This window comes from Sturnira hondurensis, unplaced genomic scaffold, assembly GCF_014824575.4.
Source record: "Sturnira hondurensis isolate 20B ecotype Veracruz unplaced genomic scaffold, ASM1482457v3 Scaffold0009665, whole genome shotgun sequence".
Lineage (NCBI taxonomy): Eukaryota > Metazoa > Chordata > Mammalia > Chiroptera > Phyllostomidae > Sturnira > Sturnira hondurensis.
In genome coordinates this window covers 39996-112084 of record NW_028082296.1, presented here as the reverse complement: position 1 = coordinate 112084, position 72089 = coordinate 39996, and the positions used below count along the sequence as shown (strand labels likewise).

At 35.6% G+C, this 72089-nt stretch overlaps 1 long non-coding RNA gene across 1 annotated transcript; it reads left to right on the top strand.

Annotated features, from left to right (window-relative positions):
* The first annotated feature begins 42853 nt into the window (after positions 1-42853).
* On the top strand, positions 42854-62900 carry LOC118994660 (uncharacterized). The gene is made up of 3 exons (XR_005068116.1): positions 42854-42949; positions 50838-50846; positions 62889-62900. It is a non-coding gene; the product is annotated as an uncharacterized LOC118994660 (long non-coding RNA).
* The last annotated feature ends 9189 nt before the right edge of the window (positions 62901-72089 follow it).

The following is a 72089-nucleotide window of genomic DNA, read 5'->3' as shown; positions in this document are numbered from 1 at the left end:
AGTGAAATAAGCCAGGCAGTGAAAGACAAATACCATATGATCTCACTTTAACAGGAACCTAATCAAGAAAACAAACAAATAAGCAAAATATAACCAAAGATACTGAAATTGAGAACAGGCTGACAGTGACCAGAGGGGAGGGAATTTCAGGAGAAAAGGGTGACAGTCTGTGGGAAAAAGTATAAAGGACACATGAACAATAACAAGGGTGGGTGGGAATAGGGCAGAGGTGGTGAGGGCTGGGAGATGGGCTGTGATGGGGGTAAAAGGCAGAAAACTGTACTTAAACAACAATTAAAATAAAAATAAAAAAGAATAATAGAGAATAGTAATAAAACTAATGAGTATAGTTCTGAGAAGAGGACTTTCGTAGGCAACCTCAGGAGTTCAGCATTTAATATGTAAAATTTAAGATATTGTTAGATAATTCACACAGAGATATGTCTATGTTTCTATATCTTATATTCATTGATTATTCAACAAAATATTGTTTACCAACTACTAATTGACAGGTACTAGTCTAGACACTGGAGATACAACAGTAAAAAAATGCCAATAAGTCCTCTATTCATGGAATTTGCATTCTAATAGTTTTATATTCTCAATTATTTCCCCTTCTCTATTCTTTCATTTCCAATAGTAGATAACCGGAGTTTTATGTATGACAAGTTTCAAAATATTTTTTGTCCCCATATCTTTCTCTAGCTACTACTCTATTTCTTTATACCCTTTTATGAAAAGCTCAAAGGCATTTTCCATATGCTTTCCATAAGAGCTATTTATTATAGTATTACCAACCATACCAGAATGCGGTAACACATACAATATTTACGTTAATCATAAGTGTTCAGTCAGCTGGACATTTCTGTTGACCTAGGTTTGTCTCATCCTTGCTTCTCAGTAAGGTGGTAGATGTGTTAGCTTGTCTAGAATGGTCTCATCTGCACAAAGTACTTGAATAAAAAAGCTAAGTATGTCAAATCTCTTGAGATACACTCTCAGAACTGACACAATGTCACTTCTCTTACAGTCTACTGGGCAAAGCAAGCCCAGAAAAAGAGGTGGGGAAAAGATTCTACATCATTATGGGAAGATACGCAGAGTCACATTTCCAAGAAGTATGGATGTAGGAAGAGAATACTACAGCATTTTTAAAATAATATACCATCTCCTTTCACACTACAGAGAGTAAGATTCCACATCACACTGTGTGGGTTGAGAACTAGCTTTCACCGGGGAAAAGGGAAACTTACAAGACTAATTCAGTAAAAGAAAGGAAGGTAACTCTCCATCATGCGCTCATCATCCCACAGCGTCCTGCTGGGACCTTGCTCAATCTGCTTGTCATAAAAGGTGGATCTGTCTTTCATTGCATGGACATTGCCCTTCATTATTTTATTTTTTGACAAAGCAATTTTAAGAAATTTACTTTATTAGTGGGAAGATATGTAGACAATTTTCATGCCATCAGATTGCAATTTGAGTTGCTTATGGAATTCTAGTTGGGGCCTACAAGATGATGAAGTCTTTTTGCTGGGAGGAAGAAAAAAAGTTACTCTTTTGTTGCAGCAGGAAACCCTGAATGAAACACAGGAAACATAATGTCATTTTGGGATACTCTACTCCTGTGTCACACTCTTTCCATTCTCTCTTGGCTGAACTCTTATTGGTTATTCAAGGTCAAATCCTCAATGACTTTCCTGTTCCTAAATCCTATGTTTAATCAATATCTTAATTGAACTATGATCATCATTGAATACTATAAGCTATTTCTCTATTTTAAAAAAACTTTATTCAGATACTGTATCACTGCTTTCTTCTGTTTTTCTTCCTTACTCACTGGTTACACTCTATATTTTTGAGCTCAAATTCTGCAAACATTGGAGAGACCTGAGTTCTCTTATCCAGTCCATGGACACTCTGTTTACTCTCTTCTCCTCCTCTCTTCGCACTCACCCAGTCTCGGGTTTTAAGTACTCTCCACACTCGGAGAGCCCTGGCATTCATAATTCTACACCTGACTTTCATCCAGCATTAAATGTTAAGCTATCTTTTTGAATACAAAAGTTAAATATTAAACTGCCTTTGCTTGAATATAAAGTAGGCATTTCAAACTTAAAATCCCTAAAACAAAACTCCAGCTGTTTCCCTAAATACATTTTATTTTCCATCTTAGTAAAAGGCAGCACCACTTATTCCAGTTGCCTGAAGTAAAAGAACTTGATTGTCACTCAAACCACATGGTCAACATATCAGCAAATCTGATTTGTTTAACCTTCAAAATATACCTTGAAATCATTATATTTAAGCATCTATGTTACTGAACAGCAGCAGGGTCCTGCTGCCCACTACTACCCTTTCCAGAGGCAGAGGTTTGGTGACAAAGGAAAGGAGTCTTTATTCAAAAGCTACAATTTTGGAATAATAGCTGTAAGTGCATTAGTCGCTTAAGCCTAACAAACAAGGCTAACCTTGTTAACTCTTTAGTTACGGCTTTAATTATTTAAGTATATCAATCATGGCTAAAATATTTAATTCCTGAGTTCTCCTATCATTCTCCTTGTTCATTTTTAATTATCTTATTTCTATAGGATTAGTTTACAAACTAAAACATAAGATACAAAAGCTAAACAATTTTGGAAGAATGGCAGGCTTCTGCCTCAGAGCCTGTCCCTCTAGAACACCCAGAGAATCACCCTGCCACCCTCTGCCAGGCCAGCCCGATCCTGGGCTGCACCCCGGTTTCTTCTCACATCCAAAATACCGTCCTATGGGAAACACAGGTGGCTACAACATGATCATCCATGTATCCTTGAGGAACAGAGCCAGAGAGCCAACCTCTGCCCTCCTTTTATTTTAAATCTTCTGGCCCATAATTCCAGGTGCTCTGGAGGCATTCAGCATCTCAGTCAACCCTGTCCTAGACTGTTTACCATTGCTTCAGGGAACCTCCTCCCAACCCTCCCCACTGATCTGACCAGATCTCTCTGTATCATTCACACATTAACATGCTGGATCAGGCCATCTCCATCTTTTGTTTGAGTTATTTCCATCAACGTCTAACTCATCTCCCTGCTCTGGTCTTTCGTCTCCCTGTATTCTATTCTACACAGAGCAAGAAGATAATTCAGATTATGCCACTCCCTCCTCTGCTCAAAAGGACACCCTACTCATCACTCAGAAAAAGTCAACATTCTTACAATATGTCTCTACCCAGTATAACCCCAATTAATAACCCATATAACGCAAATTAATTTCTACAAGTATCTATTCCTCTCCGCCTTTCTCATTCAGTGACATTAGACTCACTGTGAGACAGCCAGGAAAAATGGAGTAGGGAAATTGAAAAAGTTAAAAGGCCAAGCCGTTTACAGCCATCTAGTAAATTGCAAAATCCTGCCTGCGTAACCAAGAACACTTAAGAGTAAAATGGTTTACATTTCTCCCCAACCAGAGGGAGAATAGCTTAAATAACCCTACTCGGGGAGATAGATAGCAGAAATCCAATGAGTGCCATTTGTGCCAATAGAACCCAAGAGCAGATGAAGTTAAGGGAATGAATCTCCCCTAAGACTGCCTCAAAACTCCCTACCCTTTAAGACACTCAAGACAAAGGGCACAGCCTGCTCTCTCCCAATGGGAGCACACTCACGTCTTTCCTTTTCTCCTCTTCCTTCCCCACAGGCAAGCATCTCTTAAACTCTAAGGGACCCCAGGAAGCTTGCAACCAGGGAGCAATGGGCAGCAGCAGCTCCTCCCAGCTTAAACCCCTGAATATGTCTCTAAGGCCCTCTTTTCTCTGACTTTCCATTGAGTTGACAGTAGCCCAGTTTTGGTTTACTTTTTTCACTGTGACTTTTATTTCTCAGTGACCGACTAGGCTCTCCTGCTCTTCTTTTTCCTTGTTTCACTGTCCCCAGTTTTAATAAATGCACTCTCAAAGTCATCTGGACTCATGTTGTTAAACCTGCCTTTACCAAGTCAAGAATCCACACACTACAGGCTGATCCAAGGCAGACCTGCTCCTTGGCCAGTCTCCTTCTGGTGACAACCGGAATATTTCAAATATGTCACCACTTCAGGGAATATATATGCCTAGTCCCTCTGCCACAAATGTCCTTTCCCCAGCCACCCAACACACTTCAAGGTTTGTAACTTGCTTAGCAAGGATCTGCATTAACTAGAGATTCTCCTTCCCAACGCTAGCACTCCCTGTACTCTTATGTTGTTCAACTGTCTCCAAAGCTCTTATATTGACATAGAATATTCTGCATGATTTTAAATTGCTCGCTTTGTGTGATTCATTAGATTGCAAACGTCATGCCAACAGGGATTTTAGATTATTTTGTTCAGTGGCCAATACCACAGGGCCTGACATGTACAGTTGATGATCAATAAATATTTTTATTTAAAAAAATGAAAGCCAAAGAACAACCTGGGAGTTTGTTGCAAAAGTGTATTGCAGTCCAAGCCACAAAAAGTCTTTCTTTACACCCTTGCTTTCATAGATTTGTTTATTTTGTTGTCATATACCCCCTAGCTTGCTCCACTCAATGCTGACCATTTTTATATGCAGCCTATTTATGTTGCCTTTATCTCACATTTTGTATGTGTAACTGAATTCTTCATCTTGTATTTCAAGGAGACCTATTTTATGTTAATGTCATCACAATTTTCAGATTTTAAAACACTTACCATCATCTTATTATATTAACTATACAACTTTTCTCCCATATTATACTGGGAGTGTCACAAGGGCAATGTGTATGTAACTCCTTTTGGCATGCTTCCGAGCTCTTAGAATACTGACCTACAAAGAGAAGATTCTCATACATATTTTTGGAACACACAATATTATGGATAAATTATGGATACTTACTGTAAATAGTAGGTCTGCTTATATATATATATATATATATATATATATATATATATATATATATCATTACAGAAACCAAAGTAAAAAATGCAATATGATAAAGGGAAACAATAAATATACAGATATTTAATTCAGAGATGGGAAAAGATAAAAAAAAGTTTCAAATTCCTGGTTCAGAGAAGTAACAGTAAGCCCTTCATTCTCCCCATTTTAATTCTATATTATTATGATGTCTGGTCACAAATGCTAATGCAATCTTTGGTGTGCCTTGAATGGACAATTAGGAGGACTGCTTTTAATCAGATCAGCCAGTTCTAAGGCCTGGAACTAATTTGGACAGGGGAACCTCTCTCAAACCTTCTATCCCATAGTCCACAATAATATTCAAAGATACTATCACAGTGTCAGTGGCACAAAAGACCAGTCCAGGAGAAGTATACCAGCCATCAAGAAGGTATCTCGAGAACAACATTCTAACAAAATATTATTTTTCCTCCAATACCTGAAATAGAACTGTCTCAGGCTCCTACCCCAGGTGTCCATGTGGAGAAACAGATCTCAAAGCACAGACACCTCTAAACTTGACTTTATTCTCCAGTCTCATTGAAAAGAGACAGCATGCCACAGTCTAGACCCATGTGGGCACCAACTTGATCCTCCTCTTTCAGAAGAGTTGGAACTCCACTGAAGGTACTGTGACCCAGTCAGTATATTGTTACTCAACTAAATATATATCCATATAAATTCTCTTTAGGAGTAAAATGAGGTTAGATTGGAAGAAACAGCAAGCTTCTATTACTATGCATTATCAAATAGAGTTGTTTTCATCTTAAATGTATTGAGTATAAGTTATATTTTCATTACTGTCTTCACATGCATTATTTTACTTATTCTTCATTATATACCTGTTAGGTAGCTATTATTATAGTTATGCTGTTAGTTATGTTTTTGCAAACTCACATCTCTGGTAAGTACCATAGCCAGGGTTCCCATTCTCATGTGCCAGCCTCTACAATTTTTGTTCTCAGTGCTACTACTTCTGTTGGGAGGAGTCTTTGAAATAGTGTAGTCAATTATTTCTTCAGTCAATAAGTATTTTACAACGACCAAGGTACTTCAGTTAGTATACCAGGTTTACGTATGAAATGTTGTTCTTGATCTCTGACAGTTTGTAATCTATTGAATAAGGTACGTGATTTTTTTTAATGGCTGCTTTCCTCAAACACAGTTAGATATTTGAAAACATTTTTTTTCTCCTGAACAGTTTACTATTTCTTTCCTCAAATGACAAATTTGACTACCCTTGGATTTACTTGGCAAGTTCTATTTTTCACAGACGACACAGCTGCTTTCAAAGTATCACAAATTCTTATCTGAGTAGTTGAAATGAATGAGGAATTATTTTAATGTGATAAGTTGGATTTGGAGCTTAGAAGAAAATGCATGTGTAAATTTATGTCACTAAGTAGTTTAATATGGTCTCATAAATTTGATGTTAATGTATATATGAAAGACTTACAAATCTTTATTAATAACACTGTCCAGTACCTAGAGTCTAATTACATTTCTAGATGCACACATTGGAGATGTCCTAAAATACTAAATTTCAGCAGAGCACAAATTAATTATTTTCCTTCAAACCATATTTTCACCTGACATGTCTATTTTTGCCATACCAGTCTCTGACATCTAAAATTAAAAACATGTGATCAATTCAAATCAACCTTTCACTTCTTATCCTATCTTACATAAAGTCCACCCAAAGAATTCTTGTTTTCTTCAAAATATGATACGCCTATTTTTTCTGATTTCCATTAACCTGTTGATCTTTTTTTCTAATAACCAGATTCAAAACTATTATACATGAGAATATGTATTAATTAGATAATAAAATGTGATAAAAAAGACAAATATAATATTCTTAAACTTCGCATCTTGCCCCAACTTAAAATCGCTCTATTTTTGTGGTACGCCCTTACAGTCCGCCCTACCCACCGCCAATAGATTAACCTTTCTAAAATAACATCATATTATACTAACTCCTCACTTAAAATATTTCAATGACACCTGATTGCCTCAATTCAAAAAGCAAAAATTCCTCAGTAGGTCAATGAAGTTTTTTCCCCATCTCCCTTCCTCTGTTTTAGAAACATACTATTCTATCATCCTTCTAGATATAACTTATGCTACAACTAAATACATGACTTCCATTTCTCTGGAAACTTCTTGGGCTTTACTAGCTACAACTAAGAGCACATTTAGTTTTGTAAAAGAAAACAAACAAACAGTCAGACTGTCTGTTGAAGTGGCTATGCCATTTTGTATTCTCATCAGCAATGTAGGAGAGCCCCTGATGTTCCGCATCCTGACCAGCATTTGATGTTGTCAGTCTTCCCTGTTGGGCTATTCTAATAAGTGTGTAATGCATTTTAATTGTCTTTTTTTCAGTTTGAAGTTGTCCAATGACATATTATGTGAAACATATTTTAACATGCTTATTTGACATTTGTGTGTCTTCTTTGATGCAATGTCTCTTCCGGTATTTTGCCCATTTTTAAATCAGGTTGTTTGTTTCCTCATTGTTGTGTGAAGGGTCCTTTGTACACATTGGGTAATATATATTACCTTTGTTGTGTATGTATTTTGCAAATATTTTCTCTCAGTTGGTGGGTAGTCTTTTTATTCTCTTGACAGTGTCTTTCACAGTGTAGAAGTTTTAGTTTTAATGAAGCTCAGCTTATCAATTATTTATTTCATAAATTATGTCTTTAGTGTTGTATCAAAAAGGCATCACTATACCCAAGGTCATCTAGGTTATCTTCTAAAAGATAGTTTTGTGTTTTACATTTGGGTCAAAATACATACATTTTACATTTGAGTTAATTTTTGTGAAGAATATAGGGTTTGTGTTGAGATTCATTATTTTTTCTGTATGTGTGTGTTTAGTTGTTCAGCCATTCATTGAAATGCTCTTTGTTTCATTGTATTGCTTTTGCTCTTTTGTCAAAGTTCAGATAACTATTCCAAGCTCTTCATTCTGTTCCACTGATCTGTTTGTTCTTTCACCAGTACCACCTTGTCTGGATTACCATAACTTTATAGTAGTAAGTCTTGAAGTTGAATAGCATCATTCCTCCATATTTGATTTTTTTACTTCAAAATTGTGTTGGTTATTCTGTGTTCTTTACCTCTTGATATAAACTTCAGGGTGAGTGTCTCAATATCCATAAAATAAATTTTTGGAATCTTGGTTATAAATGCACTAGATCTACAGACCAAGTGGAAAGGAACTGATATCTTAATAATATTGACTCGTCTTACACACGAATATGGAACATCTTGTGTTATTCAGTTCTTCTTTTATTTTATTCACTATACGTTTATATTTTTCTCATGTAATTTTTGCACAGATTTTTAGATTTATGTCTAAAAATTTAATTTTGGGGCATGCTAATATATATAATATTGTCTTCTTTATTTCAAATTCTACTCGTTCATTGCTGGTATTGTCCTTTGTATAGTAATCTTTTATCCTGCAATATAACTTATAATAGTTTATTAGTTTATAAAAGGTTTTTAGTCAATTCTCTCAGATTTTCTACATAAATAATCATGTTGGGGTGAACAAAGATAGTTTTATGCCTTCCTTTAATTTCCTTTTCTTGCCTTTCTTCAGTGACAATAAGGGTTTGATGGTTCCCATGAAGTGGAGTTAAAATTCCAAGGTTTGTGCAGATCACTCACAAGCAGACATTAGTCCTTCCTAGGAACAAGTCTTCTTCAGGTTTCAGAAAGTCTGTTGATTTTGGAACTCCTAGGGGAGGTGATCACTGACTGAGGACACTGTCAACCCGTAAAGAGATGTCACAGTCTCAGAAAAGCCTTCATCCATTTGATATTGCCTGTGATACCAATATGTTAAGTTTAGGGATACTCTCAATTCAACTTTATAAGAACCTAGGATGTTTACATAGTCTTTAGTCTATCAGGAGAGAGTGTTTATCTTTTCCCAGGTAAGTCATGACCTAAATTATGGACTGTATTTAAGCATTTGTGTATTTGGTCTTTCAACCAGTGATAACATCTGTATGTTTCTGTCATGACTAAAACACAATCTTCAACATCTGTTTGTTTTATAGTTGCATGACACTCAATATTTTACCTGATTTTTTTACCTTCTTTTGACAATTATCTTGTGTGGTTTGCAGGCCCGCGCTCAATCCACTGAGCTACACCAGCCAGGGCTCACAATTATCTTTTAACACGTCATTTTCCAAAATATGCCTTCCATGAATTCTAAGTCTAAGCCTGAAGCTTCTGTAATATAAACCCTCCAGGGTTTAAAAATATTTCATAGTGTAACTGAATGCAAGGTCAGCTGGGACTCCCAACCTGGGCCTTCTGGGCCTTATCAAGATCCATGTTGTCACAGATGGGTGGCTGAAAACTGTAATGGAAGCAGGTCTGGCTGCCCACCATTTTGAAAGCCAGTCCTCAACAGGCAGGCACTGAAGTAAAGGAAAGTGGTTTATTCAGAAGCCAGCCATCTGGGAGGTGGGTTATCTCAAAGGGACTGTCTCAAAGCCCAGCTCCCTGAAAAGACAGGGGACTCTTGTTTCAAAGCCTATCTCCTGGGAAGATGGAGGACTCATGTCACACAGCCCATCTCTGTACCTCAGTGGAGGCAGGGGTTTTTATAAGGAAGGAAAAGGGAAGAAGAGCAGAGAGATCAAGGAAGGGGGCTGAAAAGTTTTCTGCATGAAGACAAGCACAGTCCATTCTGATCAGGACAGTGACGGCCCCGTGCGCATCATCCCGAGTTAGTCATCCTGGCTCCACGTCATCCTGGTTCCATGGCTGAACGTCAACAAATCTCCCAGGGTGGGGAAGCCTGAAGGTTGGAGTCTGTACCTTTCAGAGTCAGTTTCTTACGCAAACATGCTATTTATCTACAAGCTACATACTAGTCAGAGTCAGCACTTACAGAAACAATGTCAAGAGAATGGTGGAGTGGGTTACAATTTTCCACTGTTAAAATAGTTTCCTTTGCTTAAGGTATATGAAATACATTATCATATTATACAAAGTCTTTCATGATTAAACCATTTCCTTCTCTCCAGCATCATTATGACATATCCTTGCTTGCACACTCTATGATACAGCCAAAGTGAATTATTTGTCAATAATACCTCCAAAATTTCATAAATGTTCAAATAGTCCTTTTCCTTAGAATGTATTCCTCTTCTTACTACACATCCGCCCCTTAAAATTTAACAATAAAAGTATTCTGACCTCCCCTACCAGCTAGAATTAGCCATGTTCCAATTTGTATATATAAGCTCTGAATATATCTGCTAAGATAACCAACTGTTCATAGCAGCTTTTGTTTTTCAGGTCTGCCTGTGAGATCTCCTAAAAGAGCCAGACTGTCTTAGTAACTTCCAGAGTGAGGAACATGGCAGGAACTTAGTAATTGATAGCTGAAGGTACAAATGAAGGGAGAAACTTTTTAAAATTGATATTTAGAGAGAGAGAGAGAGAGAGAGTAAAAAAAGAAACACCAATTTGTTGTTCCACTTATTTATGTGTTTCTTGTATGTGTACTGACCAGGGATCAAACCCAAAACCTTGGCATATCAGGGTGGTACTCTAAGCTACCCAGCTAGCCAGTCAGGGCTAGAAACTCCCTGTTACTAGTAGTATATCTACATCATGATATGAGTTAAATTAATTGGATATGTAAGAACTGGCTAAAAATAGCTATACTGATAAAATAGAAAATTTTGTTGAGATAAAGCACTGGAGGACAAGAGGAAATAAAGAAAAAAGACAGCAGATGATTTTTGAAAAAGAAAGTGAAATGTTAAGATAAAAAGATAAAATCAAAGCCAAACAACACAACACAAGATTTGTTATGCCTTAATATTTTAAAAATATTGTAACATTCATATGGAATGAAAAAGGCATCTAGCTGTCTTCCCTATCATAGTGACTAGGGAATATTGTCCCTCTGTATTTGGACACTCACCACAAATATCTATCACTTCCGAGTCAAAAGGACTCTCAACAGCAATTATGTGATATCATGTCTGTGAGAATGCTATCACTGCTCAGTTCCATAGTGTTCTGGAAGTATGCAGCCAAATGTCCCCTCTCAAACATTACTTCCATTGTACCTAAGTATCACACTTTTTAATAACCAGATTAGCTATTCGGTTGGCCTGTTTGCCTCTCATTTGTTGGACAGTGTGTCTATGTCATATTGGCTGCTATTTTCTACCAGATTGGCAATTCAGTGGTAACAAAGTAGCTTTTTTATTTTTCCTTTACATATAGATTTTAATTTTATTATTGGTTTTTAATCTTGTTAAAGGTGCATGTAAGTCAGTATGTGTTATTGATTCTAGGATTGAGTAGATACATCAGACAAGGTTTGGAGCTAGAGTCATAGTAAGGATCCAATTCAACCAAATACTAATGTTTCCATTGCAACTGATAAAGAAATAAAACAGTGGCTATGAATCCCAGTATATAGTTTACAAAGTTTTCCATAACATAATAAATTAGATTATAATTTTCTTAGTTTTCATATCAATCTTCATTATAAAAATTGTTTTCACAATAAAAAGTAAAACAAATTCTTCTCAATGTAATTTTTCTAGTTGTTTTTTTCTCTATTTTATGTAATGAACTTGAACTGTTAGCTTCTAAAAAGCAAATATATCAAGTTCTAAAAAATAATTTAAAATTAAATATAGCATAAAATATATAGGTCAAACCATCACATAGTGGGCAACAGAATAATAATCTCCTTAGCAAGTCTCTTTAGTTACAAGTATTAGAAACCAACTTGAAAGATTAAGGAGAAAGAATAATGATATAGGTATACCTTGTGAAATTCAGGGTCAGAAACTTAGCCAGTCAGCGATAAGAACTCTAAGTTAAGAACAGAATAGCCACTGGGACCTCAGCTAATCTATAATACACTGCCCCCTCTGCTGCTCTCTACTCACCTCTAGATTTCTGTTATATCCATACAGATGGACCTCTTCTCTCTGCAGTATGCACAGCTAAGCCTGGCATTTAATAAGCCCTGAGTTTACAGGTCATGGGCTCAGGTACATGTGTTCCCTGATTCTCTCTAGGTCACTCCTCTGCCAGGAGGAATTCCGATTAAGAAAGCAGGAGTCAGGTGCCTGTCTGTCTCTGTTCTGTCAGCTGTGACTGTGGGTTGTGGTTATCATGAATAAATGTATGTCCAAAATACAGGAAATGTGAGATCTTACACACTTTTATTACTTCCAGTATAAAGTTTAGTGAACTTCAGTAACAAAATAGGGCAGGCACAATTTCAGTGAGTAAAAATGGAGAACTGGTGAACTTCTTCGTCATCACCAATCTTATTTCTGACGGTAAAGGAGCACAGGGTACAAGCTACAGGGTGATGGGAATCAAGAGAGAGTATGGTTTTAAGACAAGAGTGATTTGCTTATTTTACATCCCAGGAAAAAATGTCAGTAGAGAGTAGAATCTCAAGAAATAGGAGGGAAAAAGGAAAGTTTATGGAATAACATCCCTTTGGAAACAACTGAAAGGTAAAATCAGTCTCCATCTAAAGATTCACACTGGGACACATCTACCTTTGGATGAAAAAGTGGGAAGATGAGGAATTATGTATAATATTGGGAAAGAGGAAACATAAAAATCTCCAAAACATTATTTGTGAAGAAAGGGAAAAGTTAAAGGTTGAAGTAAGAGATTAAAAAAAGAATAGGATGATCTTTAAAATATTCCCAGAGTAGATTATTTAAAAATAAAAATTTAAAGGATAAGGAGGATTGTGAGGGAAAGGACATTTTGGGATGGGAGCCCATTGAAACCCTTTGATTTACATTGTGAAGAAACACCATATTTCACCTGTGCATAAGCCTGATTTTTATGCTGTTCTCTGCTCAGGGTCTTTTGTAAGCCCCACTTAATGACTTTATCTAAACCTAGACTCAGCTGCACAGTTTCTGGAGATGAAAGGCTCTTGTGAGACATTGTCTGCAGTTTCTCTGAAGCTCACTAGGGCCCTCTCTGCCTAACAGTCCCTAGATGGCCTCGGGGCACTCCAACACCTTAATTTTCACTCTCCCCTCTCCAGTGGTGCATGGATCTGACATGAACACAAGCAGAGAGGGCTCAATTGAAGCAGCAACACACCCTTGTACCTCCCGCTCTCGCTGTTTCTGAGGATTTGTGTACACTTTGCTCTCTGAAGATTGCATGTCGTGAAATGCAAGTTCTGAGGGCTGATTCTGTCCAAACACTAGTGTGAAATCAGTGGGCTTCTGGGCCCACCCTCCCCTCCTAACTGCCTTATCCCATGGCTTTTTTTCTCCAATATAATAGAAAAAGAGCACACCAGCACTCCACAGTCCAGGTTTACCATAACATATTCCTCAAGTAGCAAATCCTTTCAAAAGTGTACAATGAAAAACAATTTCAATGTGAAATAATGGCACACACATCTTTCATTGAATTTTCCTTTCATGCCACTAAAATGACTTAATACAGAAGCAGCTGTGTCCTATTCAAGTGAGAGATTTATGGTAAATGTCTGAGTGTTATAACTGCAAATGCAAAATCCACTTCACTCTCAATATTTTTGCCATAGAATTTGGGTCCATAATGCCCCAATTCATTAGCATTTGGTATTTCATTGCAATACAACTTGAAACTCATATTTTGATGCTGTAATTTAGCACTAAATCATGCCATCTGCTGGCCAATAAAAAAGTTGTCATAATCTCATACGCAACACTTGCTTAAAAACAGGTACTTACTTGAATTTTGGGGGTTTTGGTGTTGAGTTTTGTGAGTTCTTTACAAATTTTAGATATTAGCCCCTTATCAGGTGTATCATAGGTGAATATTTCCCCCATTCAGTAGGTGTCTTCTCATTTTGTTGATTTCCTTTGCTGTGCAAAACATGTTAAATTTGATATAGTCCCATTTGTTAGTTTTTATTTTTTGTTTTCCTTTCCTGGGGAGATAAGGCACAAAACAGTTTTGCTAAGAGAAATATCAGAGATTACACTGCCTATGCATCCTTTTAGAAGTTTTACGGTTTCAAGTCTTACATTTAAATCTCTGGTTCATCTTGATTTTATTCTTGTAGATGGTGTGAGAAGGTGTTAATAGTAATTTATATATATTATAATTAATAGGTGAAAAACTTTATGTATTGCCATTGATTTGAATATTCAGTAAAATAAGATAAAAGAAAAACTTTTCTTAAACTAATTGGATAGTCGACTAAATATATTTGTGTCTATATGTGTGTAGTGACTCTGTGTGTATATGTACATGTATATGCATAAATGAATCCAGTAAAATTAACTATGTTTTACAGTTCTTTACAATCTACTTAAAAAAATAGGCAAAGAACCTAAATAGACATCTCTCCAAAGAGGACATACAGATGGCCAATAAACATGGAAAGATGTTCAATGTCACTAATCATTGGAAAAATGAAAATTAAAACCATAATGATATATCACCTCTGTCCTGTCAGAATGGCTGTCATCAATAAATCGACAAATATCAAGTGTTGACAAAGATGTGGAGAAAATGGCACCCAAATGCACTAGTGCTAGAAATGCAGGTTAGTGCATCCACTATGGAACACATTATGGAGGTTTCTCAAAAAAAATGAAAATGGAACTGCTTTATGACCCAGCAATTCCACTTCTGAGTATATATATTAAGAAATCCAAGCACTATTTCAAAAGAATATATGCACCCCTATGTTCATTGCAGCATTATTTACAATTGCCAAGATATGGATGCAAAACAAGTGTCCACCAATAAAAGCAGATATAAAAGCAGATAAAAAAGCTGTGGTACATATGCACAATGGAAAACTACTTGGCCAGAAAAAAGAATGAAACCTTACCATTTTTACAGCAGAGATGGACTTATAGGGTATCATGCTCAGGAAAATAAATCATCAAGAGAAAGGCAAATATCATATGATTCCACTGATACATGGAATTTGAAAAGAAAAATAAACAAATGTGAAACAGATCCAGAAACAGAGAACAGACTGTTGCCAGAGAAGAAAGGGACTGAGGACTTGGCTAAAAAAGCAAAGAGATTAAGAAGTACAAAGTAGCATTATAGAATAGTCACAAGGACGTGAAGTACAGCATAGGGAATACAGTCAATAGTGTTGTAATGACTATGTATGGTGCCAGGGTGGGTGCTTAAACTATTGGAGGGACCACTATGCATGTCAAATGGCTGTCTAAACACTACGCTGTACACCAGAAACTAATGCAAAACTATATTGAATATAAACTGTAATTTAAAAATAAATTGAAAAAATATTCTACCTAAGGGAAAGCTCTTTTTTTAAACAAATTATTTTATTGCTGTTCAAGTACAGTTGTCTGCATTTACCCCCCACTCTTCACCCCTCACCTCAGCCATTCCCACCTCCCTTCTCTGCTTCCACCCCTCTGCCTTGGTTTTGTCTATGTGTCCTTTATAGTTGTTCCTGAAAACCCTTCTCCCCACTGTCCCCTCCCACCTCCCCTCTGGTTACTGGCAGGTTGCCCTTAATTTCAATGTCTCTGATTATATTTTGCTTGCTTGTTTGTTTTGTTGATTAGGTTCCACTTAAAGGTGAGATGATATGGTGTTTGTCCCTCACAACCTGCTCTTACAAGTAGAGTATTTTATCATGAAGTTTGTTTAAATGTATGCCATATTTAGAAATAGTCTTTGTTCTGGTAGAAAAAGGTATATTTTATAACTAAATCGACAACCCAGAATCATGATTTCGATTTGAAAGTGATTAAATATGATTTACATATCACACAGTAGAAAGCAAGAAATTTACAAATTTAAGTTCAAGTTTGCACAGGAAACTGACACGGGGTTAAAGTATGTCCCAGGTTCTGCTGCAAAAAGATATGGGAACAATCAATAGAGGAAATCTGTTCTGAGAAAGATGTCAGATAAGGAATTTTCACTTAGGCCCCAGGAGCAAAACTCTGCATGTCAGATCATCAGTCAATTAAGTAATGTGTAAGTAAATAAATAAATACCCAACCCTACAATTTTTGCAGTCATAACTGTATTTATGGTTATAGTATCTAACCGTATCTAAATAGGTTATAGATGCCAAATTAAATTCAAGATCAGGCCATCTGTATTGTTCAATAGGTGAGGTGGTATACTTTGGCCTTATTCTTTAAAATTTTGTATATTCTCTAAAATAACTTTGAAAAATGCTATAATTTTTACACATTATGTTGAAATTCAAATTTTATCATATATTTAATTAATTACAAATTATATATTTCTGCAATACTGTACAAATTAAGCCCTTAAAGTTAAAATTTTGTTAGACAATTCTGCTACACTGAAGCGAATAGAACAATAATATTCTGTCCATTATCCAGATTTAACAATTATTTGAATTTTGCTTCCTTCATCCTCTTTTATTCTTTCTCCTTTTGGTGGTATTGTAAACAAGTCATGTCATTTACTCTCACATTTCATATGCATTTCTAAATACTATGCATATTCATAGTATAAATACATAAATACATAAATACTAAATACATATGCATTTCATATACATTTCTTAATACATTCTGTTATAACCATCATCCTACCTAAAAACATAATGATAAGTCCTTGCTATCATCTAAAGCAGTTCATAGTCAAAGTTTTTTCATTTCTCTCAAAAAATTACTTTAAAGTTATTTTATTCAAAACAATTTCATCTGATATATAACCCACTTGGTATTATAGCACTTAATATTTTTAAATTATAGATGTCCCTCTTTCATTTTAGTTTTTTGTGTGTGTGTGCCTCTAATTCTTTACAGAATCAGAACCAGTTACCCACCAGAATTCTGATCCACATTCTGAATTTGTCACTTTGCTTCTTTGAAGTACTATTTAGCTTGTTCTTTTATCGCCTATATTTTTCATAAAATTAACCATTTTCTAGGCTAAAAGTTTAGTTTTAGGTAATAGTAAAAGTATTTTGACAGTGATGTCTCAAAGGGTGTGTCGGGACTTTACACTGCATATTATTATTGGGATGAAAAAATAATCAAACCACTTTTTAGGTACACAAAAATTTGAGTGGATTCAACTGATCAGTCAGTAGGTTCCCCTGCATTATAAAGTTTGTTCTCATTCATTCCTTTTACAGTTGATTCCTATAAGATAATAATAATTACCCACTGATGATGATTATCTTAAAAAATCAATTAGAAGCTGTAAAACAGTACTTGTAAAATTATAGAATTTCATCCATATTTCTTTGCTTGAATTCTTCTGTAAAAAGGAATTTTCCTTAACAATTATGACTATTAGATTAAGCTAAAATGTGGTTTGAGCAAGAAATGCAGAATTAGCTCTGGCTGGTGTAGCTCAGTGGATTGAGCACGGGCCTGTGAAGCAAAGGTTCGCCAGTTTGATTCCCAGTCAGGGCACATGCCTGGGTTGCAGACAAGGTCCCCAGTAGGGGACACATGAGAGGCAACCACACATTGATGTTTCTCTCCCACTCTTTCTCCTTCCCTTCCCCTCTTTCTAAAAATAAATAAATAAAATGTTTATAAAAATGCAGAATTAATGTTTAATAATTTCTTTTATATATCCATATGCCAAGGTAAGTAAGTTATCAGCATCCCAGTTTTAACAGAAGCTAAAGAGTTGTATTTGGGACTTCACTGATTCTCTCTTTCTTTCTCTCCCCCTCCTCTTTCTTCTTTCTCTTTCTCTTTCATAACATTTTAGACAATTTAATATTATTCAATATTCTTAAATTAATTGTATTCCTTATTCTTTTTTATCCTCTCATCTTTAGCCACTTGAAGTCATTTTTATTTTTGACCTGACCCATTAAGTTTCTCCTCTTTTTTGTTTGTTTGCTTTTTTATAGCTTACTTGCTTTCTGTCATGTGAAAAAAGCAACCCCAGTATTATTTTGTATATTTCATGTCTCTGCCCTAAAGCCATCCATTATTCCAAGGAATCCTGGCTCCTGTTAGGGAACAGTTCTTGTTAGTAAGCAAAAATTGAATGAAAGATGAACATTCCTCTCAAAGATATCCAATAGAGATTTGATCATAAATACCATCATGATTTGATACCTACAGTCTAGTACCTATTCCATAACAAATATAAACAAGTTGTTTTTTTATGAGTCTGAAACTTTGTTATATATATTCTTAGCTTATGCATACATTCCAATATTTCACGAAATTTTATCCTAAAAATATATTTGTTTGCTTCAAAAACTTTTTATTGATCACTGTAACTCAGGGAACAAAAATTCAAATTTCTTTAGGTTAAAATATGCTGTTTTAGCATGTGCTATTCTTACAATTATTACTAGCATGCAATGACACTCACATACCACATAATGGCATTCTGGTCAACAATGATCTGCATATATGGAAGTGGCCCTGCCACATTTTAGTGGAGCTGAAAAATTTACATTGCCTAGTTGTTGGGGGAACTCAAGAATTGGAAGAGTTTAGTTTTAGGTAATAGTCAATAAACCTATTATTTAATGCATGTAAAAAACTATTGTTTTAGGAGCTGAAGGTATGACCCATACTGATTCCAGGAGACCACAAGCAATTCAACCTTTGTGCTCCAGAAAAGACCATGAGCAATCAAAGTGTTCCTGGGAGAGACAGTCCACCACCAAGGACACAGATGAAGGAAATCACCCAGGACACAGGACACAGGATCCGGATAGAAAATCACTGGTCAGTGGATGAAAGGATGTTAGGGAAATTGTTGGACTGCAGTCTTTATCTGATTAACCCCTTTTCTGAGTTCCAAATCCCTTACCTAAGCTTTTTTTCCCTTTCAATTCCAAATCCCTTACTTATACTTTTCTCTCCTTATGAAAAATCTGGCTTGAAAGCAAATGTAAGACAGTGTGTTAGAGGATATAACCTGCCATCTTTCCAGGTCACTGGCCATCTGAATACAGCACCCACGGAGATCCAATTTCTGTCTCTGCTTATTGGTTCTGATAGTGACAGGAGGCACAAACACTGGTTTTTCCAGTTTCATAGTGACACCTCAGCACAAGGTATTACTTATGTGTATGTGATTGTGCTCATATAAACAAAGCTATTGTGTTGCAGTTGTCTAAAAGTTTAGGCATATGATTACATTATAGGCTATACCATCTAGGTCTGTGCAAGTACACTCCGTGATGTTCACGTAATGGCACATTTCAAAGAACTTACTGGCACCTCTGTCATTAAGTGGCACATGCCTAATAAGTAACACACATCTAATCAAAATGACAAAATTACAAACTTTACTTTAAACAATTATGCAAAAAAATCAATGCAAATGCACATCTTAAAGATGTAGATAAGATAGTTTGAGTGACTTGATTAAAGAGATGGTAAAAGTATCTCTTACATTCAGTGCACTCTCAGGAGACTATTCACAGTAATAACTTTCAAGAAAGTTAGATTCATGTCTTTATTTTTCAAGGAAGAAGAGAGATTGTGAAAAAGCAGGAAGGAAAAACATTAAGCTTTCCCTTACAAGTTCCTAGCTTCTCAGACAGATCCATCAGCATTAGAATAAGATTTAAGACGCTCTCTTCTCTTAAAACTCTCCACACATTGGCGAAGACATTGAGGACTCTAAGGGTATGAAAATCCACTTTTAATACAATTGATCTTAGTAACAAAAGTTTAGAATAAGAATTGGCACATATAAAATAAGTAAGTTATAAGTTAACATTGTTAACTGTGAATAAGAAAACTGAAACTGCAGAGTTAATACCCTCAGAGAAATATCCTTAATGCAAAAATTTGTAAATTGTTTAAACTAACAGACACTAGAAGGAAGTCATGTGGCTCCCTGCTAACCACTGGAGAAGTACCCAGCCCAGGGCCAGACCACTTAGACTGCTGGAAGAACAAGTAACCAAGACAGCAGAGTAAGCACGCAATGAGTAAGTCACAGGATGTATACCTCCCATTCCTGCACACCAAGGAGACCTATTGGCAGGCATGGTTAAGATGTTTTTCAGCCCACAGAATGAATGATCACCCCACTGCTATCTTACTGAAACCAGACAAGGTGGCACCAGTAGGGAAGCATTCCGCTAGAGGAAAATTAACCGTGTAAGTGGTCAAGGACCAATCAGTGAGACCCAAGACCCACAAAACCCTTACTCATGATTACTCATGATTTTTGCTCTATAAAAGCTTTTGTCTGTATGCCACTGGGGCATTAGCACTGGCTCTCCCGTTCTCCTGGGTGGCACCGCTTTCAGTTACACAGCCAGTCTTTCTTTGCTACACAGCCTGGTGTCACGTCTCAATGACCTGCTGAGCACACTGGCAGACATGATCTCTCTTTTGGCTAGTTTGATTGCAAAATGTATCATGGATGAAAACACCTAATATCTAGGTTTTTGTTAAACTTAATGTGTATGTCCCTCCTTCCAGAGAAGACCCCTGATGCTCTGCTTTTTTCCTATGATATGGAGAGCTATGAATTAATATTCATGTATTCCCCTTATTTATTCTTTTTATAGAAAACATAAGGCAAAAAAAGGAAAGAAACCAATTACAGTTGCAAAGAGGATGCAAAAATTAAGTCTTTTCTTTCCTTTTAGATAATACATTTGAATTAATGCCACCCAATTGAGTTGCCATTGAACATCTGGACCACACTGATTTTTCCCATAATTCCTTGGAGTTCAACACATGCATTGAAAGATTTGACTTATATATTAAATAAAGTCTATACCAGAAATTTTTATGAGACATCCTAAAATGGCAGTGAGCATTAGTTCCTTCCTTCTTTCCTCCCTTCCTCCAACTCTCTCAGAACATGTGCTTCTAAGACGTCATTCTCCTTGGATCACGATTATTGGCCAGTGTTCTCAGAGACACAGAGCCAATAAACTACATGTAAAGAGATTTACTGTAGGAAACTGGCTCATATGATTATAGAGGCTGAGAACTCCCAAGATTTGCAGTCTGAAGGCCCATAACCAGGAAGGCCAATGGTGTAAGTCCCAGTCTAAGTGTGAAAGTCTGAGAACCAGGAGACCAATGTCCCAGCTCCAGACCTTCATAAAGAAAGAGAAAAACCTCTTTCACTCAACCTTTTTGTTCTCTTCAGCCCTTTGCTGAATTGGATGAAGACTTCTCTTGGAGAAAGGCAATCTGCTTTACTCAGCCTATCAATTCAAGTGTTAATCTCATCAAGAAACAGATAAACCAGGAATGTTTATATATCTGGGCACCATGTGACCCAGTCAGGTTGGTACATATATGATCATCTTGATCACATTTCAAGTATATGCCATTCCAGCAAGAAAAGGCAATGCTATATCTTTCGAGAGCTCTCAAACAAAATAACAACTACGAAAGCTGCTTAACTGTGCTCTTCCTTCAATAAAGGTCTGATTTGATGCCAGGGTGTCAAAGTGATTGTCAGGTCAGGCTAACACATAGGTTTTAACTAACTAAAAGACTAACAGGTCTTCTAAGAGAGCAGCAATTTCAGTTGAAGTATTTCAAGAGGAATTCACAGAAGAAGCAAGTTGAAACAAGCCTCGATAAATGAGTAAATATTGAATCAACTATTGAATCAAATATTGAATATTGTATATTGAGAAATGTACAAACCTTGTGTATCACTACATCAGGTCAGGATCAGATCACAGAAGAACAAATGACCCATAAAGATTCCTCAGAAAACAACATATTGTGCCAGAAAATATTTTGTATTCTTTATTCTTAAATATGGCCTCTCAGAAAAAAAATTATTTCATATATAGTATCATCTTTTTCATCACTTGCCTTGAGCTCCTTCAAAGAACTGCACTACAAAATCTAAATTATCCCTATTCTGTGTCCCTCGTAGGTTTGTCCTTTTCTGCTCAACTTGTCACTGGATGTGACACACTGAGCTTTCGCTAGTTCATGATCTGTGACTTAGGTTTTTAAGAAACAACCTTAAGACTGTGAAATAAATAAATTATTTTTCTTCTCTTCCCTTTACTTCTGAAGGATTCATGTGACCAAAGGATAATTTTCAATAAGAATGGACTGTTCCAAGAACACAGAATATATTGTCTCTATCATATAAAACCTTGAGTGATCTATTTTAATATGTGTAAATGATCTTTATCTGAACAATTTATATCTTGGCATCTCAAGGTCAAAGTAGAATCATGACTTTTAAAGTCACAACCTTTGTAAAGTAAACATATGTCAAGCATCAAAAAAGTTGTAAATGTCAGCCATATGTAAAAATAAATGTAAGTCTATAGATATCATCTTCCATTATAACAATTTAATAAATATCAAGAACTTGCACATCATTCCTATAATTTAAGGCACATAATAACTTTGCTAATTTTATATAACATAGAATAATCACAGACAACACATACATCGGCTTAACTGAACAGAATAAACAAATTGTTTTTTCTAAGCAAGCCTGAGCCTAATTTCTTGAGTTTTTATTTTTTCATATTAGTTTTTGCTTTTGAACAACAAGCAATGGAATTCCCACTAATATGTAATAAGTATGCAAACAAAAGCTTGCATATATATAAACCAATTAAATGAGGAGTGAAAAATTTAACTGGATGTAGAGCAAAATATCCCAGGCAAAATAAATGTCTATTACTAAAAAAATGTGCTAGAAATAAAGAAAAAATAAGTAATAGGGGGATTGATAGCTAAAACCGAATTGTTTATTTAACACTCAGGACACTCAGATTAAATTAAAAAACTGGGAGGTAAAATGTTAAGGACTCACCAACCTAGTGTTTGATAGAGGCAAATCCAAAGCATATTAGTCACCAGATAAGTGTACTATGATAAGTGTACTAAGTGTACTAAAAAGACTAATATTAGGAATGTCCACAAACCCTTATAGAAAACTTGGTAGTGTTTCATTCTCTCAAGAAATATATTTTGAAAAAGTTATGGGTTTTGGTTTCATCTTGTTATCTCCTACATCCAACATGAATACTGAGTAGAGCGAATACCCGCAGCTCAGGGTCACTGAAACATGTGGCACTAACCAGTCACCTGTATTTTGTCCTCATTGCCCCAAGGGTTCCCGATCAGCAGGTAGGTTCTGGATAACAGATTCTTGTTTAGTCACTTGCATCATCGTGGCTTGGGTATCTGTGAATCGTAGTGCAGACTGTACAACTCTGGGGAAATATGGACTGTATTCAAACCCTAGTTCCTCGATTTTTGAATCGTCTTGTCTGGCGAAGATGACATGGCCTTTACTCACCTCAGGTAACTGACCTGCAAAACTGGAATAGCATAAAGGTCTGAGCGCACCGTTCAGAATTATCGTTGCTGCCATGCTCCTTTAAGAGCACTTCTTTACACCCCTTGGCACCTCGCACCAGTCATAAATAGAAAGAATAGTTACAGTGCAAAGAGCCATTTTCTTTTATATTCTTATATTTTCCTTTAAATTAGTTTATATCCATGCAACATTGCCTTATGTATTTTATTTATTGTTCAATTATTTCAAAAGCATTTATTGGTCTCCTACTGTGTGCCAAACCCTGCCTAACACTGGGAATACAAAATGAGCAAGGTACAATCTTGCTCTCAAGCAGTTTATAGTATCTGAGAGGAAAGTAGAAGAAAAATACAATTATATATGTATATAAAATTTTATATAAATATATGTATATTCAGAGGCCTTAGGAAAGTAGGAAGTAAGAAGCTAATTGTCCACAGTGTTTGTTTGAATTGTTAAAAGCAATATTTAAACCTGACCTTTGAAAATGAATAGTGTCTCTCCAAAACAAAACAAAACAAGAGATACAGGAGAAGGAAATTTTAGGTACAATGAACAAAACACAATGACAAAGAGATATGAAATTTCAGCATTTCAATCCTCACAACTATACACTTCAATCAGTCTAAATCTATTGCTACTTATCAGTGTTTTGATGCCTTAATACATGTTCCATGTATGCCTTATAAAGAAATTATTTTATGTAGGCATCAATGTTGATTTTATGTCCACAGAGAACAACTACCTGAAAGTAGAAGTACCTTGCCTAATTTAATGATCTCATTTATATTTTTAAATTTTGGTTTCATAACTGTTCACGCAGAGAGTACCGTCACAGGTTTCCCAGACCAAAAGGTACAAAAGGACGCACATCAAAGAGTGCGAAAGGTACAAAAGGACGCACATCAAAGAGTTTTGTTCTCACAGCCACCCACTTGTCACCCCCCATCACTGCAATTCATCCTTGTTTACACCCAGTTACTCTATAAGCATAGCAAGTGCTCATGTATATTCTTTTTCACTCTCTAAGGAAGCTTAGAGATCTTCCCATTACTGCCCGAACAGTTATGTTTCTAATTACTGTACTCTAATTTATTTAAATAGTTCCCTACTGATACATATATAGGTTGTTTCTAAGCTGTTACTTTTTAAATAATGCTAAAATGAATATCTTCTAAGTATATGTCATTTCACTCATATATAAAATGTCTCCACAGGCTAAAACTAAAATACATATACATATATATGCATATGAATAAAAATTATATATGTATATGATTTTAGGGTCAAAGAATAGATATATTGATAATTATATTTGATACTGACAAACTAGTTTTCATAGTGGTTATATTTCCCATGGTGCCTATATTGAAACTATCAATATACAAATTTATTTGTTTTCCCATAGACTGGGTAACAATGTGAGTTATTTTCATGTATTTATGTAATTTTCTGGTCTATAGAGAAATAGACAGATAGATGCTTTGTTCATTCTTAAGAATTCTAATCATATATATATATATATACATATATATGTATTAGGTAGATTCAATTATCAGATATTATCATGTCAGATTAACCAATTTATATATGTATATTAAAATGGCATTTGACTATAGTTTATTTTTCATTTTTTTGTATTATATGAAGAAATGAGCATAGCTTTATTCTTTGAGTCATTTTAATGTTTTTTTATGGACAGCTTGTTCCCAAATGTTTCCTATGTTATTATTCTTAGGTTTTGGTCTTATCCCAATGTAATTGTAGGTGTTATTTATATGTTAAAATTATATATTATAATGCATATATATATTGCGTATGAGCAAAGTCAAAATACAAATAAAAAATTTTAACTAACATTCCCAAGGTCCACTTTCCTTTTATCTATAATTACTAGAGTATTTTACAGTCAACAGAGATTTTTTCTTCATGCCAATACTTATAACCATAAATCCCATATATATAATTTTAATATAAAATAAATGGAGACAGCAATAAAATATGGTGGGTATTCTTAAAGTCAAACTTGAAATTAGTGGTATTAGTTTTTATTGCCTAAAATTTAAACCAAAAAATAAATGAGTTTTTATTCAACTTCAATATCATGAATTTCATATGTATAGATTTCAATTTTATTTTCAGGTGACATTTTAATGAAACATGTAAGTGAATCAGAGGAAAAATAATATTAATTATTAACACCTGAAACTCATTTGCAAAGCTTTTTGGAGAGGGAGCTCAATAAAGGAGATGATATGATCACTTTCCACATAATATTCTGTGAAAGCATCCTTGGGTGAGTTCAGGCAAAAGAGCTTCTGATATACACGTATTTCAGATACATCTCTCTACCAGGCACCAGGATGATAATGGGGAAAATGCATGTAGCACAGGTAATAGCAGAATGAAATTTGGTCTCACGAAGTAGTATAGTTTTTTTAGATCCCTTCTATATGATATTAAGCAATACGACTGTATAGCAGTCCTTCCACATCAAGTTTCATTGAAAGCAGTGGTGCAGACATCTCGTGCATTTCCCTCTATCATCATGCACTTAAACTGAAATGTTAATACTCCACATAACTAATTTTATTGCATAGTAAAATGTTTTAATACTGCATTGAAAATGCAAATGTGTTTAACAATGTATTTTTAAAATACCCTAACTCAGTAAGGTACAGAAACTACCCAGTGTTTAGGTGAGATGATTTGAGGCAGCCATTACATGCTACCATTTAAAACTAACAAACTATGCAGCATAGAAAGTACATTAAGTAAATCATATGGTTTTGACACAGTGCTCATGATTCAGCCTGAGCGTGCTGTGAGAGTTTGGTCATTTAAACATTCTTTACTAGATGCCAAGAAGTGGACGCCACCCTGTGGGATCTCTGACGCTTGGCAGAAGCAGCTTCCAAACACAGTGAGAAATTAAAAGCTTTGCAGATTGGATTACTAAAACACATAATGGTTGAATGAACTTCGAATGCACCTATTTTGTAAATTCTTCGTTTTCTCGGATATAAAACGAAGAAAAGTAAAATTCTTTAGCTAGTAGGTCCTTGAGAAATCATTTCTTTCAAATTCACACATATAATACCACAATTCCTATTATATCTGTTTGTTTTGAGTCTTTTTCATAACGCCAGTTAATAGCAATGATACCATTTTTTATTATAGTCATGTGGTGCTTAACCACATCTGGTCAATGACAGACCACATACACAACAGCGGTCCCTTGAGATCAGAATGCAGCTGAATTTCCTGTAAGAAATGAAAGGACATGCAGTCCAAGTGGATTTTTTTCTCTTACAGGAGCTGTATCTCTGGGGCATGGCAACAGATTCCTTCTCACTCACAGCCCCTCAATTCTGAATCTCAGTGAGTCAGCCATTGGCCTATTTCGACTGGGAGCTAGTCCTCCCAGTGCTTGGTACTAAGGGTGCTGCACCACCCCAGATCTAACGTGATGGTCTAAAGAGTATTTTGCTGTAAATTCTTTGTTAGGGACTTAAGGTCCTATACAGGTCACAGGTCCACAGGAGGTACCTGAGCAAGAACTAAGTGCCAACCACTCCTTAAGTAAAAGCTTTCTGTGGTGGTGTAGAGTCAACCTGTCACTGTATTTCAAATATAATTTCTGGTTATAATGATAAGCATTGCTAAGTTTTGTTTTCCATCAAAACAATGATAGCAAGAACCCTTTGTACCAGACAAGGTCAGTGGAACCAAAAACAAATTTCCAAAGTCAAAGTGTTAAGTTCTTGGTTCTACACCCTCCCTGTGGTATGCACCTCCTTTTTTGGTCAATGAATACCACAAAGTTTCCTAATCTGACTGCTGCTTCACCAGGCAACCACCAAAACCACATTGCCATGACAATCCCCTACATCCCTTTATCTCTTCACTTCGATTTGTCATTCCTACTGATCCTCAAGCTATTTTTGAGGATCACTCTTTGGTGACAGACCCTATTATGCTGACCTACACCCCTTCCAGCCAACTTCTCCCTGATATTTCCAATCAATCCAGCCTATGTCTGTCCATGGAGCAGCATTAACAGCTTTGATGTTCTATATCTCACCCTGTTAGAAGGAAGCAGGGGCAGGGTTTGTGTGACAGTGTTTAAAAAGTCTACTGTAGTGTACCGTAATGGCCTAGGCCTTCACATGCACTCTCCACTCACTCACCGATTCACCCAGAGCAACTTCCAGTCCTGCAAGCTCCATTCACGGTAGGTACCTACACAGGTATACCATTTTATCTGCTATACCATATATTTACCGTACCTTTTCTAGGTGTAGATATATTATATACAAAATGCCATTTTGTTACAGTTGCCAGTGTTGAGTACAGTAACGTGCTGTACAGGTTGTAGCCTAAGAGCAATAGGCTATACCACATAGCCCAGTTGTGTAATAGATTATATCACCTAGGTTTGCGTTAAGTGCACTCTGTGACGTTCACACAATGATGAAATTGCAAACAATGCATTTCAAAGACTATAACTCTGTCACTAAGCTGGAATGACTGTATTTTATTGTTTTGTTCAAAGCCGTTCAGGAGTTTTCACTTACATATATTTATTTGTAACACAAAAGGGAAAGATAAAAAGGGACCAAAGAAAGCATCATTGTCCTACACTTACAAACAAGTTAGACAGCTCTGGTAACTTGATTATTACTTTATCAATAATTATAATCATTATCCTTGTGAACCTTACATGAGCATATATTTTACCATGTTTTGGGAGTTGACTCATTGTTAAAAACTCAAACTGATATCACTGTTTAATGCTAGAAAATTTCTGAGGTGTAAGAATTGTAAGTCACGAAAAAGCAACCTATGCAGTCACAGCTGCTATGGTCTACCTACAAAATGTAGGGGCTATTACTATATGTTGCCAAGGTAATAAGAGAGTGCCCTTGGGTGTGAGTTCTGGGAAGCCCTCATTTACATTTGGGTTTCCATGCACATTTAAGGGGGCACTGATCCATCTTCCATCAACCCTCACCAACTCAGTCCTAGTCCAGGAAAAAGTGCTAACAAAAAATAGCATTTACCGTGTGATTACTAAGTACTCTACTGTGCTCTTTAGTTGTACTACAACACTTACTCTCACAATAACTCTATAGAGACTATTTTCAAACTTTTACAAATAAGGAAACTGACATGTAGAGAAAGTTATTCTGCCCAGATTAGCCACCTTTGAAGATGCATGATAGAAATTAAAATCCAAAGTCTGCATGATGTAGGAGTCTTGACCTCGAACCTGTTTTTCCCTTCTGTCTAATGGATTCTAAGCATTAGTATTAATGTCTAAACATGTCTTCAAAGATAAAATAATCATTTTGAATCTTCAAACTTTACAATTAATTTGGGGCTTTTCAAAAAATACAAATTAATAGACTAGGCCAATTAAATCCATTGATGTACAAATAACTCTGTGAACTGTTTCAAAAATGAATTTTTAAATTTTGGTAGAATTCCTAAAATGTAGTGTCTATTAAAAAATTTAAAAATAACCCAGAAGTCATTTGAAAATCAAACTATTTTAGATTTGTTACATGCACGGAGTTCATTCACCCCCCAAAGTCAAACTATCCTATGACTTAAAAACATATTTATATTCATTTTCTTTCTATTTTTTTACTTCAAAGTTTGCACCAGACTATATTCACTGCCAAAACTAATCTTGAGATATTACAATGGTAGTAAAAATGTCATGTAGAATTTGCTTATGTGCTTTTAAATGATATTAAAAATGAGTTGTAAACTGGATGCATGCAAGAAAAATGTATATGGCTACTGATCTTCAACAAGAGGCTTTTGCTGTTGTTGTGGGAGGCTTGTCACAGGGATGTGGACCTCCCCTGATGTCTGTAAACTGAAAGATGAAGTGGTCTAGTTTTAGGCAATTAGAGAGTTCAAATATTAAACAATTTCTCATCTTAGAATTTTATAGAATAACATTGCAAAGGTCATTATAAGTGGTTAATCAAATATTTGACCTTGAAATGTGGGTCAAATTTACATGAGAGCAGATGGGATTGAATATGTATCTGAGGAGTTCGCCCAATATGGTGAAATATTACAGGTTGTAATGCCTAAATCTATGCTTCCCTTGAGTGTTATAGTATCACAAAAAAATGACATTGTTTCAGTTTTCCATTTCTTTATACCTGTGTGGACATAACCTGAGATCTCTTGGTCAATCTCAAATAGGTGATAGTGGATATGAAACAAGGCTTCCAGATAAATTTCACCCTGATTGAGGTAAAGAAAACTGTTTTCATGTGATCAATCATTTCTAGAATTATTTTATCAGTTTATTGTATGTAAGTCATCACGATATTTCCCTCTATAAAATTATCATTTTAAGAATTGGCAACAGATAAGTGATTTTTATAAAAATAATCAGTATGTATTGTTTTAAATGGAGAAGTAAATGTGTGTCCCCAGCAAGTAATGTGAATCCCAAACAATTTTCATGTGAATAACACCAAGCTGCAACACAGAAGGCCAGAGTGGGGTCATGGGTCTCAGATCTAACATCTTCCAGGATACAGAGGAAGAAAATTTTTGCACAGGAACTACTTATTTTTGAGAATAAATATGTTTAAGTAAATCTTACTGTTTTTAAGTAAACCTTACATTTTTAAAATCGGGAAATGCAGTATCTGCAACTGCACCTAGATCTCCTCCTCTGAGGAGCAGCACCCACATGGGAGGCTGCAAACGGCTCCCATAGACCTTTACAGGGTTACTGAGAAAGGCCTCAGCCCTTCCTTGCTTGCAGGACACATGCACCAACTTGGCCACCATCTCACATATTTTCCCACTTCTCAGAGCGCCATTCCATGCAAATCTGGTCTAGCAATGCCCACTCTCTAGGCCTTACTCTTCTGTATCCATATGCATGACTCAGGGAAAGTTCCCACACCTCTGGGCCACCTTCCTCCTCTAGAAGACAAAGGGATTGTTATGGGACAAATTATGAAGCTGCATGGGCATTAAGTTGTCAGCTGGCAGAGACTGCTTATCATTGCTCAAAATATTTGAAATCATGACTTAATTTAGCCCTTTGGATTCATTTGTGGAATAGTGGTTATATCTAAAAGAGAAATAAAGATAAACGGCATGTGACATAAAAATAGACTCCCTACGCAGTCAAATATGAAAGTAACTTTTAGTCTTTTATTAAGCAGATAAACCATGGAATGTTTTGATGAAAAAAACTGAAATAAAAACCAACCAAGCATTTGCCAATTTTAAACATGGGCCAAATAATAAGAAAGAATGCTTCTCTATCATCATGTTACATATCTTCTGGTGTGAAATTCAGAAAAATCTCTCTAGCTGATGGCCACACTTAGTAGCTGACATATTAAATCAGAATAATTCAAGACATGCTAGAGAAGCTGTTCTCAAATCCTGTGTATAGATTTGTTACAACAAAAACACTTGGAATATTAACTTATAAAAGATATTTGTGATTACTTTTTTATGCCAAAGGAAAAAGCATCAGGACTTCTGACCAACATGGAGGGGTAGGTAGACACACTGTGTCTCCTCGCACAACCAAAATTAAGGACAAAAACTTAGAAACAAAAAGCACCCAGAACTGACAGAAAATTGAACTGTACGGAAGTCCAACAACTATTCATAGAGACTTGTAAGAGGGGCAGAGTCCGTGGCCTGTGGAGAAGGGTTGTGGCAGGAAAAAGCAGTAGCTTGCAGTAGGTGCCCAGGCAGCAGCCTGCAGACCCCAGGCACAGGGTGGCAATGAGCAGACCCAGTGAGGCATGCAAGGTGGTTGGCTGACTGTGGTCACACATTCCTGCACAGATAAACTTGGTGAAAATGGCAGTGAGACAAACAATGCAACCCAGGGCTCCAGCACTGGGAAATAAAGCCTAAAAGCACCAATTGAAAATGCTTGTGGGGGTTGAGGTGTCAGGAGAGACTCCCAGCCTTACAGAAGAGTTCGTTGGAGAGACCCACAGGGTCTTAGAATGTGCACAAGCCCAGCCACCTGGGAACAAGCACCAGAAAGGCCCAGTTTGCTTGTGGGAAGTGGCAGAAGGGACTGATATCCAAGAAAGAGTGGAGCAAGTGCCATTGTTCTCTCTCTGACCCCACCCCCACATACAGTGTCACAACCCAGCGACTGGGTTGACCCACCCTGGTGAACATCTAAGGCTCTGCCCCTTATTACATAGCAGGTGTGACCAGAGCCCCCCCAAAATATGGCTCAAATGGAAGAACACATCAAAGCCCCAAAGCCAATATATCTAAGTGACCAAGAGATACCCAACCTATCACATGCATGGTTCAAAGCACTGGTGACCAGGATGCTCACAGAATTGGTTGATTTTGATTGCAAATTAGATGAAAAAATGAAGGCTATACTAAGTGAAATTAAGGAAAATGCGCAGAAACCAATAGTGATGGGAGGGAAACTGGGACTCAAATCAATGGAGTGGACCAGAAGGAAGAAAGAAACAATCAAACAGAAAAGAATGAATAAGCCAGAATTCAAAAAAAATGAGGAGATGCTTAGGAAACTCCAGGACATCTTTAAACGTTCCAACGTCCAAATTATAGGGGTACCAGAAGGGGAACAGGAAGAGCAACAGTGGGAAAATTTATTTTGAACAAATAATAAAGGAGAACTTCCCCAGTCTGGCAAAGGAAATAGACTTCCAGGAAGTGCAGGAAGCTCAGAGAATCACAAAGAAGTTGGACCCAAGGAGGAACACACCAAGGCACATCATAATTACATTACAAAAGATTAAAATAAAGGAGAAAATTCTAGAGGCAGCTAAAGATAAGGGAACAGTCAGTCACCTGCAATGGAGAGCCCATCAGACTGTCAGCTGATTTCTCGAAAGAGGTCTTGAAGGCACGAAAGAGCTGGAAAGAAGTATTCCAAGTCATGCAAGGCAAGGACCTACACTCAAGATTACTCTATCCAGCAAAGCTTTTGTTTAGAATGGAAGGGCAGATAAAGTGCTTCTCTGATAAGGTCAAGTTCAAGGAGTTCATCATCACCAAGCCCTTTTTATATGAAAGGTTAAAGGGACTTTTCTAACAAAAAGAAGATTAAAAATATGGACAGTAAAAAGACAGCAGACTCACAGTTATTAACAACCACACCTAAAACAAACGCAAACTAAGAGGACAGCTAGATCAGGAGCAGAACCATAGAAATGAAGATCACATGGAGGGTTAGCAACAGGGGAGTGGGAGGAGGAGAGGTGAGGAGAAGGTACAGAGAATAAGTAGCATAGACGGTGGGTAGAAAATAGAGAGGGCAGAGGGCAAGAATAGTATGGGAAATACAGAATCTAAAGAACTTGTGACACATGGACATAAACTAAAGAGGGGGAATGATGGGGAGGGGTGTGCAGGGTGGAGGGGAATGAAGGAGGGGATATGGGACAACTTTAATGGCATAATCAATAAAATATATTAAAAAAGAAAAAGCATCATTGTGAGTACAAAAATTTATAATTTAACAATCATCTCTCATGTCCCCCTGCCAAGGACTGTGCCGTGATGGAGAGCCCAACTCAGAAACTGCTATCCTAGGGGACATTATCTGATAGTTCTTACTGTTGTATCTTTTAAGAAATAGTCATCTGTTCATAGCCCATAAATTATCAGACGTAAGAAACAAATACAAATGTTGGTATGTTCCATAAATATAAACCCAGTTCAAAAATCTAAAAGAGTGTTTCAGAAAATTATGGCCCTTAACTTGTATGATTGAGATTTAGAAAGAGAATAGAGATTTGGAATAAGAATAAAACAAAACAAATAAATGTGACAAATATTTTAATGAACTCAATGGAGGAAACCTTTCACATGTATATGTATATCTAAATATAACACTGAACATCTTAAATATTTTAAATTTTGTCTGTAAATTATATCTCAATACAGCTGGAAAATAAAATTATGGCCCTTATGATGCAATATTATTAACATCAGCAAGGTTCTTTCCAAACATCCTTAATGTATGCTTGCCAGAATAATTAAAGATATAAAATTATCTTTGTCATTACACGCAGTTCATACCACAATGTCAAATTTTTACTCTTGATAATAATCATTTTCATAACATAAAAATGACATAAGAATTATAGCCTCAAATTCAAATATATAAATTTCATTAATGATATATCCTCTAAGAATCTTAGATTGAGGTTAAAAGTAAAAAATACAATCATTGTACTGTTTTATCTACAAATGATTGTTATACACTTCATCATGAACTAGGTCTGTTGTTTCACAGAAATAACAGCATATATCACAATGTTACTATATACACTAGATTTCAGAATTAAATCTCAAAATAGAAATACATACACCATAGAGGTCTTTCCAAATAATTATCTGCAAAATATTATGTGACTTTTGGATACTAATGCCAACTGTGAAATAGATATTGAAATTCTCTGTCACAGAAAAGACCTAGGTTTTTTGTTTTTTTGTTTTTTTTTTTTAAGGAAAGTCGAATTCTAAATTCCTGTGCAGATTAAGGAAATGGAGATAATCAGATTGAAGCCAAACCTGAATCACTCCACAGTAACGTTATTTGGACTACATTGTATTCCTCTTCCAATGCAAACATAAATCATATAAGAATCCTATGCTCAATCATATTTTGCTACCTTATTACAGAAAGAATCTGCTTGTCCCTAGATGGTAGCATCTACTGCACACGATTCAAAGCTTCAAATTGGTGGCACGTAGAACTCTGTCTATGTGCGTCTTTATGAGATAAGCCATCCTGTGCATGAGAAGAAGTCTGGGTGTCCAAGTTTGACTTGAAGCTACAAAAAAGGTCTTTGTTATTTAATGCGGAGTGATTCTGACTTCAGGGGTGTGGCAGTTATTCAAAACCATTTTCATTCTTACTCCCTGTCCCATATTCAAATTCCAGGGAGAAAGTTGTTGGTAAAAATGAAACAATTGCTTTCTGTAATGTATATACAGTTAACTTTATGACCCTTGTTCTGACATGTATACAAGAGGCAGAACCTTGTTTGATAGTGAGATGAACCAGAATGTGACTTGGCCTTTTTGAGAAGCCAGACTGCCAAGGGAGAGCTGACCATGACCAGTATGAGTTCCTCTAAGCCACCTGGTAGCACAGTACCAGTTAGCAGCAGCTCTTGTCCTGCCTAAGGACCAGTGGTGACCATAAATCAGAGAAGGGCCACCTGCACCAGAGACACTCCAGAAGGAGCTTAATGGCTCCGGGGGAGACTGCCTATAATAAGAAAATACATGTCAATCTTTTCTGAGGACTGTCAGAAATATCTATTATGAGGGATGAGCAGAGGAAATGGAGTTACTAATTTACTGTATTAACTTGTCCCCATTTTTATCTACAGTCCAGTAAATTCTGGTAATATTAGGCCTCACTTATCTTGTAGCTATTTATGCAAAGGCCCCTTTCCCATATTAACCTGTTTTCTAATTGACTCCTCAGTTCAACTCCAGAAAACATATATTAGGTCAATTTTAAATCTCCTGAGGAACTTCCAAAGCCACCACCCAGTGAGTGATAGAAGGATTTTGTTCCTTCAAAACTGCTGCTCACAGAAATTCTACATTAACAGCAGCATTGTCCTTTAGGAAACATCCTTAAAAAACCACATCAGGATGTTCTCTTATCTAATCACATTTAGTTTGTAAAAACATCATTAAGAATAATATAGATAAGTCCGTGCTTACATTCCATGTTCAATATTGTTTGCCAGTGCAGCGTGATAACAAAAGAAAAGTACATTAAAGATGAAACAGTTAGAAAATAAGAAGTAAATTGATTATTATTTTCAAGTGATAGAAATATCTATTCAGAGAAGCAAAAGATTTTTTTCTCTTTTTATACTTACCCAAAGGTATATTTTTCTTGCTTTTAGAGAGAGAGGAAAGAAGAAAGAGAAACATTGCTGTGAGGGAGAAACATCAATTGATTGCCTCTCATATGTGCTGGGACCAGGAATCATACACACCCAGACCAAGGATCAGACTTGCAACCTAGGTATGTGCCTTGACTGGGAATCGAACCCAAAACTCTTTGGTTACAGGACAGCACTTCAACCAATCGAACCACACTGGCCAGGGTGAGAAGCAAAAGATTTTGAAAATCATTAGATAAAATAAGTTTAAGCAAGTGCTGACTAATGATTAATATACAAAATTCAATTGCATCCCCATGTACCAGCAATGATTAGAAAGAAAATTACAAAAAACATTTAAAATAATATCAAAATATTGTAAAAGACTCATAAAAGTATAAACAAATCATGCAAGATCTACACCCAGAAAATCATAAAATGTTACTGAAGGTCAATAAAGAAGAGTTAAATTAATAAAGACACATTTCAGGGGCTCAGGTAGAAAGACTATAACATTAAGATACCAATTCTCCCTAAATAGATGAATTATCTCCTAATAAATGTTCGGATTCATTGAGATTTTAATAAGAATCATAACAGAGTTTTAATAACATTTTAATAATGTCTTCTAAAGTGTATGTGGAAAAGCAAAACACTATTCCTAAAAAAGAAAATAGAAGATTTACTTTCCTTACTATATGTACTAATGATTATAAAATGACAGTAAATAAGATGTATGGTATTGGCCTGTGGAAGACTAACTGATGAATGAGACAGAACAGAGTAATTAATGGAATCATACATATATATATATATATACTTTTTGTATGTGGAAGAAAAAGGGGTTCTATGGAAAGTAACCTCACAGGGTGAACTGATCATAAATTCCTAACCGGGCTGGTCATGGTGAGCAGTCATGCCCCAGGCACACAACTTCTTGAAGATTTATCTTTGTCTTAAGCAAGCTCTGTCCACTGCTTTTGTTTTTGTGCTTCTAAGTGAACATCTTTTAAATAAGTTCTAGCCACCTTCAAGAGAATACCTAATATTGTTAATTACCCTACAGTCCAATCCCTGGTTGGCCTTGCTTTCTCCCTCTATTCAATGATCTTTAAATTTCACCTTCACATATCCTAGTACATTGATTAATGGCCTCAAATTTCTCCCTCAGCTGTTTGCATTCCTCTTATCATGTGACTTTGCTATTTCTCTTATCAAAAGCTGGAATTTAGGTATCAGTAAGAAAAAAGCATAAATTTCATAAACATAATATTCAGTAAAAAGGAAAATTCCACGAGATTATACATGAATTCGAAATTATTTTACTGAAGTATATATTCTGAGACAGAGATTAACGTGCATGATGTTTAGTTAATAACAAATAACCTTTGGATTTAAGGAAGAGAAAGAAAAACAGAATTGTGCAGAAAGAGAAGTCGATCTGCGATGCAGGCCCAATGACAGTATCTGTGGTCGATTCAGAATGGTTCTCAGGGAATTTCTGAGGGGCCAAGAGGGACTTTACACTCCAGCAGCAAATACTTTTGGATATCACTGCATGTGGGCCGGCCCTAAAGGCTGTATTTTCCTGAAGTTATTTGTGATATTCTGATAGTATAAGATCATCCACTGACAACACTCTCAGTATTTTGGGGAGCATACTCTTCACTGAACAAGTGGGGCTGAGGCATTGATTTGAACATCACAATGCCCACCAGTTATGTGACCACGTGTTATGTTTTTCGCCACCTTCTATTGACATCAAAGTAAAAGCTCATGATGGTCAAGATTTAAAAAAAACCCTAAAATGAACATTTACCCTTACTACCCATTTTTCTTTTCTTTTCTTTTTTTGTTAAATTTTTGTTGGCAGATTAAGTTCTTTTGTACCAGCTCAGCAGTCCATATAAAATAAGTTTTTAAAGATATTTTATCTATCATTTACATTCTCTGAATTGGGAGGAACACTAACTTGCACCATATTTTCAATGTCAGTAGATCTCCCTCCTTATGGAGGTTAGAATATAGTAACATCCCAAATCTTCAGGGTGGTATGCACATAGTGAATTTGTTCTTTCAAGCTCAGTAGGAAAAGGAGAAGAAAAAATAACTTAATGAAGGAAAACCTTACGCACACTACATGAGTCAAGCTAGTGATCAAGGATAATAATACCATTGCTAAGACATTTTAATACCATATACCTTCGATATTATGGAGAGAAAGGCACTTTACCTGTGCTTTCTTTCTTTCAACTGAAACTAATAAACTCAGAGTAATCATGAGAAAAATATCATGCACACCAATACTCAAGATACTTAAAAAAACACCTTCTCAGTACTCCTCATAAAATGTCAAGGTTATCGAAAATATAAAGTCTGAGAAACAATCTAGATAACCTAGACATACTTGTTAAGTGTAATAGGGAATATCCAGGATAGGTTTCTGGAAAGGAAAAAGGTAAAAAATATGGATATGAGGCCCTGGCTGGGTAGTACAGTTGCTTGGAGTGATGTCCCAATATGTCAAGGTTGTGGGTTTAATCCCCAGTCAGGGCACATATCAAAGCCACCCAGTGAATGAATAAATAAATGGAACACAAATCAATGTTTCATTCACTCTCTCTCTCCTTTCTGCCCCTTCCTCTCTCTTTCAAATCAATAAATTAAAAAATGAGATTAGAATAAGTTATAGAATTTAGCTAATAATAATGTATCAGCATTAGCACATTGGTTGTGAAAAATGTACCGCAGTGGTATTAGCAAGAGAAGGAACTAGATTTGGGTTATACAGGGCTCTCCGAACCATTCCTGCAAATTTTCTGTGTCTATAAAACTTTTCAAAACTAAAAAGTTTGATTAAAAAATAAAGACATGACACATATTCAGTTGTGGAATTAGTTAAAATGATTACTTGACTAAAAAATACATGAACCTGTTACACGATTGTTTCACTAACAGTTTTATTTAAATGAGTAAGTATACTTTTCCACACATCATGCTATAATTATACTTACAGAGTTCAAGTTATATTAGCAGCTCTCCCCTTTGATTTAGATCAGCAAGTCAAATTCAAATTATTACATTATTATTAATTACATTTGATAGGTTAAGCTAATCTTACTCTTGTTTCTGACAGCAAATGTTTAAATGTAGTCAGCCTCACCAAACCTTTGGAAGAACTTATAATTTACATTTACTTCTTTGCAATAAGCCCAAAGAATCAAATTATATACAAAATTTAAACCAAAAAAAGTTTAAATGTATTTAAACACATCACTAGCCAGTAAGAAATATTAAGCAATTATGTTCCATTTGAGTATACCACTTCCATTAAGTCTGATATATATATATATTTAAAGTGTTTCCAGCCCCAGGGATTGTGGCAGACACTGCAAATAGTTTAAAATTAACACAAAAAAGATATTTACTTTTACTCTTTTGGGAGACTTCAAATTCAACTTAAAATAACTTCAGCTAGCTAATTCAGTTGCTGGTTCTTGTGATCACAGGAATTGACACAAAGCTTCATAGCTCATGTGTTCAACCAAGGCACTATACTGACGCATTTCCCACACCCAGTAGTGAAGAGTGTAACTCACAAGATTTCCAGTTCATTGAGTAAATATTAACATCAATCTACTTTAGAAAGTTGATATAGCAACTTCTAATACATAACATTTAGCAAGATATACTCTAGGCTTCCATGAAAACTATGATAATATTTGTTCCATTAAGAAGATTATAACCACCCTGAGAAATAAATGTGAAGATAGGATAGAGTTGAAAAACAGAAATCTCTTCTGGGACAGAACACAAAATCCTGCAATATTTAATATATGTAAACTAAGTCATTCCTGCACTGAGGATATTGTAAGGGGAATAGAACACAGAAAAAGGAGGATGTATGACTAAATAAAGACAAGGTAGGAATAAAGTTAATATTTGGCTAGAATTCATATGTCAATCTTCAGAGGCAGCACACCAGGGGTTAAATGAACGCTCACATACTGGGGAAATGGATAAAAACTGATGGAAGAATATTACTCAATTCTCCACATACAGCAAATATCCCTAACGAATAATATGTTCAGTGGGTGAATAAGGAAAGCAAACCAAAAAATCAACAAATCTACCCTGTAAAAGCACAATTGTTTGATTTGTCCTCAAGTTGAGACTGTGTGCAAGAGAAAAGCAAAATAAAAAAAAATAACTTCCCAAACCATAGTCTTATAATCACAAGCATTTACATCATGAAATCATACCAGTTATTGCCTTAGAAATGTGAAACAAAAATTTAATCTAATGCAGTCCCATACTGGTTGGCTGACAAAAATTTAGGGAAAACAAATGTAAACATTCTTTGGAGGAAGACATTGTTAAATAAAGACTGCAGCTTCTTCCTCTGGATAAAATTGCAAAGAACAGCTCCATTCAACAAAATGAAACTCATCAAGAATCGCATAATCATGTAAACCCGAAAAAAAGTTAAGCTAAAGAATCAATTTACAATTGATTCTCAAATTATAGGTAATGGAGTAGATGAAATAAATGTATTTACATGTAAAGAAACAAAGGGCATTGAAGTTGTTATGAATAATAAATCAACAAAATATTTACAAAAAATTGAATAATAGCACAAATTAAACTTTTTTAAAAAATATATTTTATTGATTACACCATTACAGTTGTTCTATTCCCCCCTTCATTCCCCTCCACCTGCACACTCCCTCCCCCACCATTCTCCCCCTCTTAGTTTATAACCACATGTCCCAAGTTCTTTAGATTCTATATTTCCCCTACTATTCCTGCCCTCTGCCCTCTCTATTTTCTACCTACTGTCTATGCTATTTTCTGTACCTTCTCCCCTCTTCTCCTCCTCCCACTCTCCTGTTGCTAATCCTCCATGTGTTCTTCATTTCTATGGTTCTACTTCTGATCTAGCTGTCCTCTTGGTTTGCTTTTGTTTTAGGTGTGGTTGTTAATAATTGTGAGTTTGCTGTCCTTTCACTGTTAATATTTTTCATCTTCTTTTTCTTATATAAGTCCCTTTAGCATTTCATATACAAAGGGCTTGGTGATGATGAACTCCTTGAACTTGACCTTATCTGAGAAGCACTTTATCTGCCCTTCCATTCGTAATGAAAGCTTTGCTGGATAAAGCAATCTTGGCTGTAGGTCTTTGGATTTCATGACTTGGAATACTTCTTTCCAGCCCCTTCTTGCCTGTAAGGTCTCTTTTGAGAAATCAGCTGACAGTCTGATGGGTACTCCTTTGTAGGTGACTGTCCCCTTATCTCTTGATGCTTCTAGGATTCTCTCCTTCATTTTNATCAGGACTCAAATAAATGGTTTGGACTAGAAAAAAGAAATAAACATCCAACCAGAACAGAATGAAGAAACAAGAATTCAAAAGGTAAGAAGAGGCTTAGAAACCTCTGGGACAACGGTAAATGTTCCAAAATCCAAATTATAGGGGTGCCAGAAGGAGAAGAGGAAGAGAAAGAAGTCAAAAACTTATTTGAAAACATAATGAAGAACTTCCCCAATCTGGCAAAGGAAATAAACGTCCAGGAAGTCCAGGAAGCTCAGAGTCCCAAAGAAGTTGGACCCAAGGAAGCACACACCAAGGCACATCATCGTTACACTGCCCAAGATTAAAGAGGAGAGAATCTTAAAAGCAGCAAGAAATAAGGAGACAGTCACCTACAAAGGAGTTCCCATTAGACTATCAGCTGATTTCTCAAAAGAGACCTTACAGGCAAGAAGGGGCTGGAAAGAAGTATTCAAAGTCATAAAAGGCAAGGACATGCATCCAAGATTGCTCTAGCTAGCAAAGCTCTCATTTAGAATGGAAGGACAGATAAAGTGCTTCCCAGATAAGGTCAAGTTAAAGGAATTCATCATCACCAAGCCCTTATTATAGGAAATGTTAGAGGGGCTTATCTAAGAAAAAGAAGATGATCAAAAAATTTGAACAGTAAAATATCAAGAAACTCATGACTATCAAGCTGAGCCTAAAAAACAAAAAAGCAAACAAAACAAAACAAAAACAAACAAACTAACTAAGCAAACAACTAGAACCAGAACGGAATAACAGAAATGGAGATCACATGGATGGTTATCATCGAGGAAGGGGGGATCATCGCGTAAAGGGGGAGGCACTCACATGAATACGTATAAAGCACACATGTACAATAATTAAGGTGGGGGCCGGAAATGGGAGGGAGGTGGGGAACACTGGGGGGCAGGGCTGGGAATATAAAACATAAAACTGTACTTGAATAAGAATTAAATTTAAAAAAAAGCAAACTAAGAGGACAGCTAGATCAGGAGTGGAACCATAGAAATGGAGATCCCATGGAGGGTTAGTAACAGGGGAGTGGGAGGAGAAGGGAGGAGAAGGGGGGAGAAGGTACAGAGAATAAGTAGCATAGACGTTAGGTAGAAAATAGACAGGGGGGAGGGCAGGAATACTATGGGAAATACAGAATCTAAAGAACTTGTGACACATGGACATGAGGGAAAGGGGGGAATGGTGGGGGAGGGGTGTGCAGGGTGGAGGGGAGTGAAGGGGGGAATGGGTCAACTGTAATGGCATAATCAATAAAATATATTTTTAAAGTAAATAATCACTTCAAAAATGAATAAATAAGTGTTAAATTTTAATACTTCAAGTTAAATTAATTAGACATACTGCATAAAAAATTAATGCAATGGGACGTAGTTCCGTAAAAATTACTCAGAAAGATAAAAACATAAAAAATAAAATAAACAGGGAGAATAAGTGATTAAGTCTACACTCTGTCTAATAACATTTAGAGAAGGTGAGAATAAAAAGATTTTAGGTAAGTCCATTTTCATTGAGATCCCAGAAAGTAATATCCTAGATTTTCTTTAGAATCTTTCCTCAGATTTAGAAAACTCAAAGAATCATAGTAGAGTTAATAAAAAGAAAACCCACAGTTAGACATGGCCTGGTAAAATAGCAGAGCAAATAAGGGAAAATAGCAGAGCAAATAAGGGAAAAAAAGTCCTAAAAGCAAAGATGAAGATCAACTGAATGCAAAGGAATGACAAATAGCTTATTTCCATAAAAAAGCAGCCAGAAGACAATGAAATAATGTCTTCCAATTGATGTAAGTATACTCGTTGGTGGTATGACTTGTTTTCTTCATTCTCTTTGCTTTTCATTGAAATACAATTTCATTTTAATGCCGTAAAAATGTCCAATTATTTTCTTTGTGGTTTGTATTTTATGATTTGTTTAAAAACAATCCTTCCTGGAACTTCCGGCCAAGATGGAGGCTTAGGTAGATATAATTTGTATCATTGAAAAAACAAAAGAAGGACAACAACAAATTTATTTATTTATTTATTTTTAAAATTTATTTAATATTTTTCAAGTACAGTTTTCTGTCTATTACAAATTTAAAAACCAAAAATAACCAGAATTGCCAGAAAGTCTGACTGTATGGAAGTCTGACAACCCAAGTGAAAGTAGAAACATTCCATCAGGCTGGTAGGAGGGGTGGAGACTGGCAGCTGGGGCAGAAAGGACATGTAGCAAGGCAGTGGCTGGCAGACCGGGTGGTCCCACAAAAACAAACTAAGAAAACAACCAGAACAAGACAGAAATGGAGATCACATGGAGGGTTGGCAGCAGGGAGGGGGATGGGAAAGAATGGGCGGAAAAGTACAGCGAATAAGAAGCATAAATGGCAGGTACAAAATAGACAGGGGGAGGTTAAGAATAGTATAGGAAATAGAGAAGCCAAATAACTTATATGTATGACGGATGGACATGAACTGAGTGGAACGCTGGTGCAGGGAGATGCAGGGTGGAGGGAAATAAAGGAGAAAAAAAGGACAACTATAATAGCATAATCAATAAAATACGCTTTAAAAAATCCTTCCTCATCCCAAGTTCATGAAAAACACGATCCTGTATCTTCTTTTAAGTAAACAAATCCATTCATAATATATATATATTCACACACATACATACATATATTTAATTAGAGTAGATTTTGTAACACAACTGAGGAAAAATTCCATTTGGAATATAAAGTTAACTCCTACAAATCAATTAGAAGACAATCTGATAGAGAGGTGATAAAAGACATGAACAGATATTTCACATAGGGCTTCACATTAGTAGTAATAATTATATTTAACCTAGGTTATATAAACATTGGTTTATTTTCTAAATTTTAGTGGCACAATGGCTTTCTAGCTACAACAAACTATCAGAGAAAATATTTATGTTAATAAATGATGTCAAATCATTATAAGATAATGCATAATTAAACATTTAGATAATATCTATAGGGATTTCAAAGAAAAAGAAAGCATAGTAAATTTGAAGAAACTGCCACATGGTATTAGAAGAAGAGATTTGCATTGGGAAATTCTTGACAGAAGAAAAAAATAAAGGAGGAAAAGAGGGTATTAGAGAAGGAATGAATGAAGAAAGGAGCGAATAAAAGAAAAATACATACACACACGCACACACACACACAAAGTAATATTTAGGACTGGCAAATGTGAGACCAATCTAAGTAAACTAACACATAGCTCTAGGAATTCTTTTTTTTTCTGTTATTAGAAAAGTTTTTTTAAAGTTGTTCAGTTTGCCCCTTGAAATTCATCAAATGACTCATTTCATTTTTACCTAGAGAGTGTTGCCGTTGTATGGTTCTGTCCTCTTATCTCAGAAACAATCATTCTTGCACGGCATAATTACCTCATCTAGTGCCCTTGGAGATCCTTTGCAGGTAGGCAATATTTCACATGCAGTTTGGTTTGTGAACTCTAAACATCACTGAACAAAAACAAATCCATTCAGAAAAATAGCACTAGAGGGATCAGAAATGCTAAGGCTAGAATCATTCTCAGAGATGAAGTGGCCCAAATCTTGCTTTCCTTCAGAGGGCAGAGGGAAGCAGTTTTATTGATGACATAAGGAGAGCAGGCAGGCGAATGCACCAGGAGAGAGGTAGACTGTGTGTATCTATGCCCATTTGACAACTGTGATAAAACTGTGGCCATATTTTGTTTTACTCCAATTTTCTAAATATAAATGGCTCTTTATAGGTAGTTGTATATTAAAACACAGATATATAAAATCAGGTCAATTTCCTCTTTAATGCAAGTCAAATTCTTAGCAAATAATTAGATTCTCATAAAATGTATACGGTTAGATACTTCTTTTAGTCAAAATAACCAATGCCTATATTGGTGGCACATTATTCACATGGCTGAGAAAACAGCAACACAATTGACTTGGAGGGTAATACTTCAGAACACAAGTTGCAAAGGGAAAAACAAATGTGTCTAATAAAATTTTCCCACAGCTGGATAGGCAATTAAGGATAGACTCTGCCACAAAGCTGTCAGAGATACAATACCTCAATCATGTCTCTGTCTCCCTCAACCCTCTCTCTGGAAAGGAGAAGAGGCATACTTAATTTAATTTATTGAGGTGACATCAGTTATAAAATTATATCGGTTTCAAGTACACAATTCAATGATATATTATCTATATATTGCATTGTGTGCCCCCCATCTGAAGTCAGATCTTCTTCTTTCACCATAAATATTTGACCCCATTTACCATTTACTGTACCCCAAGACCCTTTCCTTCTGGTAACCACCATACTATGTCTGCATCTAGGAGTACTTTTGTTCTTTTGTTTGTTCATTTGTTGCTTTTGGTTTTATATCTCACATATGGGTATGGTTCTTTTTGTCTGACATTTTACTTACCATGATTTCCTCAAGATTCATCTATATTGTCTCAAATGGCAATATGTTATCTTTTCTTATGACTGAGTAGTATTCCATTGTATACAAGGTTTATCCAGAAGGTATCCAGCCATTAATATTAAAAATAGAGGCATTTACTGAAGAGGATACAAGATATAAGAAATATTGTACATAGGACAATGACACTTCAGTTCCCTTCAAAGTAGGCACTTTGGGACCTCACACAGTTCTCCTAATTGCCATCAGCTGCCCCGTTGTACTTTCCTGAATCTCAACAATGATCTGAAATTATATACCTTTCAAAGTTGATTCAGTTTTGGAAAAAGCCAGAAGTTGCAGGGCACCAAATTGAGGCTGTATGGGGCTGAGTCAATGGAGTCATTTGGTGTTTCACTAAAAACTCTGCATGAGACATGATGCATGAGTGGGTGTGTTGTAGTGACGAAGCTGCCAATCACCAGCTGCCCACAGCTGTGGCCTTCTGAATCATCTCAATAGTTTCCACAGAGGAATGTTCAAGCTTAAGGCAAAATTTGACACAGATTTATTTCTTGACTCACTCATTTTGAATGCAACAGCTACACAGTACACATGCTCACTGAAGGGCATCTACTGTCACCACTGGCTAGTACATTGAAGTTGTCATTGTTCACATATGCTCATTCCATCTACTCTCTTTGGCTGACAGGTTACATCTATGCTGTGCAAACCATTCTCTTTGTATTACCAATGGATTGAATTTTTCCAGACAGACCTCATTTATGTACCACATCTTCTTTATCCAATCATCTATCAGAGGACATTTTGGTCGTTTTCATGTCTTGGCCCCTCTGTTTTTGAAGCCTTCTCTTAGTAACCTGTTTTCTGGAGAGGAGTAATGATTGCCATCAAGATGAACATTTAGGTGCCACAACTAGGTTGGATATCCGTTCTGGCTTGAAAATTACCTATATCAAGTCACCCTAAAAAATCTATTATGTGCACCTTTTATATTGCTAAGAACACTCATACTAGAAAAAGACTATCAGGCCTGAACCCAAATAAATAAATAGATAGATAGATAGATAGATAGGTCTGCATAAAATATTTTTTGTTGTACAGCAGAGGTTCCATTAAGACTCAATAAATTTTGGTTTCTCCAATAAGCTCTTCATACTGGTCAATATATTTTACATATTTTTGTTTCAAATCTCATTTTAAACTAAAAAAAATTTCTATGTAAATAAAACAAATATATTTAGTTAATTTAGAACAATAGGTAGAAATTTTATTTCTATACGGAAATACTATAGTACCTATAACTAAGTGAAAATTTTAACTATGATGAAATATGCATCAGATGTGCTTTTATTTATTTTTATTTATTGTTGTTCAGTTATAGTTATCCCACCTTTTCCCCATAAAAGTATCATTTAAAAATTATTTGTAAGGACATCCTCTCATTCCTCTCTTTTTCTTCTCACTGTCATTTCTTTTTGTCCAAAATCACTTTATCACAGACATAAACCCTAATATAAATGAGTGTTGGGATTCTGAGAACAGATACAGTGAGGACAATACATAAAAAACATGGTTTTAGCAGCAAGTTAAAACAATCATTCACTTCCTTCAATTATTTATTACCATGACCCTCAACACTCACCTTTAACCAATTCAAAACTTCGTTTTATGGGCTGGAGGATGAAGGACAATGATAACAAAAGAAAGAGGTACTGCATAAATTTTAGCTTTTATTATATCATAAGTCCCTGTTATACTAATCAGAAAACTCTACCCTTATACCACTTAGAATTTGAAGTTAAAATTTGAAAGTATATATTGTATGTATGTATATTCTATGTATATGAAATTGTGTCTTTATTTCTGAAAATAGTATAAGATAACTATCAACCATACTAATTTTAAAACAATATCTTCAAACTCTGGCTGGTGTGGCTCTGTAGGTTGAGCACCAGCCTGTAAAATAAAAGGTCACCAGTTCTATTCCTGGTCAGGGCACATGCCTGGGTTGCAGGCCAGGTCCTGGTTGGGGTCTGAATGAGGCAACCAATTGACATTTCTCTCCCTTTCTGTCTCTCTCTTTTCCCCTCTCTCTAAAAAAAAATAATAATCTTAAAAATATAAAATAAAACAATATCATAATTCTGATATTCTCATTATTCAAACATTGATCATGTTACATGGAATAATAATAATAAAAGATGCAGATATATTTGGTAACTGAATTCAGACCTTTTGCCTTCTATAGGTCTGATTTCTCTTCTTTAAAAGAAGACCAAAAACTCTTATCTTTGCTAATATAAAGGAGTCAAAGAAATGCCTGTGAAGGATTTTCAATGGATTCCTAATAACATGAACTTAACTCAGTATTTTCCGCTCATCTTAAACTGCATTTTTAAAGTTTTCTTCGATTGTGAGCATTTCCTCCATGTAAATGCTGATAATAATAACAATACAAACCATAATTTTTTTCCAGACAGAAACCTGATAGGGCAGTTTTTAGCCCAGAATGATTTGTCTAATTTATAATACCTAGTTTACAGTGAGTAAAATGAAAGACTCTAAGGATACTATAAGATATTTCTTTCAAAGATTTTATTTATTTATTTTTAGAGAGGGGGAAGGAGGGAGAAAGAGAGGGAAAGAAATATCAATGTGTAGTTGCCTCTTGTGCCCCCTACTGGGGACCTGGCCCACAACCCAGGCATGTACCATGACTGGAAATCAAACTAGTGACCCTTTGGTTTGCAGGCCAGCACTTAATCCACTGAGCCACACCAGTCAGGGCAAGGTTATTTTTTTCCATATTGAAAAAAAATCAACTTTAGTCAAGTTTATACAAATATTCTGGAAGTTTGATAGTAAAATTCATTTCAAAATTGTTGTTCTACATACATGACCTACATGAATACAAATTTATTTTGGTGTACTTGTCAAAGTTGATATTTCTTATGCTTAATATTTACTTTTCTGCAGTGAGTTTTTTTTCTTTCTCTCCTTTTTCCTTCTCTTGCTCACAACATGCACACAGAGACACACTCTTGCACACATGCACAAAAATCTACTGTTACAATAAATAATTGTATGGCTTCATCTAAATAGACTATCAGAAGGAAGAAAGGTAGGTCAAATTGTGGTCTTATGTACTTATTCAGGTCCCCCAGGTATTATTATTATGTGGCGACTGATGGCACATTTATTGCACTCTTTGCGATGTCTAAAATTTTAATTTTCCGCTATGAAGCATCTAAAGTCTGTCTAGGATAGTCGGAAATGTCTTTCTAATTGCTTTTTCCATGCAAAAGAGATACAATAGATTACCAACAACAGAACTATTAATCATCCATCTAAGTGCAGTTTCACTTCTGCATGAAATATTTATAAGGGTTTATATACTGCTGGCTGAAGCTAACAATCACTGCCTACCTGATGAGCTGACCTATGTAACTGTCAAATGCCTGAAACTCACCAAGAGATCAAGTTTCTTCTTAGCTTTTATTGCAGAATGTATTTATGATTTAAAAGAAGAGAGTATCAAAGAGAAAAATATTTTAAAGTTTTTATTAGAAAAAAGAAAATGATATAACTGCATTTTTCTTGTAGATAGCATAAGCCTTTTTATTATTGTCTATATTCCCTACAAAAACTATGATAACAAAACAGGAAAAATGGTTTTTGCTATCACTGTATGTATTAAAGGCATCTCAATGTATAGTTTCTATGATATTTGAATTAAGAACATCCAACTACTTGAATAATTTAATTGGGAACTTTCAGAACTTCAGAGGCATCTTCATAATTTAAAATATCACCAAATGAATGTGTTTTTTATTTATTATATTATTTTTATTTGGAATACAATTTGCATCGTCAGAATGGTGTTCATTAACCATAGGTCAATCTGTCCTTACTTTTAATAGTTACATTGTTAGTAAAATTTAAGCATATATAAAGACTTATAATTCAACAAAGGGTATTATAAAATTTTCTTTTATTTATTAAATATCAAACAAGGTGTGTTGTATTATAAGGTTATAATTTATATTTGAAATTTTATAAATTACTTTCATGTTATAGTATAACTCGTATATGTCTTTAAACTGTTGCAGTTTTAGTATTTATTTTACTCTTAATTTGCAATTGGTTATGAAGGTTATTTCTTGGCCTTAAACACTTGCCTTTAGGACTGAAACCAAAAGATCTTTGAAGTCTGTATTTCATTTAATAATTTGTGAGTGCATGCTATGAATATCATACCACACCAGATAACATAAATTATAAAAAGAAGACTCTAAGTTAACATCAGTTATCTCAAAATTTGTATTTTATTAAGAGGAAAAAGGTACCCATGGCAAATTCAATACAATAATACAGTGCTATGAAGCAGTCATTTAGAAAGTGCATGGGAAATTATTATCGGACAGAGAAAATGGGACATGAAGAAAAGTAATTGGGATTTGAATGGGCAAAGAGAGGAGCTCAGGTGGGTGGGACGATGTAAGCAAAGGCTCAAGTGTGGAAATGATTTGTGTGGCTCAGCAGGCAGATAAAAGATGTGGGGACAGTGTTTATGTTGTAATAGATAAAATAACTGGAGAGTGTTTACAAAGGCAGTCAGGGAAAAGATTGTACAGGTAGAATATTGAATTTCAGACTCAGAGTTTGTATTTTATCTTGTAATAGAAATCCATTTTTAAATGATCCATCAGTGGTGACAGATCAGAAGAAGAATTTTACAAACATTTTTCTAAAAGCAATTTCAGGTGAAACACAAAAAGAGTTGCACATCCAGGAGACAGGTTAGACTGTCACCTCAAGAGTGCTATCAGACCAGCCCTGCATCGGGCCGCAGGAGGGCAAACCAGTGGAAGGAAGGGAGCTTCCTGAGGACTAGCTTCTGTTTTCCTTTCCCCCTGGGCTGGAATTTTTAAAAGGTGGTAGATTGTGCCCTGGCCAGTATGGCTCAGTTGGTTGGAGCATCACCCAATGAACCAAAAGGTCACAAGTCCAATCCTCAGTCAGGGCACATACCTAGGTTGAGGGTTCAGTCCCTTGTCTGGGAGTGTACAACAGAAAACCAATCAATATTTCTCCCCCTTTCTTTCCCTCTGTCTCTAATCAATAAGCATGTCCTCAGGTGAAATTTAACACGAAAAAGGTGTGGGTTTATTTCTTGGTTTTCTCATCTGTTCCATTCATCTATGTGTCTGATTTTATGATAGTACCATGCTATTTTGATTACTGTGGCCATATAGTGTAGTTTCATATTAGGTAGCATGATTGCCCCAACTTTGTTTTTCTTTCTCAGGATCACTGTTGGTGTGCAGGGCCTTTTGTGGTTCCATATACGTTTTTTTTAATATTTGCTCTTATTCTGTGAAATATGACATTGGAATCTTGTTCGTATTGTGTTGAATCTATAGATTGCTTTGGGCAGTATGAACATTCTAGTGATGTTAATTCTTCCTTTCCATAAACATGGTATGTGCTTCCACTTACTTGTATCTTCTTCAGTTTCTTTTTTCACTGTCTTATAGTTTTCTGAGTACAAGTTTTTTACATCCTTAATTATGTTTACTCACAGGTATTTTATTCTTTTTGAAGAAATTGTGAATGGGAATACTTCCTTAATTTGCTTTACTGTTAGTTCATTATTGGCATATCAAAATACAACTGATTTCTGGATATTAATTTTGTATCCTGCTACTTTGCTGAATCCACTTATCAGATCTGGTAGTTTCTTGGTGGAATCTTTGGGGTTCTCTCTGTGCAGTATCATATCACCCACAAATAAAGACAGTTTTACTTCTTCCATTCTAATTTGGATGTCTTTCATTTTTTCTTCTTATCTGATTGCTGTGGCTAGAACTTCCAGTACTATGTTGAATAAGAGAGGTGACAGTGAACATCCCTGTCTTGTTGCCAATACTAAGGGGAATGTTGTAGTTTTAGCTCATTGAGTATGATGCTGGCAGCAGGTTTGACATACATGGCCTTTATTATGTTTAGGTGTGTTCTCTCTACTCACACTTTGTTGAGAGTATTTACCATAAATGGGTGCTGGCTTTTATCAAAGCTTTCTCAGTATCCATTGATATGACCAAGTGGTTTTTACATTTCACTTTATTTATGTGGTAAATCACACTTATCGATTTGTGTATGTTGTACCAACCTTGCATTCTAGAATAAAACCCACTTGATCATGGTGTATGATCTTTTGATGTATTGTTTTATTCAGTTTGCTAATATCTGGTTGAGGATTTTAGCCACTATGTACATCAGGGATATTAGCCTATAATTTTCTTTTTTTATAGTGTCTTTATATGGTTTGGGAATTAGGATAATCCTGATCTTGTAAAATGGGCCCAGGAGTCCTCCTTCATCTTGCATTTTTTTGAAATTGTTTAAAGGGAAGTATTAATTCTTCCCAAAATGTTTGGTAAAATTCACCTGTGAAGCCATCCAGTATAGAGCTTTGGTTTGTTGTGAGTTTTTTTATTGCTGCTTCAATTCCACTAGGTGTAAACTGTCTATTCAGATTCTCTGTTTCTTCCTGAGTTAGTTTTGTAAGATTATGTTTCCAGGAATGTATCCATTTCACCTAGGTTGTCCCAATTTTTGGCACACAGTTGTTCATAATAATGTTCTTACAATCCTTCGTATTTATTTGGTGTCAGTTGTTATTTCTCCTCTTTTGATTCAGATTATATTTATTTGGGTCCTCTCTCTTATTTTCCTGATGTGTCTGTTTAAAGGTTTGTCTACCTTCTTTAACTTTTCAGAGAACCAGTCAATGAATATTCAACACAGGAAACAAGCACATGCAATGGATGAAGATAATTTATTCAATGAATGGTGTAGGGAAACTAGGACAGATATATGCAGAAAAATGAAACTAGACCACCTTCTTACACCACAAACAAGAATAAATTGAAATGGATAAAAGACTTAAATATTAGACCTGAAACCATAAAAATTATAAAAGAAAATATAGGCAGAAAAATCTCAAACATGGCTTATAGAAATATTTTATCAGATACATATTCCCAGGCAATAGAAAAAAGAGAAAAAATAAATAAATGAGATTGCATCGAACAAAAAGTTTTTGCACAGCAAAAGAAAACATCAACAAAATAAGAACAATCCATAGAATGGGAGAACATTTTTGTCCATACATCTGATAAGGGGTTAATATCCAAAATTTAAAAAGAACTTACAAAATTCAATACCAAAAGCACTCAATCCAATTAAAAAATGGGCAAAGGGCCTGAATAAAGAGTTCTCCAAAAAGGGCATACACACGACCAATGGACATATAAAAACATGCTCAGCATGATTAATCATGAAATAAATGCAAATTAAAAGTGCATGAGATATCGCCTCACACTTGCCAGAAGGGCCATCATCAATAAATCAACTAACAAGTGCTGGTGAGGCTATGGAGAAAGGGGAAGTCTTTTGAACTGTTGGTGAGAATGCAAATGGGTGCAGCCACTGTGAAATGCATTATGGAGGAATCTCAGAAAATTTAGAATTGATCTGCCTTTTGACCCAGCAGTCCCACTTCTGAAAATATACCTGAAGGAACCCAAAACACTAATTCAAAAGAACAAGCAACCCTATGTTCAATGCAGCATTATTCACAATTGTGAAGATATGGAATCAGCCCAAATATCCATAGGTAAAGTGAAAAGAAAAAAAGACTATGGAACATTTACATAATGGAATACTATTCAGCCATAAAAAGAAGAAAATTTTGCCCTTTGAAAGAATATGAATGGACCTGGAGAACGTTATGCTAAGTGAAATAAGACAGAGAAAGACAAACACCATATGATTTCACTCATATGTGGAATCTAATGAACAAGTTGATCTAACAAGCAAAACAGAAAATGACTCATAAATGGAGAACAGGACGACAGATATCAGTGTTAGAGGGACTAGAGGGTAGACTGAATGAGCAAAAAGGTAATAGAACTCATGGGCATGGACAACAGTGCAGTGATTCTGAGGGCAGAGAGTGTGGTATAAGAGGGTTAAATGTTAATGCCAAAAATAGAAACAATTTTTAAAAATAAATAAAAATAAAACGGTTAGATTGTTAGGTGGTAAACTAGACTAACTAGGGTTTAGGAAGTGCTCCTATTCCTTGAAGGGGTTGCTTCTAGGTTTCTGGGCTCTCAAATGTCTCGAAACTTTTACTGACTCATGTAATTTGTTTTTGTGTTTTCAGGACTTAGTGTCAGTCAAAACACTGGTGATATGTGCTGTCCTCAAAATGCAAACAAGGCAAATAGGATGAGATCAAAACTGTGGTCCTTTCTCTTCTAAACCCTAATAACCCCCATACTGTTCTCTTTCCTTCTTATTCCTAACCTCATCTTTGCACACAAACCCTCCCTTTCTTCTCCATTCTCCTTCTTTACCAGTCTTCCTTTCTTTTATTTATGTTCCCCCTTTTGCAGTTTTTTGGCTGTTTGGTGGTAAAAGGCACAACAGAGGTATAAGAGCAGGAATAAAAAGAAAGTAGTGAGTCTCTAACTTCGAAACTCATGAGCACTCATTCTGGTAAAATGGATTCCTGACTGTTAATGAGCTTCATTAGAAAATCAGAGAGAAATAGAGATAATTACAAAAGCTAAAAAATAGCCTCTCCTTAATAAAAAATTCCCTGTTGCTTTTTCTCTTGCCAGCTCTTCATATGTATGCTATTACTATCCCAGTTTATAAGCATGTTAGGTAACCTAGACACTAGCGAAGAAGGCTTGGATTATCATCAGGTAGAAAGACGCCACCAGGGGAGTTCTCCTGGCAGTATCTTGCTAAGTAAAGAAAGTGTAAAACGAGTTTTTGTGACAGAGATACTATATGTGTGTCTTCACTTTACCACCCATCTGCTGTAGGGACACCAGGCTACAGAAGAAGAGTGTGGTCAGAGGACACACACCCCACCACCTATACAAGAGACTCCCACTGAATGCTATACTCTCTCATCTTTTCTTCTAACACACATATAATCCCAAATTTTATGTACTCTCTAAATGATAACCAACAGGAATAAACCATTGTATTTATTTTTATTTTATTTCTATCTGTTGACCTGAGGGGTGAGAGGAGAGAGAGGGAGAGAAAGTTTTGTAGTTGCACTTACTTAGGCACTCACTGGTCAACCACTGCAGGTACCCTGACAGGGGGCCCAACCTGCAACGTGGCCCTACTGGGGCAATGCTCTAAGTAAGCAAGCTACCCAGCCTGGGAAGAATACTACATTTTAAATGCTGATAATAAAATGCACACCACTGCAAGTTATATATACTTAATATGCATGTATAGCTGTGCTTTATTTTTCAGTGAGAACACACCAATGGCTCTTCTGGCTGTGTTTTCCGAGATACTTTGTTTCCTGCATTCATCTGAAAACCCTGCAACATGACCCATTGTTTACATATACAAAAAATAGACTCAGTTCCAGCTTTCAGGTGGGAAAATCTGGTCTCATGCTAGAAAGACACTCCAAAATTCATCTTTCCATGTGAAATTCAGAGTGTTTGCCACAAATTTTTGAGGTGGTGCATTCTCTCCCAGGTGGTTCTATATACTAACTGAGAGAAATCTTTGGGACTTTTCAGCATGAAAGTCTCCTCCTATATTTGTACATTTATCCACTATTGTTGCCAGGTATGTATCCTTTTTGACTGATAATGAAAATGAACAAGACTCTCACATGTTTACTATATTTTAGCAGCAGAGTTTATCACTCTTTGGCTGATATTTCTTGTTCAAAAATATTTCCATTTTCCATTTTTGTAGCCTGTTTAAACATTAATATCAGACTTCCATTCTTTCGTTACAGTGGAAGGACATTATTACAGAAAGCTCTCGTTGCTCAAATGAAATGTAAAACATGTCGGGGGGGACAAAGGTGTCCCAAGCTCTCAGAGGCAATTAGGCCCATTAGTTGCAGTTCTCCTTGAAGAGGGAGAGGATAATCTAATTGAACAACCATATGCACTATTTTATCAGACTTATGCTTTGCATTTTAGCATAGCTGGCATTTATGAAAATAATCTTTCCATTGGAAAGTCTTTAAAATGGCCAAAACAGACAATTTATCATCTTGCACTGCTCCTTACTGACTTTTTATATTATGAAAAAGACTTAAAGATGACTGTTATCTAAGCACTGAACAAGGTTTCAAAGCACGGATTTCTGTGCTTTCTTCTCCTGCACTGCACGTCTAACAGAACGCTGTCATTGGCATTGAACAAAGCATTTAGCAGTAAAAAAACTTTGGAGTAGGATATTACAAAACTATGTTGTAGCCAATCAAAGGCCAGTTCAAGAGGCTGATTTTGATATATATGGCCTATACATTTTATAAAAGCTATGAAACTTAGCTCTCCAGAAGGAAACAGTGATTTTAATTAATTCTGCTTAATTCAGGGTAGTTGTGGTGCCACTGATAAAGCAATTTCTCAGTTAACTCTCAAGTCTTGTCTGGGACGAATACTAGTTTCTTGAACCACAATATAATAGCAAAATCACACGTGCATGATAGAACCCTTAATCAACAAATAACACCTTTGTCCTTCTGTGAACAAGAAGGCATTTAATTTAATATTGATATTTAATGCTATTTGGCCAACAAAGCTCCCCTATTCTGGGAGCAAAAGACAAGTCATAAGTTATATTTATATACATATTTTTGAAAGTCTTGATTAATGCTTTAAGTGTCTGGTTTAGGATGTGCAGATGCACATCCAAGGGAGGCTTGAGAGCAAATCAACCTGGTCAACACCTTGATCCCAAACCTTAATCTGATCCTCCAGATGGAAAATAAATTTGTGTTGTTTAAACCACCCAGTTGTGCTCTGTTACGGCCCCACTAACAAGCTAATGCAGCCATTAATGTCGCATGTTCCCTGTTCCTTGGCAATATTCCTGGACCAGCCTGGACACCAGACTAAGGTTTTACTATTATTGTTTGAAGATTATATCTAGAGTTTTCCACCGTACAGACTGGAAAAAATTAAACATGAAGGCAAAAAAGAACTATGATATTCTGAAGTGATACCACCTGCTGTCTTTATCCTCCATATGTCTACTTGCTAATTTTGTATATATTTGTGCATTCCATTCACCACTGTGTTTGCTCAAAAAACCATATTCTATGGATTGATAAAAGACAATGGAAACATTACCATGAAGGGCAGTGGGACATTTTCTCAATATCTTTTAGGTAGTTAACACTTTTCTGAAATCATTAAGCAAAATGAAATAGCTGATTATTACAAATGAAAATTATTTCTCAGAGCCTGGAAATTGTAGAACCTACTTGATAAAAGTTAGTCAATTTTCTCTATGATAAAAATAACAACACACATGGACAAAGCCAAAGGGGGGGGTGGGATCGAGGGTGGGAGGTGGAAATGGCTGGGGTGGGAGGGGGGGAGTGGTAGGGAGGAAATGGAGACAAATGTACTCAAACAACAATTTAAAAAGTTAAAAATAAGAATGAAATAAAACAAAACATTGAAAAAATAAATAAAACAAAGAGGAAAGAGAATGTATGAAATATTTTAATTCCTTTATGCTTTAAGATTTAAAAGTTTCAAATAAAAAATAACAACATGTTACCCAATAAATGAAAATTAAATAATAGTTGTAAAGAAATTCACCCTGGCTGGTGTAGCTCAGTGGATTGAGCACGGGCCTGTGAAGCAAAGGGTTGCTGGTTTGATTCCCAGTCAGGGCACATGCCTGGGTTGCAGGCCAGTTCCCCAGTAGGGGACACATGAGAGGCAACCACACATTGATGTTTCTCTCCCACTCTTTCTCCTTCCTCTCCCCTCTCTCTAAAAATAAATAAATAAAATATTTTTTAAAAAGGAATACTACTACTAATAATAATGTATTTATAGCAACTACCATCTATTGGGAGATGACTCTATTTCAAGAACTGTGCAAAACACTTCAATATATATTGCAGTTAATTCTGCACAACCATTTGAGGACAATAGAATTTATTTCATTTTTTTAAAGATTTTTAAAATTTATTTTTAGATAGAAGAGAAGGGAGGGGCAAAGAGAGAGAGAAACATCAATGTGTGGTTGCCTTTCACACGCCCCCCACCAGGGACCTAGCCCACAACTCAGCCATGTGCCCTGACTGGGTATTGAACCAGCAACCCTTTGGTGCACAGGCCAGTGTTCAATCCACTGAGCCACATGAGTCAGGGCAAGAATTTATTTCATTTAAAGATAATGAGCATGAGGATCAGAGAGTAAAATAAGGGGTCCCCAATCACAAAGCTTTGAAATGTCAGAGCTAGTATTCACACCAGGTCAGGATAATGAGACAACAAAAGCCAAACAAAGAAACGTTTTCTTTATCAACACCCAATCTACTTTACCCAAGGCCTGATACATGAATCTTCTTTTTTGCTGTTTTTATAATTTGTCTTTAGTCATTTAAAAACCTCTATTAGTGGATCATTTAATGTTGCCCATCTTGAACTCATACAAACAGAATTGTGATTTTGGAGTTTTGTGGAGTTTTCTTGTTTCTTTGAATCCTTCAATATTCATTCATCGTTCTAATAATATCTGATATTTGGGGGAAGGAAGAACCAACCACATCTCCCCCAACTGCCATTTTCTGGTAAATGGTGCCTTCCTTTCAGTTTTTTCTGTACCTTGGAATACATTATCTTAATTTCAAAGTTCAGTCGAACTTTCAGGGACTTTGAATTTTGAGCTGAGTGAAAGAAATATACAATAAATGATTGGAATCCATTTGTTTTAACCCAGAAAACTTGGGTGAGACTCTCAAACTGTTCCCACTACCAAGAAAGTAAGAGAAAATGAGAGCAAGAGAAACTGATTCCAACTTGTGACTGACTAAAGTTAACTGATTAATTGTATGAACAACAATTTTGACTATGTGACTATTCCTTCTTCTTAAACTTTTGTATTAGCTTTTCAGGTTTTGTGTCATTAGCTTAGTACAGGATATTATTTTGGCTGTTAAGGTATTACACCTTTCAATGACACACATGAATTTATAGGTGGCTAATATAACCTCTGCTTTCTCATAAGTCAGCCCACAAAGGACCTTAATATAACTCATTGCCCGGGACAACATGGAGACCAAGTAATGTAAATAAGGCATAAGAAATATATGAAAATCTGATCTGCTACCATTAAGACATCACTAATTTATTTCTTGAATTAAAATTGGAACTTGAAATTATTTTCTTCAGTCTCAATATTACCCAGAATTATAGAATAAACTTTCCAATGCAGATATCTTATTATTTTATTATGCTTTGTGTATGACAATACATGGAGTTTGATATTTGACCTAACAACCATATGGCATGTAACTTATATGAAAATGTATTCAGAGTCTCACATAAACAACATAAATAAACTTTTGCAAAAAATTGTAGATATAAAGACATCTCTGTAAAAAAGAAAATATTTGAAGGAACAGTTTCTCAATGACTATTCTGTAAAAAAATGTTGTTTCTGCTGATTTAAAGTGGGTAAGTTTTTATAAATTTATTACTAGAAATTTCCAAAGTCATATATGATAGAGACACAGAAGGTGTTTGCTTGTTTGTTTATTTTACTTCACTTCATGATATTCAGTTAACCAAAGATCATCACAAAACACTTTTTTCAACCTAATAGAAAAAAACTTCAGTGACTTAATTGTCAACTGTAATGATAATTCTGAATTTCACTCCTTCGCTACCAAGCCACTGTAAATATTTAGAAACCAGTTATTAAATAAAGTAATAAAGAAGTAAACTCATTTTTAGGAAAGAAAATAATTTTTCTTTCTATGGTAGTCTATATATCCAGGTCAAATGCAAAACATGTACCTGTTTCTTCATCTCTGACACAGTGTCCAAGTTCAACCAGACAATATTTTCCCTTAACATTCTGGCAAGGAGTAACAGTGGTATTTTTTCAGGCTCAGCCCCTACTGATAGTTTCTGAAATTGGGCTGCATTCCAGCTTTATTAGTTCAAGACCGCCTCAGGAGTTGTCTCACATATGCACTCAAGTAGCCATTACCTCCATGCCCTCCCACCTCAGAAAATGTCAGTTTTTGCATTTCTCTACCTATCCTTTTGTGTGAGTCCATTCAGGCAAGCTGTTCAGTAATGTCTTCAGCCACTGATGTGAACAATTTCACAATGTGATCTAATGCAGAATGGTATAGAAAGGAAGGTACAGTTTAACTTACCCTGAATTTCAACTGTGTGTGACACTCCTGTGTAAGTCAGAGAGAAGTCCTGTTTGTGTTCTTATTGCCCTTATAGAGATTGTAGTGGAAAGCAAGCCTTTTTCATAAAGTTCTGACAATCTCCAAGAGGAAGAGGGCAATATAAAAAATTCACATGCTGAAACACCTATTCATTGCTAATAATAATGTAATGTGGAACAACTTTGAAAAGCTGGTTGGCAGTTTCTTACCCTATGACCTAGTAGTTCTACTCACAGGTACTCACCTAAGAGAAGTGAGGGAAAAGGTATGTGTATATCCACAAAAATATTTGTAAAATAATATACAGAGAAGCCTAATTTATAATAACCGACACCTTGAAATACTCAAATATCCATCAAAGGAGAATAAATACATTTTGAAATATTCAGACAATAGATACTATTTTGAAGCAAGAAAAATCAAATTGCAGACATATAAAACAATACAAATGAGTTATAAAAACATTATGTTGACCTGGCTGGTGTAGCTCAGTGACTTGAATGTGGGCCTGCAAACCAAGGGACTGCAGTTCGATTCCCAGTCAGGACACATGCCTGGGTTGCAGGCCAGTTCCCAGCAGGGGACAAATGAGAGGCAACCATACATTGATGTTTCTCTCCCTCTCTTCTTCCCTTCCCCTCTAAAGATAAATAAATAAAATCTTAAAAAAACATTATGTTGAAAAAAGAAGCCAAGCAAAGCTTGTCTACGATGATGTCAGTCTGAACAATGAGTTGTTTTTGAAGCGAGGGAATTGACTGAAACATGCACAGATGTGGCTTCGTGTGGAGGGAATAATCTAGGTTTGGTTTTAGGTGGTGATTGTACTGTACGAACTAAAAATTCTCATTGAACTAAACACTAAAGATGTGTGCATTTATTGCATATAAATCATACTTCGATAAGCATCCACAACACACACAAACACACACTCCCTATTATCATTCGAATTAAACCCTATCCTTTACTACAACTCAAAAGACTACCGTGATTTGCTTTCACACTAAACGTACCCATTTTAATCACTCTTCCTTTTGATTTAGTCTTGTCAATGTGTACTCAACAATGTTATTTCTTCAAACTCTGAACAATGTTTAGAAGTTAATGATGGACACCCACAATTCACATGGGGATATGGCTACTTATTAGCCTGATTTTCCACATGTAAGGACCACTACCATTTATCTGATATATACATTAATTCGATGCAGTCAACAGACATTGAGTCTACATATTTTCCCCAAAATACTTCACATGGGAGGCAGGAGAGGGAAAATAAAGGAAAGAAGGGGAAGGATCTAGTCAAGGACCACGTATAAAGGACCACGGTAATGGACAATGGGGTCGGAAATGACTGAGGGAGTGCTGGGGGGGGCAGTGTGGGCAATGGGGGGAATTGGGACAACTGTCATTGAAAAACAATAAAAAATGCGTCACAGGTAATAAAGACATTAGCAAGGATCATTTACAAATTAAACTTTAAAAAATTTTACTCTGCCAGAAAAAAAATAGTGCACAGTAATCACAATAGTTCATAGTCTATGTTGCCATAGGGTTGGACCTCTGATTTGTGCACTAACTAAATTCAAGGAAAATCTAGGATTATATCTTGTGGTTACTACCTCCCAAATATATTTTATTATAATCCTGTGAGCTTTATGAATATATTATAATTAAATTCTAAATATTTCAGGAAACAATCAGAGTTTAAATTAAATATGTAATAAAAGCCATATATCTAAAAATAAATTTCACTGAAATAATTTATGCAAATATAAACATTTCATAAAATATTTGTAAAACCATATCAGTTCATTTTTACATTTCTCTAACTAAAAAGGCAGAATAAAATAGTATGAGACTTCTCTCAGTCAAAATTTTTGTAACATATGCTCCTATTATAAGTTGAATTGTATCCTTCAAATTCACATATTTAAGTCCTTGCTCCCACTACTTCAGAATGTAACCTTATTTCAAGACAAGGCTTTTATAGAAATAATAAAATTAAACTGAAGCAATTAGGTGGGCCCTAAATCAATATGATGGCATTGTAAATAAGAAATATTTCGAGATAGATATTCATACAGAAAAACACCATGTGAACATGAAGTTGACTGCCTAGAAACCAAGGAAAGAGGCCTGGGTCATGTCCTTCTCTCTCGGCCCTCAGAAGGAGCTTATCATCCCAACACTTTTTTTTCTTTCTTTCTTTTTTTAAACTAGTATGTAAGGGCTTTATTTTTTTCTTCTTTTTTAAAATTATTTAATTATTTTTTAAGTACAGTTTTCTGTCTATTACTCCCATCCCATCCAATCCTCCGTGCTCCCCCCTCCACTCATTTCCACCCTTCTCAGTTGTTGTCCATGTATCCTTTATATTTGTTCCTCTAAATCCCTCCCCTATTCCCCTGAGATTCCCTCCCTTCTGGTCACCGTCAGCCTGTTCTCTATTTCAATGTCTTTGGTTATATTTTGCTTGCTTGTTTGTTTTGTTGTTTAGCTTCCTGTTAGAGGTGAGATCATATGGTATTTGTGCTTCAACACCTGGTTTATTTCACTCAGCATAATGCTTTCCAGTTCCATCCATGTTGTTGCAAAAGGTAGGAGCTCCTTCTTTCTTTCTGCTGCATAGAATTCCATTGCGTATATGTACCATAGTTTTTTGATCCATTCATTTACTGACGGGCACCTAGGTTGCTTCCAACTCTTGGCTATTGTAAATTGTGCTGCTATGAACATTGGGGTGCATATGTTCTTTGGTATTGGTGTTTTAGGGTTCTTAGGATACTTTTATTTCAGTCTTCTAGCCTCCAGGACTCTAAAACAATAAATTTATGTTGTGTAAGCCATCTAGTTTTGGGGTATTTTGGTAATGGCAGCCCTGGCAAGCGTATGTAGTCTCACTACTAAAAATGAAACATTTATTTTAAAAAATCTTTTCAACAACACAAAGACACATACACTCAAATGTAGAATGATTTTTTTCAAATATTCTTTCTGTAACTTTCTTTTTCTATTTAAAAATATGCATTACCTTGGCTGGCATGGCTCAACTGGTTGAATGTTGCCCCAGAAAGCAGAAGGTTGCCAGTTCAATTCCCAGTCAGGGCATATGCCTGGGTTATGGGTGCAAGAGAAGCAACTGATTGATGTTTCTTCCTCTCATTGGTGTTTCTCTCCCTTTCTTTCTCCCTCCCTTCACCCTTTCTAAAAAATAAATAAATAAATAAATAAATATTTAAAAAAATTGATATCATGGTAGATTGGCCATAGTTTGAATATTTAAATGAACATGCTTTCCATTGTAATGGTAATTTTCAAAAATTACTTTACAAAATGTTTTGAGCAATTGTAGAAAAACTGAAGGAAATGCACAGCATCATGAGAAAAAATACTGAGACAAACAGTACTTGTATGGTTGATAGTACCCTGACTTGTTTACTTTCAAAACTCAGTTATATTAGTATTTAGCCAGAAACTATTTTTAGCATTTATTTTAATAGAGACTTGAGTATTATAATACTGCAGGAAAGGTAGAAAAGTACAAGTCAAAGAAATGTCTTTCAATGGCTAGAAATTTAATTATCTTGTCATCTTTGTTTTTTTATAACCAAAGTTTCTGTGTTAAGAATGTAGATAACTGTCCATATATTTTTTTTAAAACTTTTGTTTTTAAAGATTTTATTTATTTATCTTAGAAAGGAAGGGAAGGAGAGAGAGAGGGAGAAAGAGGGAGAAATATCAATGTATGGTTGCCTCTCACACATCCCCTGCCGGGAACTGGACACTGGCCTGCAACCCAGGCATGTGCCCTGACTGGGAACTGAACCGCGATCGTGTGGTTCACAGGCCCACGCTCAATCCACTGAGCTACACCAGCCAGGGTGATAACTGTCCATATTTATACACACAATCAAGTAGATTGTATTTTAGCCAATGAGCAACCAAAGAAAGACATAGAATTATAGTTAATCTAATACAGCTTTCTTGCTGTTTGAAATAAAAAAGCAAATGCCTACCTGATAATACACTTCTTATTACAGTTCAGAAATGAAAACTTGAATCAACTTTTATTCCACAATGGGAAAGTATATGGCAGAATAGTTTAAAGTCACTCTGACTGTTTGATGCTCCTATTATCCTGAAACTTAAAATTATGCTGGTATGCAGGCCCTGAACAGCGGAGAGACGGCAGTAAATATACCTTTATTGTCCTGCATGAAGTTTATTTTAAGCTGTATGAAGTTCACTATTTATCAGTTTCTAATTATATTTTATTAAAATATCAGTCTGTGACTTCTCTTATAATCAGATGATAAAACTTGATATTCATGTGTCTGAAAGAAACAAAATAAAAAAGACCTCTCATCTCAAACTCCAATGCTTACAGGAGACAAAACCAAACTATATTTTTCTTTAAGTGTTTATTATAATTGGGATTAAATAGCAATAAATTCATATCTAAATTTTATTATTTCACCCAGCAGTATAGTTAGAAAAATGGAACTCCCTGTGTCTGAAAATAAGTAAATTTAGAATTACTTATTTCCATTAATTCTATATTCATTATTCTTTTTCTTCTAATTGAGTTGCCTTAACTGCATAAATTACTCTGGTGACCGGATTTCATTAGTATGTATATAAATTCTCAGCTGCATGTCTTGACAATTTATCTATATTAACAATTTTTAATTTCTAATCGATGGTTACAACATGGTTGTTTACATTTTTTTGTTCTAGTGATCATAGAATAAGCCTCATTGTTCAGTCAATAGATTTGAGATTAGAGCCAATATAAATTATCCCCAATATTGAGTTTTTTGGGGGGACAGAGACTGTCGGCCAGTAGTGGGCAGTATTTCTCCACAGTGCCAAACACAGTGCATTACACTTAGTTAAGACACTTTGAATGTTTAAATTGAAATATAGTTGATGGAGAGTTATATGTAATGCAATAAATGTCTAAAAAGACTGTGTGCTCAAATTTTACGTGATCAGGTGCATAATGAAGACACAGTAGAGTAAGGTAATATCTGAGGGTGACTAATATCTTTGAGCATCAGTATTTCATTTTCTTCCTCCATAAACAGTAGTGATAAAAATAGTAGATACTATTTCATAGAAGCATAGTGAGGATTAAATAGGACAATATAAATAAAACAATTGGATATTGTCTGGCACATATACGCACTCAATAAGAGTAAAGTATTAATACAGTGTAACGGCTTTAGGACTTCGTGGGAGAAGAGGAAAGTGAAGTAGCATTTTTGAGTATTTACCACACACAAGTATGGTGGTAAGTGCTTGTTTTAGATTAATTATTTTTCTTATTAATTTATCAACTTTCCGTATTATAAATATAAATTGAGACTCAAATGAGTTATAGTTATTCACTGACACGTAGTTAATAACACAAAGTCAAGCTCAGATCCTCTGAGACTGGAGGCCTTGCTTTTTCCGTGAAGCCCGTGAACCTGAAGGCAATGACACTGACCACCATAAAGGCACAGAGAAAAGCAAAAACAGGCTGCTCCACAGGGTCACTGGCTATTGTTTACAAACTCATGGTGAATTTCCTGGCAGGTTACTATTATTATTAAACGATGTTCACTTGGAGATAAATAGGCCAGGAAGCTTACATCACACTCTACACACTTAAACACACTATATGAGGGTTCAGTGCATATTAGCCCTGGCTACTATAATTTAATAAAGATGTCATTTAAATATAATTACTTATTCTATAATTATATATATAAATGGAAAATGGTTCCAAACTGGTGAAGTCAGACGTTCCAGTATAGTTCCTTTGTCTTTTTCTGACTTTCCCACTGCTACTCATGGTGATGACACACCCTGCTGATGTAAGTCACAGAGGATAGAAAGTCACTGCCAGCAAATATAACGGCAAAAACTCAGAAAACATTATATTTTATGGAAATGTTAAATAAAACAGTCAAACCTTTCTGGCTGAGGACAATAGACAGGACACTTTCAGCATAATGCAGTGCCTAATTTACCAAAATGCTAAAATCTCATTTACTTATGAAAATTACTTGCATCAAGTTTAATTTTGAGGCTTTTAAAATGCAGAGACCCCCTAATGAGAACCTTTTTCTACTTCAGAGTTTTAAATGTCGTTTCATTTAATGTGGTTCCTAGGTTTTCATATTTCTTTTTCAAGTTCCTAACTTGTTAAAACCTTATTAAAGATTAATTAAGGATGAAAACAGATATTGTTATATAATTCGTACACTTAGCATCTTTTTTATATGAGTTTACAATGAGAGAAAAACACAGTAGCAAAATGAAAAGTTAATTTCTAACTTTCTTTGCTAGCTATACTTTTTTAAAAAGAATTAATCCCATGTCTATTTATAAGCCAAAATTTTTTTATAGAGTGGCCAAACAGCATGCCATGTATTAGGTAAATATTTAGGAAATTTTAGATCAGAAACCATCCTCCCAGAGTTTCTGGGTTCTTGAGCATCCTTAGTGACCTAACACACCCCAGACTCTGACTCTCATAATGTTTTCTGAGAAGTGAGAGTAGGTATATTGTCATTTTTTATGTACATACCACATTATCTAACCAAAATTATATTTCTTCCATGTTATTGCTTTTCTAGGGTAAATGAAGTCCATTTGGATCAAAATACTATTATGATCTAGTTAAGATATACACATGGATTCAGAAAGATGTCCACTGAGCATCAATGGAATTGTATAGAATGAGTAGGACTTCAAGAAGGAATTCAATGAAATAAAAGTTATATAAAAATATTATAATTTAAATATGAATTTACATTTTTCTGTTTCTGGTACATGTGTGCACATGCATGCACCATGCTTTTTTACAAAATGATGAAAGAGAGACCATGATATCATCCTCATTTTTAGCCACTTCAGTTGGGAATGCATATAAGACAGCATTGCCAGGTAATATGCAGGATGCCCAGTTGAAATTGAATTTCAGATTAAAAGAGGAATATTTTTATTGTAAGAATGTCCCTAATATGGTATAAAACATACTTATACAAAAACTTATACTTATTCACTGTTTATCTAAAATTCTAATTTAGCCAGAGTCACATTTCTTTTTTGTTAATTTTAACAACCTTACTATAGGTACTTCCTAGAAAACAATTAGTTATACCTCAATTATTCCACTTAGAGGTATTTAGTCTAAGGAGATAATACCAGAAATGCAGACAAAAATGTATCTGTTAAAAAAATCTTATTTCATGCCCTGAATTCCATATGTTTTCTAGGCACTAAGTATAAGGCAGAGAATAATACAGTCTTTTCTTTCATAGAGTTGACATTTTCATAGAAGATAAAATGCTAAAAAATAACAAAGTAATAAACAATAAAATATAAAAATAAAAACAGATAATGTTATGGAGAGACTGATAACCTTCTTTTTATAATGGGTTAAGGGAAAGCTGTGGTTGAGAAGTGACACTTAAGCTGAGAAATAAGAAAAATAGGAGGCATGGATGGAAGAGGGAGAGTCATGCCAAAAGTAAGAACAAACGCAAAAGGTGTAAAACACAGCATGTTAAATCAACAGCAAGAATGAGAAGAATGATAGCGTGGCTGAAAACAGTAAGTGCAAAGAGAGTTGTATAAACCAGGTCATAGTGATATGCAGGATCAGATTAAATGGAGATCCAAAGGTCAGAACAATGGAATTGGCCTTTTTTGTAAATGCAGTAGGAAGCAAATAAGTGAAGGAAGCAAATAAGCAAAGCAGATAAGTGAAAAAATTTAACTGTGTTTCACAAAGATAATTTCAATAAGTGGATAAGCAGTCAAGTGTGCAAAGGGGCAACCAATGAAGAAGGTCTTGTAGGGAGAAACTAAGGAGGTAGTAGGGAGATGAAAACTGCATGTATGATAGTCCCTTCTTCTATGTGGTTTCTTTTTTAAAATATATTTTATTGATCATGGTATTATAGTCATCCCAGTTTTTTCTTCCCTTTATATCCCTCTACCCTGCATTCCCCCCTCCCACCTGCATCCCCTCTCCTAGTTTATGTCCATGGATTGTACATGTAAGTTCTTTGGCTTCTCCATTTCCCATACTATTCTTAACCTCCCCCTACCTATTTTTAACTATAAAATATACTTCTTAATCTCTGTACCTTTTATCCCATTCTCCCCCATCCTACTCCCTGCTGCTAACCCTCCATATGATCTCCATTTCTGAGAATCTGTTCCTGTTCTAGTCATCTGCTTAGTTTGTTTTTGAGGTTCAGTTGTCGATAGTTGTGAGTTTGTTGTCATTTTACTGTTCATAGTTTTGATCATCTTCTTTTTCTTAGAAAAGACTTTTTAACATTTCATATAATGGGCTTGGTAATGACGAACTTCTTTAACTTGAACTTATCTGGGAAGCACTTTATCTGCCCTTCCATTATAAATGGTAGTTCTGCTGGATAGAGTAATTTTGGATGGAAGGCCTTGCCTTTTATGACTTGTAATACTTCTTTTCAGCCTCTTCTTGCCTGCAAGGTTTCTTTTGAAAAATCAGCTGACAATCTTATGGGCACTCCTTTGTAGGTGACTATCTCCTTTTCTCTTGCTGCTTTTAAGATTAAATAGAAGGAGATAAAGATCTCCTCTTTAACCTTGGGTAATGTAATTATGATGTGCCTTGGTGTGTGCTTCCTTGGGTCCAACTTCTTTGAGTCTCTCTGAGCTTCTTGGACTTCCTGGGAGTCTATTTCCTTTGCCAGATTGGGATGTTCTCCTTCATTATTTTTTTCAAATAAGTTTTCATTTTTTTGCTCTTCCTCCTCTCCTTCTGGCACCCCTATGATTTGGGGTGTTGGAACATTTAAAGTTGTCCCAGAGTTTCCTAAGCATCTCCTCATTTTTGTGAATTCTTGTTTCTTCATACTGTTCTGGTTGAATGTGTATCTATTCTCTCTGCTCCAAATCATTGATCTGAGTCCCCATTTCCTTGCCTTCTCTGTTGGTTACCTGTACATATCTCTTCATTTCACTTTTCATAGCCTTCACTTTTTCCTCTATTTTGTAACCATACTCAGCCATTTCTGTGAGCATCCTGATTATCAGTGTTTTGAACTCTGATAGGTTGGCTCTCCTCATTACTTAGTTCTATTTTTGGAGTATTGATTTGTTCTTTCATTAGGGCCATATTTCTTTTGTCTCAACACAGCTGTTATATTGTAAGGGACAGAGCTTTAGGTATTCACAGGGGTGTGACTGCCCATGTCACTGTGTTTTGGCGCTGTATGTGTGGGAAGGGTCTGGGGGGAATTACACATCTTGCTCAGATCTTGCTGACTTACAGCTTTCAGTCCCTTCCCCCACTACCTACAAGTAAATTGGGCCCTTCTGATGCTGATTCCGAGGTGGGTGGGTTTGTGTACATTCTAGGATCCTGTGGGTCTCTCCAACAAACTCTCCTGTGAAACTGGGAGTTTTTCTCATCGCTACAACCTTCACAGATTTTCACAGCCAGAGGTTTTGAGGCTTAATTTCCCCCTGTGCTGGAACCCTGAGTTGTGCAGTCTGTCTCGCTCCCTAGCTGTTCCTCCCATTTATCCACACACAAATGTGGGATCACACAGTCTGCCAGCCACCACCTTGCTGTGTATACTCTCTGCCCCAGTTGCCTGTTTCTGCTCCTCCTACCAGTCTGAGTGAATGTTTCTTCTTTAACTCCTTGATTGTCAGATTGCTATACAGTTTGGTTTTTATGGCAGTTCTGATTATTTTTGGTTTTTAAATTTGTTGTTGTCTGTCTTATGGTTGTATGAGGAGACAATGTGTATCTACCTATGCCTCCTTCTTGGTGGAAAGTCTCTTCTCTGTGATTTCACTTCCACAGTTTCTATTACCCATGATTTCAGTTTCCCACTGTCAACCATGGTCCAAAAATATTAAATGAAAGATTCTAGAAATAAACAATTCATGCATTTCAAATTTCTCACAGCTCTAGCTTGATGAAAACCTGTGCCCTCCTGCTCTGTCCTGCCCAAGACATAAATTATGCCTTTTCCCGTATATCCACACTGTACATACAGTACAGTAAGGTATATTGAGATATTACATTGTTATAACTTTTATTACAATATGTTGTTATAATTGTTGTATTTCATTATTAGCTATCATTCTTATGTCTTACTGTGCTTATAAGTTAAACTTTATCATAGGTATGTATGCATAATAAAATAATATAGTATTTGCAGGGTTCAGTACTATCCATGGTTTCGGGCATCCAATGGGTGTCATGAATGTATCCCCCATGGATAAGGGGAGGCCTGCTGTCGTAGAAACATGAGAAGTTCAAGGACTCAGGATTTCTTGGCAGATTGATTGTGAGGATTAAGATAAAAGGAATCAACAATAACTGGTGATTTTTCTTTTTTCCTTTTTTTTTATTGTTCAAGTACAGTTGTCTCCATTTCCCCCTTCTCTTCCCCACATTCCAGCCATCCCTAACTCCCACCCTCAATCCTACTACCCCCTTTGGCTTTGTCCATGTGTCCTTTATACATGTTCCTTGATAATTCTTCCTCCTTTTCCCCCTATTAACTCCTCCCACCTTCCCTCGGGTTACTGTCAGTCTGTTCTTAATTTCAGTATCTCTGGCTATATTTTACTTACTTGTTTGTTTTGTTGATTAGGTCCCACTTATAGATGAGATCATATGGTATTTGTCATTCACTGCCTGGCTTATTTCACTTAGCATAATGCTCTCCAGTTCCATCCATGCTGTTGCAAAGGCTCCTTCTTTCTTTCTGCTGTGTAGTATTCCATTGTGTAAATGTACCATAGGTTTTTTTTAATATTTTATTTATTTATCTTTAGAGGGGAAGGGAAGGAGAGAGGAAGAGAAACATCAATGTATGGTTGCTTCTTGTGCAGCCCCTGCTGGGAACTCGCCTACAACCCAGGCATGTGCCCTGACTGGGAATCGAACCGCGATTGTCTGGTCCACAGGCCCGCGCTCAATCCACTGAGCTACACCAGCCAGGGCTTATGGTTTTTTTATCCACTCATTTACTGGTGGACATTTAGGTTGCCTCAAATATTAGCCATTGTAAATTGTGCTGCTATGAATAGTGGTGTGCATGGGTTCCTTTAAATTGGTGTTTCAGGATTCTTAGGGTAAAGTTTCTGAAAACTGGTACTTTTGGCTTAAGTAACTGGTAGATATATGATGGTGACATTACTGAGATGGACATACCCAAGGCTGTGTGGACTGGAAGTTTAATACGGAGTATGTGAACCCTGAGATAGTTATTAAATGTTAAAGTGGAAATGTAAAGTAGCAGATGGCTATAAGTTTAGAGTTCAGGAGAGAGATCAGTCTGAAAATGTAAATTAGCATTTAGATATTTAAAGGCATGATAGTGAACAAGATTTTTTAGAACAAGCCTTATTTTATTAAATTTAATCTTTACTGTAATTATTCCCATTACCATTTAGCCCCCTTATATACCCCTCCCCCTAGCAATCATCACACTTGCCCATGTCCATGAGTCTTTTTTCCTTTTTCTTTCTATTTTTTTTTAATTTTAGAGTTTAGGGGGTAGAGGGGTTGAGCAAAAATAGAAGAAGCTTTAAATAGAGAAGGAAATGGTAACAGATTTAAGGTCTGAAAAACAGATCTAGAAAAGCAGCCAGCAAAAAAGGGTGAAGTGGAGCAGTCAGTGGTCCCGAAGAAAATCCAATGGAGTATAACACAGAAAAGCCTAGAATAATATTTGTTTTCAGAAAATAGTATTGGTCAAGCTGTACAAAATAAGTCCAGTAATGAGGTCATTTGAGAGCTGAGAATGAACCATTTGGTATTTGGCAATGTCATGGTCATTGGCATCACATTGCCAAAAAGATAAAAAGAATAAGTTCAGTGGTGTGGTCAGGAGTAGACATCTGGCTGAACTTGATGAAGGGGAAAATAGAGATGAGAAAGTAAATATAAAGTTTCTGACAACTCATTCAATAAGCTGTGCTTTAAAAGGAAGGGAAAATAGGATTACCTTTTTTTAAAAAGCAGACCTGTTTTTCTAATAGATGGAAGACTTTAAAGAATATTTTATGTTAATGAAGACACTATAATTGAGAGCGAGGAATTGATGGTGCAGAAGAGAAATTTTAGGATTAACAATCTGGAAAGATGAGATAGTGTGGAATCTGCAGCACATGAGGACTGACCTTTGACAAGGTTAGGGGGCTCCCTTGAGAGCAATGATCAGATGACAGTAAGGGAAGGGGAAGAGAGTATACGGAAAGTGCAACATAGTAAACAGAAATATTTCATACTTTGAAATATGGATTCAACTGAGAAATGAACCATATCATGTAATGTAATGCATCCAATAAATACAAATCTTTTAGTAAAATACAAAAACTCACAATGTTAATTTAAGTTATTAAACTCTATATATGTATTATAGTGTGATATCAAGTGTCTAAGAAATATATAAGAATAGAAAATCAAAATCAAATAAATATTGGTTAATTATAACTGTGTTACTATGAGTATGGATTATTTCATACTTAGTATATTTGTGTAAATAGTGAAATAATTTTAAAAGGTATTTCAAAATAACAGGTTACTACATGAAAATGTATTCTGTGTTCCACTTTACAATCACCACATAGGAGTAGACTAATTTAACACTAATTCTAATTTATTTTTAGAAACTTTAATGAAAGGTAAAGTTGTAAATAAAATATGCATAATCACAAATGACTGTCTTTAGAAGTATTTGTGATACCTGAAAAAAATATGCATAGAAGAAAAACAACTTGTATCCATCATTTTAGAATAATACATTAATCTTGAAATATCTTCTACCATAAGAAGAATAAGAGGTGTAAGAATTGATAAATAGTGTAAAAAATGAATTAGGAGATGACACTA